Source organism: Triticum urartu, chromosome 3A, assembly GCF_056163025.1.
Source record: "Triticum urartu cultivar PI428250 chromosome 3A, HENAU_Tu73, whole genome shotgun sequence".
Taxonomy (NCBI): Eukaryota; Viridiplantae; Streptophyta; class Magnoliopsida; order Poales; family Poaceae; genus Triticum; species Triticum urartu.
In genome coordinates this window covers 568,069,078-568,140,707 of record NC_141875.1, presented here as the reverse complement: position 1 = coordinate 568,140,707, position 71,630 = coordinate 568,069,078, and the positions used below count along the sequence as shown (strand labels likewise).

The window sequence follows — 71,630 nt, the reverse complement described above, 5'->3', positions numbered from 1 at the left end:
AGACTGGGATTTGTCACTCCGTATGACGGAGAGGTATCACTGGGCCCACTCGGTAATGCATCATCATAATGAGCTCAAAGTGACCAAGTGTCTGGTCACGGGATCATGCATTACGAAACGAGTAAAGTGACTTGCCGGTAACAAGATTGAACGAGGTATTGGGATACCGACGATCGAATCTCGGGCAAGTAACATACCGATTGACAAAGGGAATTGTATACGGGGTTGCTTGAATCCTCGACATCGTGGTTCATCCGATGAGATCATCGAGGAGCATGTGGGAGCCAACATGGGTATCCAGATCCCGTTGTTGGTTATTAACCAGAGAGTCATCTCGGTCATGTCTACATGTCTCCCGAACCCGTAGGGTCTACACACTTAAGGTTCGGTGACACTAGGGTTGTAGGGATATGTATATGCAGTAACCCGAATGTTGTTCGGAGTCCCGGATGAGATCCCGGACATCACAAGGAGTTCCGGAATGGTCCGGAGGTAAAGAATTATATATAGGAAGTGCTATTTCGGCCATCGGGACAAGTTTCGGGGTCACCGGTATTGTACCGGGACCACCGGGTGGGGCCACCTGCCCCGGGGGGGCACATGGGCTGTAGGGGGTGCGCCTTGGCCTATATGGGCCAAGGGCACCAGCCCCAAGAGGCCCATGCGCCAAGAGATAGAAAAGGGGAAGAGTCCCAAAGGGGGAAGGCACCTCCTAGGTGCCTTGGGGAGGAGGGATTCCTCCCTTGGCCGCACCCCCCCTAGGAGATTGGATCTCCTAGGGCCGGCGCCCCCCCCCTTGGACTCCCTATATATAGTGGGGGAAGGAGGGCCTCCCATACCACATCTTTGGTGCCTCCCTCTCCCTCTCCAACACATCCTCCTCCTCCATAGTGCTTAGCGAAGCCCTGCCACTGCAGCTCCACCACCACCACGCCGTCGTGCTGCTGTTGGAGCCATCTTCCTCAACCTCTCCTCCCCCTTGCTGGATCAAGAAGGAGGAGACGTTACGCTGACCGTACGTGTGTTGAACGCGGAGGTGCCGTCCGTTCGGTGCTAGGATCTCCGGTGATTTGGATCACGTCGAGTACGCCTTCCTCATCCCCGTTCTTTGAACGCTTCCGCGCGTGATCTACAAAGGTATGTAGATGCAATCCGATCACTCGTTGCTAGATGAACTCATAGATGGATCTTGGTGAAACCGTAGGAAAATTTTTGTTTTCTGCAACGTTCCCCAATAGTGGCATCATGAGCTAGGTCTATGCGTAGTTCTCTTGCACGAGTAGAACACAATTTGTTGTGGGCGTTGATGTTGTCAATTTTTCTTGCCGCTACTAGTCTTATCTTGCTTCAACGGTATTGTGGGATGAAGCGGCCCGGACCAACCTTACACGTACGCTTACGTGAGACCGGTTCCACCGACTAACATGCACAAGTTGCATAAGGTGGCTGGCGGGTGTCTGTCTCTCCCACTTTAGTTGGAGCGGATTCGATGAAAAGGGTCCTTATGAAGGGTAAATAGAAGTTGACAAATCACGTTGTGGCTTTCACGTAGGTAAGAAAATGTTCTTGCTAGAACCCTACTTCAGCCACGTAAAACTTGCAACAACAATTAGAGGACGTCTAACTTGTTTTTGCAGCAAGTGCTTTGTGATATGATATGGCCAAAGTTGTGATGAATGATGAATGATCTATATGTGATGTATGAGATGTTCATGCTATTGTAATAGGAATCACAACTTGCATGTCGATGAGTATGACAACCGGCAGGAGCCATATGAATTGTCTTTATTTTTTGTATGACCCGCGTGTCATTGAGAAACGCCATGTAAATTACTTTACTTTATTGCTAAACGCGTTAGCCATAGTAGTAGAAGTAATAGTTGGCGAGCAACTCCATGGAGACACGATGATGGAGATCATGATGATAGAGATCATGGTGTCATGCCGGTGACACGATGATCATGGAGCCCCAAGATGGAGATCAAAGGAGCTATGTGATATTGGCCATATCATGTCACTTTTATTATTTGATTGCATGTGATGTTTATCAGATTTATGCATCTTGTTTACTTAGAATGACGGTAGTAAATAAGATGATCCCTGATAATAATTTCAAGAAAGTGTTGCCCCTAACTGTGCACCGTTGCGACGGTTCATTGTTTCAATGCACCACGTGATGATCGGGTGTTTGATTCAAACGTTCACATACAACGGGTGTAAGACAGATTTACACATGCAAACACTTAGGTTGACTTGACGAGCCTAGCATGTGTATAGACATGGCCTCAGAACACAGAAGACCGAAAGGTCGAGCATGAGTCGTATAGAAGATACGATCAACATGAAGATGTTCACCGACGTTGACTAGTCCGTCTCACGTGATGATCGGACACGGCCTAGTTAACTCGGATCATGTTATACTTAGATGACTGGAGGGATGTCTATCTAAGTGGGAGTACATTGAATAATTTGATTAGATGAACTTAATTATCATGAACTTAGTCTAAAATTTTACAATATGTCTTGTAGATCAAATGGCCAATGTAGTCCTCAACTTCAACGCGTTCCTAGAGAAAACCAAGCTGAAAGACGATGGCAGCAACTACACGAACTGGGTCCAGAACCTGAGGATCATCCTCATAGCTGCCAAGAAAGATTATGTCCTACAAGCACCTCTAGGTGACGCACCTGTTCTCCCTGCAGAACAAGACGTTATGAACGCTTGGCAGGCACGTACCGATGACTACTCCCTCGTTCAGTGCGGCATGCTTTACAGCTTAGAGCCGGGGCTCCAAAAGCGTTTTGAGAGACACGGAGCATATGATATGTTCGAAGAGCTGAAAATGGTTTTCCAAGCTCATGCCCGGGTCGAGAGATGTCAAGTCTCCGACAAGTTCTTCAGCTGTAAGATGGAGGAAAATAGTTCTGTCAGTGAGCACATACTCACTATGTCTGGGTTGCATAACCGCTTGACTCAGTTGGGAGTTAATCTCCTGGATGACGCGGTCATTGACAGAATCCTTCAGTCGCTTCCACCGAGCTACAAGAGCTTTGTGATGAACTTCAATATGCAGGGGATGGAAAAGACCATTCCTGAAGTATTTGCAATGCTGAAATCAGCAGAGGTAGAAGTCAAAAAGGAACATCAAGTGTTGATGGTGAATAAAACCACTAAGTTCAAGAAAGTCAAGGGTAAGAAAACCTTCAAGAAAGACGGCAAGGGAGTTGCCGCGCCCGGCAAGCAAGCTGCCAGGAAGAAGCCAAAGAATGGACCCAAGCCCGAGACTGAGTGCTTTTATTGCAAGGAAAGTGGTCACTGGAAGCGGAACTGCCCCAAATACTTAGCGGACAAGAAGGCCGGCAAAACGAAAGGTATATGTGATATACATGTAATTGATGTGTACCTTACTAGTACACGTAGTAGCTCCTGGGTATTTGATACCGGTGCGATTGCTCACATTTGTAACTCAAAACAGGAGCTGCGGAATAAGCGGAGACTGGTGAAGGACGAGGTGACGATGCGCGTCGGGAATGGTTCCAAGGTCGATGTGATCGCCGTCGGCACGCTGCCTCTTCATTTACCTACGGGATTAGTTTTAAACCTCAATAATTGTTATTTAGTGCCAAGTTTGAGCATGAACATTGTATCAGGATCTCGTTTAATTCGAGATGGCTACTCATTTAAATCCGAGAATAATGGTTGTTCTATTTATATGAGAGATATGTTTTATGGTCATGCTCCGATGGTAAATGGTTTATTCTTAATGAATCTCGAGCGTAATGCTACACATATTCATAGTGTGAGTACCAAAAGATGTAAGGTTGATAATGATAGTCCCACATACTTGTGGCACTGCCGCCTTGGTCACATAGGTGTCAAACGCATGAAGAAGCTCCATGCTGATGGACTTTTAGAGTCTCTTGATTACGAATCATTTGACACGTGCGAACCATGCCTCATGGGTAAAATGACCAAGACTCCGTTCTCAGGAACAATGGAGCGAGCAACCAACTTATTGGAAATCATACATACTGATGTGTGCGGTCCAATGAGTGTTGAGGCTCGCGGTGGCTATCGTTATGTTCTCACCCTCACTGATGACGTAAGTAGATATGGGTATGTCTACTTAATGAAACACAAGTCTGAGACCTTTGAAAAGTTCAAGGAATTTCAGAGTGAGGTTGAGAATCAACGTGACAGGAAAATCAAGTTCCTACGATCAGATCGTGGAGGAGAATACTTGAGTCACGAGTTTGGCACACACTTAAGAAAATGTGGAATAATTTCACAACTCACGCCGCCTGGAACACCTCAGCGTAATGGTGTGTCCGAACGTCGTAATCGCACTCTATTGGATATGGTGCGATCTATGATGTCTCTTACCGATTTACCGCTATCTTTTTGGGGCTATGCTTTAGAGACTGCCGCATTCACTTTAAATAGGGCTCCATCGAAATCCGTTGAGACGACACCGTATGAATTATGGTTTGGGAAGAAACCTAAGCTGTCGTTTCTAAAAGTTTGGGGATGCGATGCTTATGTCAAGAAACTTCAACCTGAAAAGCTCGAACCCAAGTCGGAAAAATGCGTCTTCATAGGATACCCTAAAGAAACTATTGGGTATACCTTCTACCTCAGATCCGAAGGCAAGATCTTTGTTGCCAAGAATGGATCCTTTCTAGAGGACGAGTTTCTCTCGAAAGAAGTAAGTGGGAGGAAAGTAGAACTTGATGAAGTATTACCTCTTGAACCGGAAAATGGCGCAACTCAAGAAAATGTTCCTAAGGTGCCTGCACCGACTAGAGAGGAATTTAATGATGATGATCAAGATACTTCTGATCAAGCTCCTACTGAAATTCGTAGGTCCACAAGGACACGTTCCGCACCAGAATGGTACGGCAACCCTGTCTTGGAAATCATGTTGTTAGACAACGGTGAACCTTCGAACTATGAAGAAGCGATGGCGGGCCCGGATTCCGACAAATGGCTAGAAGCCATGAAATCCGAGATAGGATCCATGTATGAAAACGAAGTATGGACTTTGACTGACTTGCCCGTAGAGCGGCGAGCCATAGAAAATAAATGGATCTTTAAGAAGAAGACAGACGCGGATGGTAATGTGACCATCTATAAAGCTCGGCTTGTCGCTAAGGGTTATCGACAAGTTCAAGGGGTTGACTACGATGAGACTTTCCCACCGGTAGCAAAGCTAAAGTCCGTCCGAATCATGTTAGCAATTGCCGCATTCTACGATTATGAAATATGGCAAATGGACGTCAAAACGGCATTCCTTAATGGTTTCCTTAAGGAAGAATTATATATGATGCAGCCGGAAGGTTTTGTCGATCCTAAGAATGCTGACAAGGTGTGCAAGCTCCAACGCTCGATTTATGGGCTGGTGCAAGCATCTCGGAGTTGGAACATTCACTTTGATGAGATGATCAAAGCGTTTGGGTTTACGCAGACTTATGGAGAAGCCTGTGTTTACAAGAAAGTGAGTGGGAGCTCTGTAGCATTTCTCATATTATATGTAGATGACATACTTTTGATGGGAAATGATATAGAACTCTTGGACAACATTAAGGCCTACTTGAATAAGATTTTTTCAATTAAGGACCTTGGAGAAGCTGCTTATATATTAGGCATCAAGATCTACAGAGATAGATCAAGACGCCTCATAGGTCTTTCACAAAGCACATACCTTGATAAGATATTGAAGAAGTTTAATATGGATCAGTCTAAGAAGGGGTTCTTGCCTGTGTTGCAAGGTGTGAAATTGAGCTCAGCTCAATGTCCGACCACGGCAGAAGATATAGAAGAGATGAGTGTCATCCCCTATGCCTCAGCCATAGGTTCTATTATGTATGCCATGCTGTGTACCAGACCTGATGTAAACCTTGCCGTAAGTTTGGTAGGAAGGTACCAAAGTAATCCCGGCAAGGAACACTGGACAGCGGTCAAGAATATCCTGAAGTACCTGAAAAGGACTAAGGAAATGTTTCTCGTTTATGGAGGTGACGAAGAGCTCGTCGTAAAGGGTTACGTCGACGCTAGCTTCGACACAGATCTGGATGACTCTAAGTCACAAACCGGATACGTGTATATTTTGAATGGTGGGGCAGTAAGCTGGTGCAGTTACAAGCAGAGCGCCGTGGCGGGATCTACATGTGAAGTGGAGTACATGGCAGCCTCGGAGGCAGCACATGAAGCAATTTGGGTGAAGGAGTTCATCACCGACCCAGGAGTCATACCCAATGCGTCGGGGCCGATCAAGCTCTTCTGTGACAACACTGGAGCTATTGCTCTTGCCAAGGAGCCCAGGTTTCACAAGAAGACAAGGCACATCAAGCGTCGCTTCAACTCCATTCGTAAAAATGTTCAAAATGGAGACATAGATATTTGTAAAGTACATACAGACCTGAATGTAGCAGATCCGTTGACTAAACCTCTCCCTAGAGCAAAACATGATCAACACCAGAATTCCATGGGTGTTTGATTCATCACAATGTAACTAGATTATTGACTCTAGTGCAAGTGGGAGACTGTTGGAAATATGCCCTAGAGGCAATAATAAAAGCATTATTATTATATTTCCTTGTTCATGATAATTGTCTTTACTCATGCTATAATTGTGTTATCCGGAAATCGTAATACATGTGTGAATAATAGACACCAACATGTCCCTAGTAAGCCTCTAGTTGACTAGCTCGTTGATCAACAGATAGTCATGGTTTCCTGACTATGGACATTGGATGTCATTGATAACGAGATCACATCATTAGGAGAATGATGTGATGGACAAGACCCAATCCTAAACATAGCACAAGATCGTATAGTTCGTTTGCTAGAGTTTTCCAATGTCAAGTATCTTTTCCTTAAACCATGAGATCGTGTAACTCCCGGATACCGTAGGAGTGCTTTGGGTGTACCAAACGTCACAACGTAACTGGGTGACTATAAAGGTATACTACGGGTATCTCCGAAAGTGTCTGTTGGGTTGACACGGATCAAGATTGGGATTTGTCACTCCGTATGACGGAGAGGTATCACTGGGCCCACTCGGTAATGCATCATCATAATGAGCTCAAAGTGACCAAGTGTCTGGTCACGGGATCATGCATTACGGTACGAGTAAAGTGACTTGCCGGTAACGAGATTGAATGAGGTATTGGGATACCGACGATCGAATCTCGGGCAAGTAACATACTGATTGACAAAGGGAATTGTATACGGGGTTGCTTGAATCCTCGACATCGTGGTTCATCCGATGAGATCATCGAGGAGCATGTGGGAGCCAACATGGGTATCCAGATCCCGCTGTTGGTTATTAACCAGAGAGTCATCTCGGTCATGTCTACATGTCTCCCGAACCCGTAGGGTCTACACACTTAAGGTTCGGTGAAGCTAGGGTTGTAGGGATATGTATATGCAGTAACCCGAATGTTGTTCGGAGTCCCGTTGAGATCCCGGACGTCACGAGGAGTTCCAAAATGGTCCGGAGGTAAAGAATTATATATAGGAAGTGCTATTTCGGCCATCGGGACAAGTTTCGGGGTCACCGGTATTGTACCGGGACCACCGAAAGGGTCCCGGGGTCCAACGGGTGGGGCCACCTGCCCCGGGGGGCCACATGGGCTGTAGGGGGTGCGCCTTGGCCTATATGGGCCAAGGGCACCAGCCCCAAGAGGCCCATGCGCCAAGAGATAGAAAAGGGGAAGAGTCCCAAAGGGGGAAGGCACCTCCTAGGTGCCTTGGGGAGGAGGGATTCCTCCCTTGGCCGCACCCCCCCTAGGAGATTGGATCTCCTAGGGCCGCCCCCCCCTTGGACTCCCTATATATAGTGGGGGAAGGAGGGCCTCTCATACCACATCTTTGGTGCCTCCCTCTCCCTCTCCAACACATCCTCCTCCTCCATAGTGCTTAGCGAAGCCCTGCCGGAGTACTGCAGCTCCACCACCACCACGCCGTCGTGCTGCTGTTGGAGCCATCTTCCTCAACCTCTCCTCCCCCTTGCTGGATCAAGAAGGAGGAGACGTTATGCTGACCGTACGTGTGTTGAACGCGGAGGTGCCGTCCGTTCGGTGCTAGGATCTCCGGTGATTTGGATCACGTCGAGTACGCCTTCCTCATCCCCGTTCTTTGAACGCTTCCGCGCGTGATCTACAAAGGTATGTAGATGCAATCCGATCACTCATTGCTAGATGAACTCATAGATGGATCTTGGTGAAACCGTAGGAAAATTTTTGTTTTCTGCAACGTTCCCCAACACTTGGTTCGACCAAGAATTGCGCCCCGTGTTCGGATCACCATGTTCGGACGAGGGCCTTCATCAAGCATCAACTCCGGTCTCTATCAAGATCACGGAGGAATCATCCATGGAGCTCGGGGGCTCTACGTCAACATTGCCCTCAACCGACCGTGCTGTTTTTCTGGACAGCGAACTCGTATCTGCTGCCACCACCTCCTCGAGTATCGCTTTGACGATCGCTTTGGTGGAATTGTGCGGAATTGAGTCTACAACAACCCTGGAAAATTTCATCGAGTTCCGATGGAGGAATCTCTAGCAATCCACGATATATCGGAGCCCTGTTAAATCTGGACGGGAATTTGGATGTGTTTAGGGCGTGGTGTCCAGCTTCTAGCTCGGACGTCCTTTGGAAGACCCAACCATTGATCGGCTGCGGAATTCCTGTATCTACCACCTCTCAAAATGTCAGCTCGATCCGACCATCCAAACTCCGGGAACCTTCTGATTAGTGCATCACTTTTCGGATCTGTTTTCCGCGCGAAAACGAATCCGACCTGAGTTCATCTTTTCTATGAACGGGATTTCGGACATCTCTTTTGAAGGAAGTTTTGTATGGGGTATTGTGTTTTGTTCCTGAACACATCCCACTAACTTTAAGATCTTTTGAACATGATCTTCAACATCACGCTGGTGTCAAACCAGTCCGGCAATATTACTCCACGGCTGCCGACCTGCGCTAGACATGTTGTCACTTTATTGAGCCGAGCTCAATTTCTTCAGATCATCATCTCGGCAAGCCGAACAAGAGTTCGACATCGCGAAGGATAAATCATCACCAACATCGCCGCCCCACGGATTACACGGAGCGGGCACACGGGCATCGCCGCACGGTCACTTCATCAAGTCGGCATTGACCACGTCACGACCTGCATCGGCAGGGCCGCACTGTTGCTTTTTCAAGCTGGTGTCCGTCACGCCGACCTACTTCGACATCTCGGCTGGACCAGGGGCTTCGCCATCTCTTCATCAACCTACTCCGGACACTTCGGTGTCACTAGCCGACCAGCTCCGTCACGTTAGCTGGACCGAGGGCTTTACCCCGGCGAGCTACCTTTGCCAGCATTGCCATGCCGTCATTTTATCACCCATCAGTCAATGAGTGCGCGGATCGAGTCCCAATTTTGGGAATCACCTTCCTTCGGATTGCTACAACAAATAAACCAGGTGCTATTAATCCCAGTATTTTTTACTTGTTTGGGTTCATTTTTCCCAAGGAATTATTACTCTGGTTTGTCCATCATATGTACACAAGTCCATCAAGTGGTGGCCGCATCTTAACGACAGTCGCATGGTGGTTCGATCAGTTTCCGTACATAGTCCGGCGAACGCCGCGTCCGGAGCTCGGACCGACTTGTGAATTCAGGCTTTGCCACGCCTTTACCGCATCACGCCGACGCCCTGCATGGACATTGACTTCGGCGCCAGGCCATATTTCTTTTATTACTCACTTTGCATAAATTATTTATTATGCAACGATTTTTTTAATTATCATCATTAGTATTATCTCCCGTTTGCACTATTTTTGTGCATAGGACAATGATCCAGGGACTTCGGCGTCACTCTGTCGGTCTGCATCGACCGTGCTATGTCACCACTTTGGCGTGTCGAGCTCTCCGCTCCGCCACCTCGGGACCAGCTTGGGGGATGGAACCTTGCGCCGCATCAAGCTCGGACCGCGTCATCAATACCGAACACATTAACCAGCTAAGTCGCTTTCATGCTCAAAGCTTTAATTTCTAACTTGTGTTCGGTTCGACCAAGCATTATACTTTTTTGAAAAAAAGTTGCTTGTAAAAAAATTTCCTTGTCCAAACTTTGTTTGTGACGCATAAATTCAAATACCCAATTCATTTGGGGGCTTCCTTCATGAAGCTTTTCCACTTGCATATGATTATACTTGTACGACTTCGTTCCTTGTTCATGTATTACGCCACAATATGCACCATATTGACTTAAGCGATTTGCAAGCTGGGTTGCCTCGCTCCTATGTTTACCCCTACGTTCCCGATTGTTCGGCTAGGGAGTAAAGGGAGCACCTCTGCGATTGTCACGATCGGGTCGCCCGAGCCGGACCTCAGACTGGGTGAAGCCGAAAGCTAGCGCTCTTATAGTTTTCAATGATGGTCGGCACACAACGGAACTCATGAGTACAAAAAATCTATTGCACAAGTCTCATAATAACAATGAGCACCGAAGAAAGGTATCGGTGGGGGTACTATTTTCTTCGAAGATGCTTTTTACACTTCACGGTAATATAGCATAAGTTCCCTGAGCGCGCTTTGTCTGTTACAGCCTTATGGCCTGATTGCCTGGTTATTGGAAACACCATCAATATTCTCGACCGATGGAGTACATAACACTTTTCGGTCCTTGACCGAAGAGGGAGAAGCTGACGGTCGGTTAAGACGCGTTTAAAGTTCAGTTGAACATAGATATGATATAAGTACTTCGGTACATGCAATCATTCTTCTACCCAAGTCACTTGGGGGCTCTTAAGTTTATTTGAGCCATTTTATAATAAGTGTTCTTCTTCTTAGTCGTTGCAAAGTTTTATTATTATTATTTATCACTCCTTTTTTTGACACGAGTGTGCGGTCACTAGCCGGGGAGCCTAATTTCTCTCTCAAAGCTGCTAGAGTTTAGTTTGCTAAACTGGCCTGATGAGAAGTACTCTGCCTTCTGGATAGGAGGTTGAAGCCGTAGGCTGACCCGCTCGAAGTCTTGAGATAGGATGTATCATGTTAAAGCACGACAGAAGCACTTCTTTTTTCTAAGACCAACTTTCGGATTGGCACCGAACACTTGATATTGTTCGGACGTCATGTTTTTACTGACGTTTCTTGGTTTTCCAAGCTTTTTGGCACTTTTAAACTATTTGTGCTTTTCCAGCATTAGTCTCGCAGTGCAACGCCGGACACCTTTAGGGATTCGGCAAAAACATTCTCAGATATCGCTATATATGCATCGGTTTTGAATTGTGTCTTCGGTCAATAGTTGGGTTGCCCGGCTCCTACACTTGCTTCCTACGTTCCGTTTTGTTCGGCTAGGCGTGCAAAGGGAGAACCACTGCGATTGTGCTTCCAGCTCACATGGTTAAGCACCTCAGTGGAGAAAGCCGAAAACTGACTGTCACAATAAGCGTAAACTGGTCAGTGATCCGATGACTATGTTAAAAGACGGGCCGTTCATAACATTGGCCGAAGTGTTTACGGCTTGACCCCGACTGTCGCCGAACTCTACCGGGGGCTATTAACTGGCCTCCCAAACTAAATCCTCTATATTTTGCTCTTACATTAGAGCTGAGGTTTAATGATCATGCTTAGCATGACAACCCAAAGAAAGGAACCGATAGCGGGACTATTTTCTTTGGAAGACATTTCTTCTGTTAAACAGTAATATAACATATCTCTCTGCGTACCTTTGTTTATAAAACCGTATGGCCAGATTGCCTTGTTTGTTGTAAATCTTTGCCCTCATAAAGGCTTTATAAAGTAGGACAAACACTCCTCGGCTACTGGCCGAGGAGGTGGAAGCCGATGGTCGGTCAACAAAGTTTTGTACAATGCAGATCCGAGCATTAATGACGTAAAGTACTTGGATACATAGAATCATTACACATAATTTGTGATTTTACTATGGATATTGATCCTTAATTCGGCCACCCGTGCCCGCATTAAGGCTCGGGGGCTACCGGGCTTCGGGCTTATTATTTACAAATATTAAAGGGGCACATCGATCCCCTGATCTGGTGTTGCCACCCGACCAGTGTCTCGGGGGCTACTGCATTGCTTGTCCAATGCAGAAAATTTTATGTGCAATATAGTTTCCGAGGAGATTTTGATCCTCAGGTTGGTCGGCCGCACCCAACCTGAGTCTCGAGGACTGAGCACGCTGCTTTTAGTGTCCCGAAGTATTCTGCCGAGCTAGGACTTGATCCTCAGGCCGATTTTGCAAATCAACCTGAGTCTCAGCAGCTACTGGGATCAGCGGTCTTACGTCCTCCTTCATGTGCATCTCGGGTTTTAGACCGATACACACCTTGAGGGCAACTGGCTATATATCTCGGCAGAGAATAAATTGCACCAATAAAAAATATTGACAAAAATCGGCCCATAGTCGGGGTGGTGCACCACCTCGGAAGCAGTCCGGCATAAAGCTCGGGCGCTAGTGGCTGGCTCCATAGAGGGCATTTCCGGCATTAAGCTCGGCTAAACTCCTTCAACTTTTTTGAACCAAGGTGATATGACACCTCGGATATAGTCCGGCGTTGGAGCTTGGACACAGTCCGGCGTTGGAGCTCGGATACATTCCGACGTTGGAGCTCAGAAAGCAGTCCGGCGTTGGTGCTCGGCTGCAAAAGATACCTCTAATGCAGTCTAGCGTTGGAGCTCGGGCGCAAGAGGACACTGCCTCCCGGGAACAACTTCAAACCTGAGGTGTGGTATAAAAATAACAAGGCATTGATAAAGGCTGGAAACTTAAAGGGGCTCCTCGGATACCCGACGTGTAAACCCGTCGAATGCATTTCGGCGATCCTCAAGATCGAAGATAAAGAAGATTTGTTGAACCAGTTTTCAAGACCGACGACTGAAGATGAAGAACAGTTCGGAAGAATCGAGGAGCGTCCCTAACTTGAAGACCGGTTCAGGGGGCTACTGACGGTGTCCTGGACTAGGGGGTACTCAACACGTCATCTCCCGATCTGATAGATTGGGCTGAGGACCCCCGTGGCCGTATACTCATGGGCCAGTTCGGACAGCTGCCGCATACAAGGAAGATTCCACAAGACTTGGCGATCAAGACAAGGACTTCTCCCCACCGGCGTATTCGGCTAGGACTCTTGTTAACCTAGGCCTCTGGTGCATTATATAAACCAGGGCCAGGCTAGTCGATAGAACATACACAACAACAATCATACCATAGGCTAGCTTCTAGGGTTTAGCCTCTCTGATCTCGTGGTAGATCTACTCTTGTACTACCCATATCATCAATATTAATCAAGCAGGATGTAGGGTTTTACCTCCATCGAGAGGGCCCGAACCTGGGTAAAACTTCGTGTCCCTTGCCTCCTGTTACCATCCGGCCTAGACGCATAGTTCGGGACCCCCTACCCGAGATCCGCCGGTTTTGACACCGACACCAGCCAACTATCCTCGCCCGCGCAAAAGCGGGTCATGAGTGTCATGAGGGCTGCCATAGACTTCGGCTTCTCTTGGCCGAGGTGCCGGGCGAGCCACTCGTCGCGGATGTTATGCTTGAATGCCGCTAAGGCCTCTGCATCTGGACAGTCGACAATTTGGTTTTTCTTTGTTAGGAATCATGTCCAAAATTGCCTGGCCGATTCCCCGGGGTGCTGAGTTATATGGCTCAAGTCATCAGCATCCGGTGGTCGCACATAAGTGCCCTGGAAGTTGTCAAGGAATGCGTCTTCCAAATCCTCCCAACTGCCGACGGAGTCTGCTGGCAAGCTATTCAGCCAATGCCGAGCTGGTCCTTTGAGTTTTAGTGGGAGGTACTTGATGGCATGTAAAACATCACCGCGAGCCATGTGGATGTGAAGGAGGAAATCCTCGATCCATACAGCGGGATCTGTTGTACCATCATACGATTCGATATTTACGGGTTTAAAACCCTCCGGGAATTCGTGATCCATAACTTCATCAGTGAAGCATAGGGGGTGTGCGGCGCCTCTGTGCCGGGCTATATCACGACGCAGTTCATATGAGTCTTGTCTGCTGTATTCGGCCCGGCCGGATTTGCTTTTGGTGTATCCGGCGCGACGATCATCGTCTCGTGTTGCCGCGCGTGCCCGTGACCCGTATATTGACCTTGCAAGTTTTGCCCTGCTATCCAATACGTCTCGCAGGTCCCGTGTGTTGCCCCGGGCCTTGGTATTTTTGATTGAGTGGCGGCGGGGTGCGGGCTGAAACGCCTATCTGGCTCGGCCACGCGGTGGCCGGTCAACCGCATCGTACACTGGTGAATGAGGTTTCAATGCTTCCTCCTCGTGGTGAGGTAGCAACCTGCGTTTTGGGTAACTCTTGGAGGGGCGCTCGAGTTCGTATTCCTCGGCCGCAAGGACTTCGGTCCATCTGTCTACTAGCAAGTCTTGATCAGCTTGAAGCTGTTGTTGCTTTTTCTTTAGGCTATTTGTTGTGGCCATGAGCCGGCGCTTGAAGCGCTCCTGCTCGACGGGATCCTCAGGCACGATAAATTCTTCGTCGCCGAGGCTCTCCTCATCTTTGAAGAGAGGCATGTAATTGTCCTCCTCCGGTTCTCCATCTTTGTTGTGGCGGGACTTAGAGCGGCGCCACTGACGTCGGCGCTTGGGTTGCTTCTTGAAGGGGTCATCCTCCGTTGTCTCGTCGCCATTGCCTTCTTTAGGGGTGTCCACCATGTATATATCGTATGACGAGGTAGCGGTCCAGCGCCCTGTGGGCGGTGGTTACTGCTCGTCTCCTGCATCGTCGTCCATACCGTCGATGTCTTCGGAGTCGAGCATGTCGGTTAAATCATTGACAGTGGCTACTAAGTGGGTGATGGGTGGGCAGCGAATTTCTTCGTCGTCCGCATCCCATTCTAGCCGGTCATAGTTCGGCCAAGGTTCTCCTGACAGGGAGAGAGACCTTAATAAATTTAGCACATCGCCAAAAGGCGAGTGCTGAAAGATATCCGCGGAGGTGAACTCCATGATCGGCGCCCAGTCGGATTCGACGGGCACAGATGTAAGCGGCTCGGAGTCCGTGGCCGGAGGTGAACCAGTGGTTCGGCGACACGACTCTCGTAAGGGGTGAATTCAGTATCCGGCTCTATCGCCACTGAGAGTGCGGCCTCCATGGCGGGGTCTATCCCTCCGCTCTCAGATGTCGCGATTTGCTCCGGATTGATGGTCGGAGTAGTTGCAGATGTGATCTCCCAAATATTGTCCGACGGCAGAGTTACGTCATGCTCGTCGTGACTGTGCGGCGCACCTGACATGGGCTCGAATCCGTCGAAGATCAATTCTCCGCGGATGTCGGCAGTGTAGTTTAAGTTTCCGAACCTGACCTGATGGCCAGGGGCGTAGCTCTCGATCTACTCTAGATGGCCAAGTGAATTGGCCCGCAGTGCGAAGCCGCCGAATACAAAGATCTGTACGGGGAGGAAAACCTCATCCTGGACCGCATCGTTACCGATGATTGAAGGAGCCATCGAGCCTTATGATGACGGCACAGTGGAACTCTCAATGAAAGCACCAATGTCGGTGTCAAAACCGGCAGATCTCGGGTAGGGGGTCCCGAACTGTGCGTTTAAGGCGGATGGTAACAGGAGACAAGGACACGATGTTTACCCAGGTTCGGACCCTCTTGAAGGAGGTAATACCCTACGTCCTGCTTGATTGTTCTTGATGATATGAATATTACAAGAGTTGATCTGCCACGAGATCATAGAGGCTAAACCCTAGAAGCTAGCCTATGGTATGATTGTATGTTGTCCTATGGATTAAACCCTCCGGTTTATATAGACACCGGAGGGGGCTAGGGTTACACAGAGTCGGTTACAAGGGAGGAGATCTATAAATCCTTATTGCCTAGCTTGCCTTCCACGCCAAGGATAGTCCCATCCGGACACGGGACGAAGTCTTCAATCTTGTATCTTCATAGTCCAACAGTCCGGCCAAAGGATATAGTCCGGCTATCCGGAGACCCCCTAATCCAGGACTCCCTCAACTGGGGCAGTGAAGGAGGTAGTCACCGCCACCAGGGAGAACAAGAGTGTGGACGTCCACCCTAAGCTCTACGACGCCGTCATGGAGCAGATTGACTTCAGCCCTGAGGCTCTCATGATGGCTCTCAGCCACCTGCTGGACAACAAAGCCCAGGGTGTTGGGTTTGTTGCCATGGGAGACGTCCACAGGGTGCTCTGGCTAGGCAAGCACTACTACTAGTGATGCTTCTGCTGGTGGCTACGGCGTGCATGATCCACGATGGCGATGGCGACAAGGACGACGATGGCAATGTATATTTTGTGTAGTTAGGACTTGAAAACAATCTTATGGTCTGTATGTTTTGGTGATGGCGATGTACTAACCCCTCACGGTGACCACGAACTTGCGCTGGTAGGATTGCCCCCTCTTTTGGATGTGGTGGTAGGATGACACCAAAGTAGTGGTAGGTTGAACTTGCTATGATCATGGATGCTTACTAATGCTCTTCTGCTCCATTGCTTGCTCCTAGAGTTCTTCATTGGTTGTTGTGTTGTGTGTTCCAATGCTTGTTGCTTCAACTTATTACTCATTTGCACTGTTAGGGCAAGTGGTATGCGGTGTTCGAATGTAGGGTTCCAGGGGTCTACAGTTCATGGGAAGCTTGCAACAAACAAGTTTTAGGGTACGGCGATAGCAGCCATCGAGGGTTTAAGACTAGGCAAGCGGCAGAAGATTCTTACTCTAAGTATGTGCGAGAGCATTCATGCAACAAGATTGAGGTTGGCAAGGTGGATCGTCCGTTAGGACTGAAGAACTTCATCATCTTCGTCCAGTTCATCGTCATAGCAGTGTTGTCGCGTTGATGTGCTCGGTGTGATCGTGTGTAAGATGTAGTAGTATTGCTAAGCTCACCAAGTAGGGTATAAGGTGAGCACAACTCTATGCTCGTATGTAACCAAACAACGTGCACTCGTGTGACCACATACAATGAAAGCAACCAAACGCGATGCGAAGAGGCGTCGTTACGATGCAGGGAGACGACGTGCAGACAACCAATCAACATGTAAATATTGATTTTTTTGCATGCATATGCTCAACCAGGCCCAACTGAAACAAATATGCAAATGGGCAAAAAAGATGCGAGCAACCAAACGCGTCCAAACATTTTCATAAACTATACTCTCTCTGTTCACTTTTATAAGACCTTGAAGACATTTCAGACAATGTGCAAAACAGCCTATTTTGGGTTGTCTGAAACGACTTACAAAAGTGACCTGAGGGAGTACTACAGTTTCATTTTGGAAAACACTTCGTGTATATGACCGGTGCTGGAGAGAGAGAGAGCTGTACGCTTTACAGCTAAGCTGACACAGTCACGGGATCCTGTCCGTACACGTGGCACCAATGTGCGCCCCGTCTTCCACGGAAATTCAAAATCTTTCAAAACTCCCCGACCGGACCGACACCGTCCCACTCCCACTCCCACTCCCTCGCCCTTCGCCTCGCGAACCAGCGAACAGCCCTCATCCCACCGACGAATGGGACCCAGGACATGGCCCACCCCACGAGAGCACCTTCTCGTACCCGGCCGAGACCCTGACCCGAAACCTACCGGCCTCCCCCCGTGCGAGCCCGAACGAACGGACGAACAAAATGACGCCCCCGCTCCTGACCTGACGCGACTCCAAACCCCCCTCTCCCTATTTCACTCGCATTTCCCACCCCCGGAAAATCGTTTTTTACCTTTTTATTCCCCTCCATCTCCGCTCTCTCCCTCCCCCCCCTCCTCCGATCCAAACTCCCCACGAACGCCACCGCCACCGCCACAATTTGAAACCCTAGGCCGCCGCATCGATCCGCGGACGGCGATTGCATTGGAGGCCGCCAGGCTCTAGCGTCTCGTCTAGCGGCGGCGGCCGGCCATGTCGACCGAGGACGAGAAGCTCCTCAAGGAGGCGAAGAAGCTGCCGTGGGACGAGCGGCTGCAGCACAAGAACTGGAAGGTGCGGAACGACGCCAACATCGACCTCGCCGCGCTCTGCGACTCCATCACCGACCCCAAGGACGCCCGCCTCCGCGAGTTTGGTGAGACCCGCTCCCGCCGCCTCCCGATCCGCCCCATTGCGCGCTCGGATCCGCGCGTTGCCTGATTCGCGCGCCCCCATTTCGAGATTCCTGCTGTATTCCGTCGTGTTAGATCTGAATGGCCGTGTTTCCCCCTTGCTCCTGTGGTGGTTAGGACCATTATTTAAGAAGGCGGTTTCGGATTCGAACGCGCCTGTGCAGGAGAAGGCGCTGGATGCGCTGCTGGCTTTCCAACGAGCCGCTGATGCTGATGTATCGAGGTGCGTGTCTACAGGATGCTACGTCATTTGCTCTTGTGCTTCTAGTTACCTTTCCGTTGATTTTTGGGGCCGGCCTCCCGCAGGTATGCCAAGGAGGTGTGCGATGCGATATGTGCCAAGTGCCTCACTGGCAGGCCTAAGACTGTTGAGAAGGCTCAAGCTGCATTTCTCCTTTGGGTGGAGCTGGAGGCGTCAGAGGTCTTCCTTGTAAGTCCGACCGCAGTTGGTGATTACTTTCAGTATGACTTAAATGATACGTATGCATCGAGCGCACAATTATGGTGTGGTCTCAGTTGTTTTGTCTTCCACAACTTAGGCCACACATTTTGTAGGTGTATGGTTAGATGTAATTCCTGGCTTATGTAGTGTCCATGCACCAATGCTGTTATAACTTACATAAGGTTAGGCCTATGCAATAAGAGTGGATGGTCAATATTTACACTCTTCTCACTAGCACATCTTAGTTATCACTTAGCGAACAGTGGTAGAGAACAGTAGTAGAGATTGGCCATTGTTTCCTTGGCATTCGGTGCATGAAACCATTGATTAATGTCTGTGGCAGGAAAACCAATTTCCCTCCTTTGCCTTCAGTCTTGTCTTTTGATTGTGGCATGGTAGACCCCCAAATTCTGCAAGTACCTTTAGCTGTTCCACCCTCCCATTCACTTGATAATAGAGCAAATTTTCGTTTAATTGTTGCAAGGGCACCAGGGGCATGTTTCCTGAGCTTGCATTACTAGGGAGCACCTGTAAGTTTGACTGATGGTGAAGACAACACTTAACCTTTCTTCACCACCCCATCCGTATTCATACTTACTATCTTTATGACCACCATCTGTAAGCAATCCCCGCCCAGCCCACCCAAGTACCGTGAAAACAAAGTTCTCCTGCCCAACTAACATGCACTATGATGATCGTGGTGCTGGCGGTCTTAGATCTAACAATAGAAGCAATGTCATGGAAATGTTATATACACATGAAAGACAGATGGACCTGCACTTGGGCAATCTGGAATACACTTCTGAGCAATGTTGCCTTCATAGCTTTCAGGACACCCAACTGGACTCCCCGGATCCTTTGTTTTGTCTGCTGGTCAAGTAAATGCGGGCCAAAACTCGAAGGCCTTTGTTTTGTCTGCTGGTCAATGGTAGGCTCATGGGAGAAGATAGGCTCAATACCAGAGAAATGCTCATAAGGCGCAACTGCTTGGTATCTAATGGATCTTCCTGCATACTCTGACTCTGGAGCACTGGAAGACCGCCACCATCTCTTCATTGACTGCCCTTTCACTCTTCACTGTTGGAAGTTTCTGTTGGCTCTTGGAAGCAAAGAAACTGATTATTTTGACAACGTTGTACCCAGTTTTGACTCTTGGCGTTTCCTTTTCTGTGGAGAACTGTTCCTTGTGTTTAGGACTTCCCTGCTTGTCTCAATTCAATGTGTGACTTCCCTTTGGGTCCTCCTTTCCCTAGAAAATCTATACTATCACCCCCCCCCCCTTCAGTTCCCTTTTGGGAAAAAAGGGGATATATGCATTTGCAGAGTTAGTTGTTAATAATAGTGTTTATAGTTAACTCTACTTACAAATATAAGTCTTATCAGTTTTCAGTGCACAGGCTATGATATTTAATCTTAACATTCTAGTAAAAATATTGAACTTCTATATCATAAAAGTATCTGAAGACAAATGCAATGTCATTATTATGATGTAAGCTTACATACCACATAAAACGATGGTCAAAGTTTCAGAGCCTTGGCCACATGGATTCCACGATGACCTATACGTAAATGCCTCAGCTGGCATCCCAATCATCATTTATTTGCAAATGCACGTAAATGCCTGAGTGTTCAAGTATTTTGTTATTCTGGTGATATGACATATCTTCCCACAAGGCATTGACGACCAGCCTTTATCTAACACAACCTTATTTATTTGTTGGTTACTCAACCTGTTTAAAATGTTTCCCATCTCCACAACATGTCCCCTCTTTTAATTATGATCGATAGCATGCTAACTTGCTCAAACGGACTCAATTTTCTTATGGTACCAGGAATCTATGGAGAAGGCTGTAAAGAATAAAGTGGCTAAAGCTGTTGTTCCTGCTATTGATGTCATGTTTCAAGCACTCAGGTAAGTTCTTAGCTGGTAAGTTGGCTTGTAACCATAAGTATTTATCAAACTCTCTAAACATCTTCCTGTTTCTGCCAGTGAATTTGGAGCTAAGGTTGTACCACCTAAAAAAATTCTGAAGATGCTTCCTGAGCTATTTGATCATCCAGACCAGAATGTTCGAGCTTCTTCTAAAGGATTGACACTTGAGCTTTGTCGATGGATTGGCAAAGAGCCTGTAAAGTCAATTTTATTTGAGAAGATGAGGGATACAATGGTGGGATTATTTGTACCAGTTCAATAGATTTCATTGATAATATGTTTTATGAGCCAACTTTGTAATCACATTTTTTCTGTTTGTAGAAAAAAGAGTTGGAAGCAGAGCTAGCAAATGTCTCGGGAATTGCTAAGCCAACTCGCAAGATAAGGTCAACTTTTTTTAAAGAACATCTCTCTAATATTTGTAGCATTTCTTTACATGAAAATTTCGGATTTAACCTTGTAAAACAGGTATCTAAATTGTAGGTTCAAGCTGCTATATTATAATTCTTCATGAACTATGATAAAATGCCAGAACACATTCATAATATATTTTGTGTAGTCGTTTTATGTTTGAGTTTGTTTGTTTATTTTGCACTGGATGGTTGTACTGTTAGTCATTTGTTTATAACCCATTTCATCGTTTACTTCTGCATAAGGACAAAGTATGCAAGCACATCATAATATTTTTCTATGAGATTTTTTATACAGTCTGACCAAACTAGATGAATGTATATTTGGCTTGCAAAAAATATCCTTGTATGATGAATTTCAATAGCAAGCAATTCAATATTTGAAATACAATAAAAGAAGTTAAATTAGGTACTTTCATACCTGAGACTACTTTATTAGGCGTAGAATTGAAAAGTAAAATCCATTGATTCGATGTAAGCTAAAACACAAGTTTCAGTATTTGTTTTATGAACTGTGTGATGCTATCATTTGTACATGTTGTATAGTTATGATCATGGTATCTAAAAAAGCTACTCCATTCCCAAGCATAAGATACAACTTTGGTTACTGTTTTGTTTATCACAATATATGGGCTATTGGTTTTCTTTTGTTATTTTAGTTTTGTCTCTTATTCGGTACTCCCGGAGGGTTTATTGGCCCCCTCATATTTTGGTTCAAACTTTGACCACATATATGACTAACAAAATATAAAGTATACGTTACAAAAACTATATTATTGGATTTGTATTTGGAAGAGGTTTCCCATGGCATAGTTTTTATGACATATACTTTGCCTTCTATTAGGTTTTAAGTGTGGATGAACCAAAATCATAATTTTGACCCAAGATAAGAGGAGGCCTAATAAATCCGAACAGAGAGAGTAATAATAAGGTTTTAAGTGTGGATGAACCAAAATCATATTTACAAGGATGGTTAACAAGGAAAAATCATAGGGTACATCTCCTATATATAACATTCTTCTAAGTTTTTTCTAGTGGTGTTAGTTTCTTGGTCACCAGAAGCTGTGCCCTAAAAAATGTATTAATTCACTGCCAAATATTTTTTGTTTAACCATGCTCACGATTGGTGAATACAATATGTTTATATTTTTTCAACTTGACCCATCATATATTAAAAGTGGATATAATTTAAATATTGTTTACCAGATCTGAACAAGAAAAGGAGCTTGAGGAGGAAGCTGTGCCAGAGACAACAGGCGCCAGTACTTCTGAAGTTGCAGTGCCAGATGGTCTGTTGTTTTCAGGAGCATTTTTATTTCTGTCGTCGACAAGTTTCCTGTGTTTAATTTGTGACAAGATACTGATACAATTGTATTTCTAGCCCCTATGGAGATTGATGAATATGATCTTGTTGATCCTGTGGATATTTTAACCCCACTTGAAAAGTCTGGATTTTGGGATGGCGTGGTATGTGATCTTTCTTGCATAGACATACTGCCAGAGTCGTACTAATCTTTTGTTATTGTTCTATAGACTTGTGATGTCATTGTGTTATCTGCAATTCCAGAAAGCAACTAAATGGTCGGAAAGAAGGGATGCTGTTGCAGAGCTTACTAAGCTTGCTTCAACCAAAAAAATTGCTCCTGGTGATTTTAATGAAGTTTCCCGAACACTTAAAAAGGTTAATATTGGATTGAATTTTACGATATTTCATGCATTAAGATTTGTGTCCATTTCTTGGTTAGCATGACAAAATATCAGATATTATTTTAAGCAGTTTCCTGACTCATTATGTTCTTTTGTTTCCTTATGTTTTACAAGAGAAACACCCTTTCATTGTTTTTCCTGACATATATTAATTTTGTAGTTTGTACTTGGAGTAATTCGCAGGAGAATGTTAACTTTGATACAACCTGCATAATGTTTTCTCAGAAATCTTTTGCGTGGATTCTCATTGCTCAAAATTAACTCATATTATGTTGTTTTGGAAGTTTCTTGGAGTATAGCGTAGCAATACTTAATGAGGAACTACCTGCACACCATATTCTTTGGGAGGTCATGTTATGTTGTTGATCGCTCTTGGTTTATTGTGGTAGGCTGGTAGTATTTGTGATAAGAGTAGCCTTAGAATTGTTTTCTCTTATCTTATCTTGCCAATCTATTGTTGCTAGTCAGCAAGTGTTAACTATCTGAGAAGTGTTCAGGTTCCTAGGTGTTACCATGCAGTTGTTGCTTCTAATAATGTTTGTAATTTGTGATTCACTTCATTCCCTTTGTCTTTGTCCTATTGCAGCTTGTTACAGATGTTAATTTGGCTGTTGCAGTGGAAGCTACCCAAGCAATAGGGAATTTAGCTAAAGGTTTAAGAACTCATTTTTCAGGAAATTCACGGAATCTGCTTCCTGTTTTACTTGTAAGTCAAATTACCCGTTTCCTTAGTAACCATAAATCGCCCTTCCTGTTTCACTTGTCTGTCAAATTATCCTTTTCCTTAATAGCCATAAATCTCTAGCAAATTCATTTTTATTGCTTATGATATCTTAAGATCTCTGAGACTGACTTGCTTTGACTCTATTGAGTGTTTTTCTGTGTTTTTGTAAATGTACTTGCCCTTTATTTTAGCCATATGACTGATCAGTGCAGCCAAATTTGCGTGCTACTGCATGATCCACTAGAAGAATCTAGTTCTTTGTTGCACATTAGTGCTTGTTGGCTCGCTTGTGGTCATTTGAGATCCGCCTGCAAGCTCCAGAGTGACTAGGCTCTGAGCATCTGACTAAGCGAAAAAAACTCCCAAAGTGGTGGGATTCATTAGCCTTGTGGAAGGTACTAGGGAAAGAAGGATGTTTGTGAAAAGGACCCCTCAAAAGAGGGTCGATTTGACTAAGAAAAGAAGCACATCAAGGGAGAGAACTGTGAGCTGAGTCGGAGAAGACAAAAGATATCTTTTCCTTCAGTTTGGACTTTACCATTTCTTTTGCAGGAAGGTGGGACTATTGGACAGTTTGTTGCTGTTCTGCTTGGTCCACCTTTCTTTTCAAGTGTGACATGTGATTTTCTGTGATAGAGGGAAATACAAGATTCTATGTGAATAAGATTGACTGGGATCTTCTATAACCACTCTAGTGTAGATGTTAAATACTCCTTCCGTCCCAAAATAAGTGACTCAATTAGTACAAAGTCGAGTCACTTATTTTGGGACGGAGGGAGTATAAAGTTGTCCTCTTGTTATTACAATAAATTAATTTTATAATATGATCTATTGCCTGATTGTCGCCCAGGTGTCTAGGACGAAGACACCATCATTGGTATAGAGGTTGTTTTGATGTAGTGCTTTACAATATACAATAATAATAGTGCACACACGCGCACACACATACACACACTCTCTCTCTCTCTTGGAGACAAATTTGTTTTTAGGTTGACATCGTGATATTACAATTTATGTAATATCCAGACTACCAAGAAAAAGATGTATTTGGTGATTTAGCTGTGTAATAAACAGTTAGTATTACAGACTATCCTCTTTTGATTTGACATAATCGTATTGTTTAAATTAACCCTTACAGGGGCTCAGGGCAACGGGTATATTTGTTCCTCTTACTGGCCGACGAAGTTCTTATGCTGCACTAACTTGAAATATCGATCAAGTAAAGTGACATGTTTCACTTCATCTGCCCTTGTTTATGTTAAACAGGAAAAACTGAAAGAGAAAAAGCCAACCATGTCAGAAGCACTGACTCAAACACTCGAAGCAATGCATAAGTCTGGTTGTATTGCTCTTCTTGATGTGATTGAAGGTTAGTATTTGTTTTGGCTAGAGAAAAACCCTGTATTATCTTAAAAAAATAAAAATCAGAAGTGTTATAAAGTAGTTTTGTTTATGCATAAAAAGGCGGATGTGTTAATCCTAACACAAACTTTGTATTTGGCTCAAAATGTGAGTATGTTTATTGTGTTATTGCAGATGTTCGGGTCGCTGTAAAAAACAAGGTCCCTCTTGTTCGATCCTTAACGTTGAACTGGGTTGCATTTTGCATTGAAACGAGCAATAAGGCAACTGTCCTAAAGTTGCACAAGGAGTATGTTCCTATCTGCATGGAGGTGAATAAACAATTTTGGTTTACCGGTTGTGATTTCTTCTTCTAGTATATTTGCATTTGCCTTCACGTATCTGCCCTAACTTAATTTCCTATTCTTAGTGCTTGAATGATAGCACCCCAGATGTTCGAGATTCTTCGTTCTCTGTTTTGACTGCCATAGCTAAGGTTTGTGTCTTTTGAGTGTCTTTCTCGTGGCATCTGTTATCCTTTGATGTTACTTACGTTCTATGCTTTTTTTTGGGTACTTTACTATCTGTATAGATGGTTGGAATGAAACCCTTGGAACGGTCCCTGGAGAAGTTAGATGACGTGAGGAAAAAGAAACTTTCAGATATGATTGGCTCTGCCACTGATACTGTTTTAAGTTCAGGGACAGGTTTGAGCTGCTGTTCCTGTTCCCATTTTTCCAGATGGGAACAATACATCTATGTTCTGTATTCATTTCTACACCAACACTGTTGCGAACCTAACAAACAGCAACTATGCCATTTCAGTACCTACCTCAAGTTCAGGAGCTGCCACATCTGCTCGGGAGGTACCTTTTCTATGTTTTGACCTCGCTATTAACACAACAGCACATACAATCTGTAATCTGTGGCTTCTCTTCCAAGACCCAACCTGCTTCTCTGCAATTGTGCTGGGCTGCATGGCCTGCTCTTTGGAATCGTATTTGCCACCTGCCTTCAGCTATGTGCTAGGCACTAGGCAGGATGATCAGCTGGGTGTGCTAGGCTGGTCTCTTCTAGAACATTGTTAGAATAATTTTTGACGATTGCTCTAGATTTTTCTGGTATGGCTCGACTAAAGATGCTCTCGGGCATATATAAAAAATTGGAAATAGAAGCCACCAGCGTTACATTAAGCAGTACTGGACGAAGTTGAAGGACTGTATTTATCGTAATAAAATCTTTGCAGGACCACTGCTTAAAATACTTTATAGCTAGCAGTGGAACGTGATATATCAGTTGACAAACCAAACCCTGATTATTTCATGGTTGTGTAGGTTACAGATAGCTCAACAATGAGGAGATCTGCTGCAAGCATGCTTAGTGGAAAGAAGCCTATCCATGCAGCGGTTAGCATTGTTTTCCTTGCTCTTGGATGCGCATAACCATACTATGTTTGAGTTTCTACTCTTTAAATTTGGCCACCATGTTTCTATTTTTGTAAGGCCCCGGCTAAGAAATCTGGACCAGCAAAATCAACTGCAAAAAAGACAGATGGCGGACCACAGTCAAAGGCTTCTGCTGCTCCTGAGATAGAAGATGTTGAGGTGGCTTACTCGACTTGCTTATCATAAGTACATTGTTCCTTTTTACAATCAAAATCATTTGTGATTTTCATAGTAAAACAATTTTCTATTTGTAATTTGTAACTTGTCTTGGTTGCTAGTCTGGAGCACATCCTTGTTTATTTTGTCGATAGTCACAATTTTCTGCGGGAGTCTTGTAATTTTTTTAATCTTGAAACTACTGGATGTATATTTCTCCTAGTCCAGTATTTTAAGTCTTTGAATCTATCATAAGAGTACTGAGACCATAGATGTTTAACTGAAGGTGTTTCCATTATACCCAACTGTTTTTGAGTGACTGATTGTGTTTACAAAGTAATAGTTCACCAAGAAAGTCAGGTTTGAACTTACATGCTTGCTTCATTTCTTGCAGCCTTCAGAGATGAGTTTGGAAGAAATAGAGGAGAGATTAAATTCTGTTGTGAAAACAGAGACAATTTCACAGTTAAAGAGCACTGTTTGGAAAGAGCGTCTTGAAGGTTCCAACAGATCATGTGCTTTGTGTTTTGTTCTTTATCTTATTTGGATTGGCAGAATAAGCTTTGATTTGCGTCCTTTTACATCTAACATGTTAATGCTACACTTAACGAAGGAAATCATGCCGTATCATTGTTTGATATTTTGCTATTTCTGTGCTGTTTTTAATATTCTATGCCATGTATGGAAAATGGAACGTAATTCTACTAAACCTTGATGCTTCCATGACCTACATTTAAACCCTAATATTCTACTTTTTGGCAGCCATTGGCATGCTAAAGCAGGATGTCGAAAATCTCACAGAACTTGACAAATCTGCCGAACTCTTGGTCCGTTTATTATGTGCTGTGCCTGGATGGAATGAAAAAAATGTGCAGGTATGCACTGATCATTTTTGGTTTAGTAAGAAATATTTCCTTATTGAAGTAATGCATATTTTGTATGAAACAGGTTCAACAACAAGTTATAGAGGTCATCACCTACATTGCCTCAACTGTGAAGAAGTTCCCAAAGCGATGTGTCGTTCTATGCCTTCTTGGTACGAGCTCCTCTTTCTTCAGTTTTTCAATATTTGATAACTTTTCACATCCAATTACCGCTTATGTCTTATAGAATGCTTATTATTGCAGAATTACTGATTTATAAAATCATTTTCTTTCAGGCATAAGTGAAAGGGTTGCTGATATAAAAACCCGAGCACCTGCAATGAAATGTCTTACCGCTTTTTGCGAGGCAGTAGGTCCAGGGTTTGTGTTTGAGAGGGTATGAGATAACATTGCAATTAGGCCATTGTTGTAGTCATTTTATGCACATTCACACTATCTGCCTAAGTCCAATTTCTAAAATCTTAATGACTGCAACCACCATAATTGTGCCCATCATTTTTGTAGTTATACAAAATAATGAAAGAGCACAAGAATCCGAAGGTTCTTAGTGAGGGTATTCTTTGGATGGTATCTGCCGTTGAAGACTTTGGGACTTCGAATTTAAAACTAAAGGTGTGGTTTGCTATGGTTTTATCGTTTGGCATATAAAGACACTGCCCTCTTGTTCTTAGTCTTCTTTATGGTTCCAGGACATAATCGATTTTTGTAAAGACACGGGTCTGCAATCTAGCGCTGCTGCAACCAGAAATTCAACTATCAAACTGATCGGGATGCTGCATAAGTTTGTAGGGCCAGGTTGTTTACTTGTTTCTTAGTTTATTTATGGTTTGATGGGTGCACTCTGTTGCCGTTGTTGAAATAAGCTTTTCCTGTAGATATAAAGGGTTTCTTGAGTGATGTCAAACCGGCACTTCTCAGTGCTCTCGATGCTGAATATGAGAAGAATCCATTTGAGGTATGCTGTCTTGGTCATTATTTGGGATTTTTTTTTCCTTTTGAAGTTTAACAGCAATAATTGTTCTGAATTAACAGGGTGCTGCTGCTCCTCCGAAAAGAACAGTTAGAGCTTTGGACACTGCATCGTCTACGTCTGCTGCCTCATCAGATGGCCTGCCGAGAGAAGACATAAGTTCTAAGATAACGCCTGCTTTACTGAAAAATTTGGGGAGCCCAGACTGGAAGGTACAGATAATTGGTTTCTCTTTAACCTCTTGGGCTAATTCTAAGTTTGCATGCATTTGGTATTGATGTTGATATTGTGCTAATGTGAAACGACAGTTAAGGCTGGAGTCCATAGAAGCAGTCAACAAAATTGTGGAGGAGGCCCATAAGCGCATTCAGCCAACAGGAACAGGTTCATTGTTTTGTCAATCTTGAATAACTCTTAAACATGTTTTGCTGGGCTATATCATCTAAGTCACAGCATTACTTATGTTATCTTGAAACTGCAGTGGACCTGTTCACGGCGCTAAGAGGCCGTCTTAATGACAGTAACAAAAACTTAGTTATGGCGACCTTGTCATCGATTGGTGTTCTTGCATCTGCTATGGGTCCTTCTGTTGAAAAATCAAGCAAGGTTTATAACTAGCTCTACTTTGTGTGTACTTTTTCTTAGTAGTGTCCTTCGCACGTATAATAACTGCAATTTTGTGTTACGATGTAGGGTATCTTGGCAGATGTGCTGAAGTGTATTGGTGACAATAAGAAGCACATGCGAGAGTGTACTTTGACTGCTCTCGATTCCTGGGTTGCTGCTACTCAACTTGATAAGATGGTTCCATATATTGCAGTAGCTCTGGGTGATCAGAAAAGTGGTTCAGAAGGGCGAAAAGATCTCTTCGATTGGTTGTCTAAGCATGTCTCGAAAATGAGTGATCCAGCTGAGGCTTTGCCTTTACTGAAGCCGTCTGCATCTTCTTTGATGGTATTAGTCAAACTATTGAATTATTTTGTCGCTATTAATTAATTTAAACTTATATAGTTCATGGGAATTCTAATGGTATCTATATCCATTTGTTGAAAAGGATAAATCATCTGAAGTCCGTAAAGCCGCTGAGACTTTTATGAATGAAGTTCTCAAGATTTGTGGCCAAGCAGCGGTATGATTTTGTCCTTTTAATTCATTTGCCCGTTTTTCCTGTAACTTTTCCCAATGGCTGAATACGCTACATGATGTAGGTTGCAAAGAACTTGAGAGATCTGCCATCCCCTACTATGGCCATTGTAGCAGAGAGGTTGAAACTGTCCAGTGTGCATGAAGGTGTCTTACAGAATATTAATTCACATTTTAGATTCCCCTAAATGCAGGTTGTTCTGTACTGATTTGGTATTACCGCACCATTTAAACAGGAATATCTGATTCTGTAAAGATGGTGACAACAAGTATGAGTTTGCCATCAAAAGGTGGTTTGAAGAACGTCAAACCTGGCCTAAATGATCGCTCCTCAAACGTTGGCAAAGCTGCATCTCAAGTGGGTAGCTTTGCTGTCTGTCATTGTAGAAAATGACTTTTTTTTTCTAACTGTTATTTTTTTTATTATCAGAGAGGAGTTCCAGCAAGGGCCTCTGTTACTATGATCTCTTCTCAAGACTCGTTACAGTCTCAGGCATTATTTAACATTAAGGACTCAAACAAGGTAGGGCAGCATCAAGTTCTGCAACTAGCAAAGCTGTACATTAGATTCTTATATTTGTATCTGTATTTAATTGTGCAGGAAGATCGGGAGCGACGGGTGTTGGTACGTAAATTCAAGTTTGAAGAACCACGGCGTGAGCAAATAGACGAACTGAAGGTCCGTGTTGTGAAAAAATAACTGGTTTAAGCATACTGCATTGCTTCCTCAGATATATTTCTTATACTTGGTTGTTGTCTCATCATGCCATAAAGTGTGCTGTTATTTGTTAGTTATAGCATGTACTTGCCATTTATCAATAAGCAGAACAGTATACCTAGCGGGCACACAATTAATGTAATGCCGAGTAAAAGGCAGAAACCGCTGGTAAAAAAAAGGAGAAGCTATTAAGAACAAACTGTCACATGTCAAGGAAAACCCTTTTTGTTACCTCTCCTTGATGCTGGTTTGTTTTCAAGCACAAATCGATATATCCAACAGTTTCATAGGACTTAATTTATGCAAGCAGTAGCAGGTTATATGCACATGTGCTTTCGTGTCAGAAGTCAGAGCTGGTCAATTGGTATAGCGGGTTAGTAGGCAACAGAACTTTGTGCTTAGCAGTAGCAGACGTGCTAGTGTCCAAAGCTGGTATCCATGCTGCTGTGTTGACTAGCAAACACCTTATCACATCTCAATATGTGAGAATCTTGTTTTAAATTCAATCATGAAATGTGTTCACTTTTATTTTGTGCACACATGGAGTAATGTGCGCATATACAACCACATTTCAGAAATGTGAGCATCCTCCTGCGATGCACTGAAGAAGAATCTAGTGTTTCAATATGTTTCATTGGACATATTGATCTGATTATGTCCTACAATTTATTTAGTTTACACATGTGGACAGTGTGTAGCTAGTTGGCCATTTACCGAACAAGCTATCTGATTCTGTGAAAAATTTATTTGCAGGTTGATTTATTTAAGCATTTCCGAGAAGATGTTAGCTTGCGGTTATGGAACTCAGACTTTAAGAGGCAAATAGATGGTATCGAGTTACTACAAAAGGTTGGAATTGGCAATATTGGAACTTATTCGTGTGCAGTAAACTGTGCAACCTAGCTCGTATGATTGTGACACTATCCAATTGTGCAGGCACTTCCTTCAAGTGGCAAAGAAGTGGTTGAGCTTCTCGATATACTACTAAGATGGTTTGTCCTGCGCTTCTGTGAATCCAACACAACATGTTTGTTGAAGGTGTGCCAGTTCAAAACTTGACGAGACTTATTTCTTTTGTTAAAGCACTCGAGCTCAATTGGTCTCTGTGTATTCTGTTTATTTGTCTTGTAGGTTCTTGACTTTCTTCCTGAGCTATTTGATGGTCTGAAAGATCAATCTTACATGTTAACGGAAGCAGAAGCTGCAATCTTCCTGCCTTGCCTTATAGAGAAGGTAATATCATCTTAAATACATTCTGGGAATATTTTCCATTATTTTTTGCTTTGGAACTTACTCCTTTTATTCTTATTATATGGTATATGGTAATATGTAGCAAGAGTTTTTAATTGTAAACCACTGTTGTATTGCAGTCTGGTCACAACATTGAAAAAGTAAGAGAGAAAATGGGGGAGCTGATAAAGCAAATGATCAACATCTATTCTCTTCCAAAGCTGCTTCCCTATATATTGGAGGGGCTGCGCTCCAAGAACAACCGAACTAGGATAGAGTGTGTTGACATTATTGGATACTTCATGGATCATAACGGGACCGAGGTCTGGATCCCCCCACCCACCCAAATCACCTGAGGTTGTCTTTAGTAGCCGGTAGATTTTCTTTCTTACTCATGGGTCTTGCTTATTTCTGTTCATGCAGGTTGGTGGCTTGTTGAAAAATTTGCCATCTGTCGCGGCATTAACAGCAGAGCGGGATGGAGAAATCAGAAAAGCCGCTCTTAATACGCTTGCCACTGCTTACAAGAACCTTGGTACATTCTTTTGCTAGTTTTTTCAGAAGATGGTTCTTCATGCTGTGTTAGAACTGATTTCTGGGTATTGCCTGATCAATTGTTTGAAATATTCAACCCTTTAGCCCTATATCCTGAACCATTACTCCTCGGTATTTTGATTTTTCAATTACGCACAGTTGCATATTTGAACAAGTGACAGATCACTGCATTTTTCTTATTAGATGCATGAGCAACCATTACGTCTTAGCTACATGTTGTGTAAATGATTTTCATGAGGTTCTTAGTCTACTCTCTTTGGTCAAGCAGGGGATGATGTATGGCGATATGTTGGAAAACTTTCAGATGCCCAAAGAAGTATGCTCGATGATAGGTTTAAGTGGAAGGTAATCATCTATCAATTCACAAGAAATTTATTCTACTTGAAGTTTAAAATTATGTAGCTACCTGGTAATGTCAAGGGATCTAAAATCACCTTGTTAATGATATATTATCAGGCTCGAGAAATGGATAAGAGGAGAGAAGGAAGGCCTGGTGATGCCCGAGCAGCATTGAGGCGTTCAGTCAGAGAAAACGGGTTAGTTCCTGTGTTGGAATCATGCATTCATTCCTTACCCCACACCAACCCAGGGCTGAAAAATGCAAGATGGAGAATTTTGAACAAAAACATAACAGTTTGCTTTTGCTTTCCTCGTGATGTCCGATGTCTTCTTGTTCTTGTTTATTCATATTCTTTCATTTTGGCTGTAGATCCGATGTAGCAGAACAGAGTGGGGAATTGGTTTCTCGTTCAATGGCAGGATCAATGATGCCAAGGTGCTTCATTTATCTTATTAATCGGTTCGCAGTTCCTTCTGTATTTCATCACACAACCTTATTTGTGTATTCTTGTCCATAAGCAGGGAAAACTTCGGGTATGCCGATGCCCATACGGTACCTAGGCAGATGGCAACAGCAGCGACTGGTCCCGCAGACTGGCGTGAAGCTCTTGATATTGTTGCATTAGGTTTGCCTGAACAGGTAGTGCTGTTGCTCAGTTTCTCATGTTCTGCCGTCTCTTGTTCATACGCTCTGTCTTCACTCCTTATTCTATGCTGTATTGTGGTATCTATAACTTCAACACCCACTTGTTGTCATATTTTTACATCCATTGTTGAAGCACACACATTGTTCTTGCATGTTTTTGTTCATGCAGTCTGTTGAAGGAATGAAAGTCATATGCCACGAGCTAACTCAGGCGGTTGATCCTGAAAGCTCTGCGCTTGACGATCTCATTAAGGAAGCAGACAGATTAGTTTCATGCTTGTCTGTTATGGTAAGCCTACATTGCTTTTTATGCTTAAGCTTTCCTTACCCTGCTAACTCCAGTGATGGCAAATCTTTCAGGTTCCAAAAACATTTAATTTCAGCCTATCTGGGGCATCTTCAAGGTCTTGCAAATACGTTTTAAATACTCTCATGCAGGTCTGTTAATATGTTTATGTTCAACATTATTTTGTTTTGACATGTATTTGTTAAAATGTTGTTTATGAGTTCTTTGTACTATTGCAGACTTTCCAGATCAAACGTCTCGCTCACGCAGTGAAGGAGGGTACACTAGATAACCTTATCACAGAGCTACTACTATGGCTTTTAGATGAGCGGGTTCCTCTTATGGATGATGGCAGTCAACTACTTAAGGCTCTTAATGTCTTGATGCTTAAAATCTTGGTATGCATATTTCTTTTCTCCGCTTTGGCTTGCTGGCTGCTCTTTGTTCATGATCCAATCTTCTGCAGGATAACGCCGAGAGAACTTCCTCATTCGTTGTACTAATCAATTTGCTGAGGCCCTTGGACCCTTCAAGATGGCCATCCCCTACCCCGTCAGAGTCCCTTGCTGTAAAAAATCAGAAGTTTTCAGATTTAGTTGTCAAATGCTTAATTAAGTTGACAAAGGTATGTTGTCATTTTTATTTGACCATTCTGAATCTGTACAGATATCACTTCTGAATGCATATGTCATCTTTCAGGTTCTTCAGAGTACAATATATGAGGTTGACCTTGATCGCATTCTTCAAAGTGTTCATATTTATTTACAAGAACTTGGAATGGAAGAGATACGGAGGAGGTTTGTGCTGATCCCTTGCAGTTTACTATTTAGCTGTTCATTTGATTTCTTTTTGTACATTAAACAATTGCATATGCTGTAGGGCTGGAGCTGATGACAAGCCATTAAGAATGGTCAAAACTGTGCTGCATGAACTTGTAAAGCTACGAGGCACAGCAATAAAAGGTCACCTTTCAATGGTTCCTATAGACGCTGAGCCTCAGCCAATCATCCTGGCATACATTGATCTTAATCTTCAGGTAGAATTTGCAACTGCACCCTTTGATTTTTCCATAAAGCTTCTATGTGCCTCCCCTTTTTTCTAAACAATACTATTGGGTCATCCTAGACCCTTGCAGCAGCTAGGATGTTAACCCCATCTGGACCTATGGGTCAAACTCACTGGGGTGATGCTGCATCGAACGCTCCAAATCCATCAATTCATTCAACGGATGCACAATTGAAGGTTACTCCAATTCCTTTCTCCTTCTATCCATGTCGTGCTTGTGGATAATTTTTTTTACGTCATTGAATTATTTGACTCACTATTTAACAATTTTTGGGTGTGATCAGCAAGAGCTTGCTGCAGTATTCAAGAAAATCGGTGACAAGCAAACATGTACGATTGGTTTGTATGAACTCTACCGGATAACCCAGCTGTACCCAAAGGTATTTTGTCAAGCTTTGGCTTTGGATGGTTAGAGTGGGATTCTAAAAGCTATATGAACCTTGCTACTGATTTAATAATTACTCCCTCTGTTCCTAAATATAAGTCTTTGTAGAGATTCCACTATGGACTACATACGGAGCAAAATGAGTGAATCTAGACTCTAAAATGCATCTACATACATCCGTATGTGGTCCATAGTGAAATCTCTACGAAGACTTATATTTAGGAATGGAGGGAGTACTGTTGAATTAACTGTTTTTTTTCCTTTGAAGAAGTAAATCTGTAACCTAGGAGTTTAGTTTGCTAATTTGCGATGAAAGTTTATACCATTCAAAAACATGTTTCTCTCAGGTTGATATATTCGCTCAGCTTCAGAATGCAAGTGAAGCATTTAGAACATACATCAGAGATGGGCTAGCTCAGGTTTGTAATCTGGACCATAGACAGGAGGGTTCAAGTTCTTTTTGTAATCTTGACATTTTGGTGCATCCAGGTGGAGAAGAATGCCGCAGCTGGCAGAACACCCTCTAGTCTTCCATTATCAACTCCACCTCCAATAGCATCAATACCCTCTCCAAAGTTTGCGCCTTCTCCTGTTCATACAAAATCGATAAGTAGCAAAACGGATTGTAATGAAGATGACGCCTTCAGAGTCCAAGGAGACTCTGATTTTAGGGTGCAATCAGATCAACAGACCGATAGATTCCAATCCTCAGGTCTACTTCCCTCTTTTGCCTCTTTACATCTGGATATCTGACTGTCATCTGATTCGTGGAATTATCTGTATCTATCCCAGCAGGGACATTGGATGCTCTCAGGGAAAGGATGAAGAGCATCCAAGCCGCAGCTGTAGGGGGCAATTTCGATGTAGCTCAGACTCGGCCACTGTCAAGTATGAATGGCAATACGCTCCATGGGGGGGCGCGAGTGGATGGTGAGCCACAAACACAAAGTAATATTCCACCCATGGACGAGAGAGCATTATCTGGGCTGCAAGCACGAATGGAGAGGTTAAAGAGTGGCTCTATGGAACCACTCTAAATATAGTTGACAGTACTATGAGAAATACCTACCATTGTAATTGACTGTAAATTTGCAGCATAGTCATGCTATTTGTAGATAGGTATGTCGGATGCACTACATGATGCGGGGCCGACATTTTGTAACCCCCGTTCCTGGTCAACCCATTCTTGAAGAGTTTCTGGTGTAGTTGTAGAGAAGCTAGTCAGAGGTTTTGCTTGTAGCTTGCCTGTTGAGGGCCTAATTAGTATTTTGACACATTTTTTTGGTGCCGGTTGAGTTTTCCTGTGTTGTATAGCAATACAATTGAGTGTTATGAATTAACTGTATTGATCAGTACTATGCGGTTAGGAGTACACTTGAGTGCTGGTGTGGCTTCCAAGATTTTCGTGATGTAAATACTTGCTGCCATTGACATCACGCATTTGAGCATCTTGTTGACAAAAAAGATTTGTCTTCTGAATTTCTGTTTTATTTTAATTTTATTTTACTGTTCACCGGATGCAGAAGAGCCTGGGCACCGAGTTGAATTATTGCTGCTAGTGGCTATTTTTTCTATTGAGTTGTAGTGACATGTGCCCATGCATCAAATGAGCACATTCTAAATAGATGGTTATAGTAGGCCAGATAAAAGACCTAAGGGCTCATTTGGTTGCCTGATTTCCCCCGGGACCCCTTCCTTTTTTCAGGGCACGAAACCCATGTGTAAACTCTTGCCAGGAAAATCAAGCCTGACATTTGGACAACTCAATCTGCGGGGTGCCCCAGCCTGAACCCCTCCTCTCTTTCTCGGGCACAGGACCCACTCTGCATTCGTGGAAATCCCCCCCCCCCCCCCCCCCCCCCCCTTGCGAAGCTATGCCTCCCTTCGCGTGTTGCCTTCTGCCCCCCCCCCCCCCCCCCCCCCCCCGCCTCCTTTACTACGAAATGAAAGGAAATGGATTCTTGGTAGCAGCGGAATCAAAATCCGGGGCAGCAAACCCCAACCCGGGAAATTTTCATGGCATATGAGATCCCCTTACACAGCAAGGAGATTTCCCTAATCTCTTCTATCTCATTTGGTCGTTGGGGGATGAGGAGGCAACGCTCCAGGTCGCTAGGTGGACGTCGATCACGTGAGAGAAGCCGATGCTTGGATTTTCTCTCTGACCCCTTGAAGCGTGGATTACTTTCCAAGGGAAAAGCCGCGGATCGGGCCAGAAAGCCCCCCACCAGGTAAGCTACCAAATGATGCGCTAGTTTTCAACGGGCTGATTTGCCTCATGGGCTCCGAGCCCTGGGTTTTTTTGGGGGGGGGGGGGGGGGGGGGGGTCCTGGACTACCAAATGAGGCCTAAAGTGGAAATAGCTCCTGGGCTACACAAAGACACAAAGCCTATTTTCCTTGACCAAAGTTGATAAGGTTACTTTATATCTCAAATAATTCAAAAAAAGAAACTACTCCCTCCGTCCCATAGTATAAGAGCGTTTTTATCACTAACGTTTTATATTATGAGACGGAGGGAGTATATGTTTAGATACAGATGCTCATATACACTCACCCTATAAACACACGCACACCCTATCCCTATAAGCACTTTGAGATACTAAGTCGACATAACATTTCGAGATTGATGATGTCATCACAAGCGCTTAGTAGTCGACGTGAACGTCTCTTCCCACTGAACGAACATCACCGAAAAAACTAAACTAAATCTAGGAATATTCCACCGCAAGCCCAAAACATCCACACCATGTTCGGGCTCCTTCACTTGAAGTTCATATGTTGATCAATATGAAATCATCACAAACAAAAAGCAATAGATGATCATAAGTTCTTACACGCGTCTGATCACAAAAGTTTCAGTTCGGCAATCCATGCAAAAAAGCGTCAATTTTGCCCTTCCAGACGAGTTGTCTGTGCATCCTCCCTCATCTCTTTGTTGGTGGCGCCTATGCCCGCCTCCTCCATCTCTGCCTCCAAGAGCTTGAAGATCCCTACACGAACGGCTTGCACGATGTTCGTCGCATCGAGATCCAACTCTTCCAGCTTCATGGTCAACATTTTGGTTTCCTCTGAAGCAGCCGCGAGCTCAACCCTCCTATCTTCAAGCTTGGTCTTCTTCTCTCCGAGTTGGTATTCTTCTTTTTGAGGTTGATCTCCGTCACCACCATGAAGATGTCAAACCTCTCCTTTTTCTCCTTGATGTTATGGTGCTTGACACATGCCTCCTCCTTCGTCATGAAGTCCTTGAACCTCTCTGTCATCTTGGCCGCCACCCCTTCTCACTTCTCCTTCTCTCACTTACTCCCCTAGATCCCCCTTTTAACCTTCTTGGCCGTCTCTCCTTTTGTTGGGTCAGTTGGATCACCATCTTCATCTTATATTGCCGATGTCGCCGGTCTTGTGAGGATGGGCAACGGACAAGAGCCACTTATGTCGCGCATTCAACTTCAACCAACAATGAAGGAGGAGGAAGTGCTTCTTCTCCACCCTCAAGTACAATGTGCATGCATGGGAGGGTAGCAAAAGAGGACATGGTTAACAAGTTACATATTCGGACAAATGACCAACACATGGAACAACTTATTTTGTTGGTGATTTGCGCCCCACTTGGCCACCGATTTAAGGGTGTTTTGTAATGGCCGCATTACTTGCTGATGGACGATTATGGCCCTTAAACTTGATTATAACATAATGCCAAGCATTGCTTCCTTATTAAGTTCACTAACTTCAGATCAAGGTAGGGAGATTTGATAATGAAACCTTAGTGGAGGAAAGTATCGACTTGATCATACTCTTCATCTACATCTTAAACTGTGAAATTCCTTGTGTGCTAAAAATGTTTTCACTCTAAAAAAGAGATGTGATTTCGACTTGTTTTTGCTGCTAAGCTAACTCTTAAGACTTGAGAGAGGAACTTGAAATCTTTGTTAGTAGATTCTATATGGTTAGGCAACACGGTTAGGTGCAACCTTTTAAATATTCTATATCATCTTGTTTAAGGAAGCAGGAATCATGAAGACGATAATACTATATCTCCTCAGACCGGTATGACTTTTTTTTTATTTACGTCAAGTTCCTCTTCATTCATTTTTATCTTTGATTTTCTCGAGGTTGAGAAGGCTCTAAGCTTTGGGGGTTTGATGGCTCCATTTATAGAGTTTTTCAGAAGATTTCTTATAGTTTCTCAAGGTTTTACCGATTTTCACTCTCTAATCATTATTTATTTGTCAAAAATGGAGACACCATCGAAAAGTACTACCACCATATCCTTGTGCAGCAAATATTGTATGTTCCATATTTATGCCTATATGCACAGGTTTATCGGCCCATACCCGAGCAACCGACTTCAACAGGCGTGCCACCCTGGTTTCTCCAAGATGAGCAGTAGACTTACCAAACTCGGAGGAGTCCAAATCATGGACCATCAAGAGTACTTCGAAGGAAGGCCAAGCCAACCTAACTATGCCCCATCTAAAAGGGCACCTGGTGCCATGAGGAGGGGACACACAAGATCTACCCAAGACATAGATTATACACCTTAGCCAATTTGATCTCGACATCTCGTATGGATTGCCTATATATAGCTTGACCAACTCAAATAGACCCTAGCTGTAACCTCTATTTGTTCCTTGTCTCAAACTAATCTCATATAAGTAGGAGTAGGGATATTATCCCCATCATGGAGCCCAAACATTGGGTCACCTTGTACCCCGTGTTCATCTGACGACATGAGGCAACACCCCGCTACTAAACAAAATCCGTGTGCAACTACCGTACTGCTGTTAGGTACTCGACGAAATACCCTCGACAATGGCTCCACAAAGGTGCGGAGAGCGGTGTGACATCCGGGAGCGGTGGCACGGCGAGGTGGCCTGTGGTAGGAGGCAGGAGTTGGGCGTGAAACATCCCTGGTGCCAAAAAATGGAGGGATACAGACTCCAGGGCTAGTTCGGTTTGTGTCGATACCACAACATTCCTGGCCTGGCATGTGCCTGGAACGTGCAACTGTTTGTTTGGTGCCCTGAAAGGAAAATAGATTGTCTGGCCTGGCCCTCCCTAGCAACTTGATTAGCCTAGCTCAATCAAATAAAATTATGAAGTACTTAGCGCCAAGTAGCGTGGCAGCAGCCTAGGGCCTAATCGGGAGACAAAACTAGGGCATAGCACTCCAAGCTCAGGCTAGCCCGGCCAAGCACAAATCAACGCAAATTCAGGCCCATGCCAGGCGCTAGTTTTCCCCAGGTACGAAGAGCCCAGGTCACCAACCAAACTACTCTTTGCTAAAAAACTACTAGTCCATAGTGCCCTCTACACCCCCTTCTTACCTAGTGGGGGGAGGGGGGGCTAGAGCCTAGAGGAACCTGTAAACATTCTAGGGATATGAATGCTTTATGGGAATATGTTAGTCTGTTTTGTCTATTTTTTGACGATTTTAGAGGGTGGGAGGATTTTAAAGAATCTATTAGAGTTGTTCTTATCTCGAGAAAATAAGAGTCTTGCATAAGACATACATACATATGTATATACATCTGATCTCAGAGATTTGTTCATCTTGATTTGACTCCTTTCATCTGTCTTCTGCGCCAATACTGTCTATATATGTGTCTGTATAATTAGCTAGCTCACTTCCACGCGAATTCGCACCTCGTGCTTCCCAACCTGCACGCTGTCCAGTCCATTGCCCGCCGCGCTCCCGTTTCCGTTCGCCGCCTCTCTGGTTTGCTTGCGCTGCTCTTGCGTTTCCTTCCCTTTCCCCCAGAGGAAGGCGTACAGCCCGATGATGATCAGCAGCGCTCCCAGCAAGCTGGAAACACAAGCAGGTTTCGATATATATGCATCAGTAACATCACTGTTAGCAGCTTGCCGGATTCGCTACAGTAAATGCATCCCATACGACCATCCAATTTCTGAAGATGCGCATGACAGAAATCCATTCTCACCTCCCCACAGACACATCGGTGCCAAGCAGCACCGAATCGAGGACCGTGGTGATTATCAGCGACAGAGAGTTGAACATGGAAGGATATATTGGCCCGCGACGAGACACGGCCCACGAGATCAAGCAAAAGGTGATGCCAGTGTTGAACACCCCCTGAATAACGCATGTGCAAAGTAGTCAGACCGTGCAAGCTGTAGCATATCCATGTAAGAGGCTTGATGAGCTCACGAATGGTCACATCAAATTGCTACTGGCCACTTAATTACCGAGTACACGACGGTGAGCAGCTGCAGATTCCACTTGAGCGCCCATGCCATTGGACGCCTGTCGAGAATGACCCCGATCACCACCGCTTGCACGGTTCCCGACACACACGCCAGCATTGTTGAGAAGTACTTGGACGGAAACTCCTTGGACACTCGAACCTGCGCAATTTAGTTCATTTGAATTGGAAATTTAACGAAACTCTTGGGAAGGTACAATTAATTGTATCATCACAATTCACAAGTGTATTATTGCTGCGACATGAATGAAGAATCTGTATGATACTATGCTAGATGAACCTGTATGATGAACCAGAAGGCGTAGCTGAGGCAGCTGCCGGCTAAGAACAGTGTGCCGATGAGCATGTTGTGGTGGTCAGGGACAGAGGATGCCGCACCAACCGACTGCAGCTCCGGTTTCAGAAGGTGGGTAGGCCAGAGATGCAGCAGCTTGCCTCTGTACATGCTGATCACCATGGTCCCCCCCACACAAATCGCCGCACCGATGACCTTCATCTTGCCTGGGCATGTGCCAATCTTCAGCCGCTCTACTCTGAATAGGTTTGTAGACCAGCATTTTCAGACTGTCAGATCAATGAAGCCAGATCCATTCCCAACATTACATGGCCTAATGGTCATACAGGTCAGTAGTCAGCACATGTGTCTATGCAATAAAGTTAGGTTCATGATGGCCTTATTTGTGCACCTGTGATGTAGTAAATAACTACTCCATCCGTTTTGAAACAGAGTTAGGCAATGCAGATTAATAGACAATGTATGTAACTTACCGGAGTATTATAGCAATGATAAAGGTGACAACAGGGATCACATTAAGGAAATTGACAGTGTAGGCCGCATTGGTGGCGCGCAGGCCGTAGTAGTGCAGTCCCATTGCTAGCACAATTCTGATGTCAAATTGCCAAACGAAATTAGAATGCTGGACGTACGATATATATACAGGGTTGTTCAAAGTAAGGGACAAGTACTGACCCAAACAAAGCGTTGATGGAGATCCAGCCCCATACCTTCAAGTTCACCTTTTTCATCATCTCCCTGCATTCATCAGTCATGGTAAGTGTAAAATTCCTGGAGAAAATTCCGTATGTCAAAACAACTTGAATATAACGAAGATACGGTTTAAGAAATTTGTATGTTCGGTTCGAGCATGTTCCATTTCAAGTGTAACTTTTAAGAAATTGTGCTGTGATACGAGATTATTTTGTTGTATTCCTGAAGAAAATTTGACCTGCCGATCATCACAAAGGAAGCACCAATGAAGTGGAATGTGACTGATGCCCAACAAGAAAGTTCGACCTGATGCATACTATTTCCTGTATGGGTGATAGATCAGCAGCAGCGTTTTCTTTCCGAATCGGTATACGGTTATACATCAACAACAAGGCCGATTGATGTATCTAACGTACGTATATAGAACGGAAAGGAAAGCACCGATTTTCATGTTTGTCCACCACATGTCTTACTAAACCGAGACGATGCTGAAATTGCGTGATACTAGCTGTGCACGTACTCAACAAACTTGCTCAATTTTTTTTTTCAAACACATGGAAATGTCATGATTCAATGTTGAAATGTCTCTATCATTCTTCTAACACTTGACACACGTGTATATCTGATTTCTTTCTATTTCTTGTTAGTTTTCTTTCCTCGAAATGTAAAGACAAAAGTTCTGATAAGTACAAAGTTTTGGTGCTTCTTGTCATTGCCATTCCAAATGACTACGTAAATTTGAAATCTAAACATAAATAGTCTAGTATGCTATGTTCTTTTCACAATTGAACTTTCTACTTGACCGTCAGTATGTTTGGAACTGCCTATGTGGGTGAAATGAAACCCGTAGAACCAACTTTGTTGTTGTTCAAAACTAGAAACCACAGTATACCTGCATTAGCATATACTTCTTTCGTCCCATAATATAAGAGCGTTTTCGGCACTAGTGTAGTGTCGAAAACGCTCTTATATTATGGGATGGAGGGAGTATAATATAAGGTTAGTAAAATAAATTTCACCGATTGTTCATAGCATGTGGGGAAAACAACGGTGGTGCAGTTTTCTGTTCATTTTGAGATTTATTAAATTATTTCTAATACTATAATCTAGTGTAGTGTTCTGCTATGACTAGTCAACAAAATTTTAAATATTAGTATGTATAGTTCTTAGTCGACTGTGTTAACAAATCTCTTAGTCGATCTCACGACACGATGGAATCTGACAGGACGGTGATATAAAAAAATCTAGGACTTCACACAAGGGACAAAGATAGAATAAATGACAAATACTTCAGTGAACATGAACAAAATAAAAAAAAATGCTAAGAGGTTGCAGCACTTTGTTTGCTAAAAACTGAACACAGTTTTGGATCCGAACACCATCAAGTTTTGTGCTATGTAAGCAACTTGAGTCAACTCAAATTTATGTAATTGTCAGGCTAATTCTCGGTCAAACAAAACAGAGTAGGACACTATCCTACAGTCTATAAGACATGAAGAAAAGAAGAGACGCTGTCTGAAAAAACAAGAACAGAACAAATACCTAGCTAAGGAAGCGACAGGGCCAGAGTATGTATGTACCTCTCAAAGTAGAAGGCGAAGGGTGCAACGGTGATGGCACCGGTGAGGTTGCGGTAGGCGAGGAGGACGAAAGGCGCCATACCGACGTTGAAGGCAAGCTTGGACAGGATGAGGGCTCCCATGGTGAAGGCCTGCACCAGCACCATGCTCAGCGGGAGCAACAGCCCCTCCGCCAGCAGCACCTTCTTCTTCTTGTCCACAGCGGCGACATCCATGTCGATTGATGTTCCCCTGCAGCTTGATCAATCGTACCGAGGTTGAAGATGCTTTCGCAGCAGCAAGTGAGCAAACTGAGCTATGCAGAGTAAATGCACCAAGCAATACCAAGCTATAGCTATCCAAATGGGGATGCATATATACATGAAAAACTGGGCTATATATACTTAAGGCTCTTGCTTTGTGCCACATGTTTGGCATCAAATCCTCAATGCAAGAAACCCAGAAGTTGGAAAGAAACAAAAGCTAGCTATGCTGGCTTGACGTGGGACAGATGCCTGGGACGGCCTCTGGCTGCGACCATTGCAGCACACATCCACACCAGTGCGTCCTTGTATAATATGCATGCCGTGTGCGCAATTAGTCTTCTTGACTGAACGAGACTAACTTAACCGCGTCTTGACGGTCTTCTATGTAAAAAAAACTGTCCATCATTTCAAAATGCTGAGGTTCTGGTTGGTCGTGAGTCGCGACCAATGTTTCCCAAACCAAGACAGTTCAGTTCTCACTTGGTTTGCGGCTGAAATTGCGAAAACGCTATAAGTGTGATCCTATTAATTTAGCTTACTCCAGAGGTTTATGAAAATTCTAGTACTTAATTGGTGATGCGGAGGGAACAATTGGGTGAAAGAAATACTACCAGACTGCCTTGAATCATGCCCTCCCATCCCTAACACATGTTGATACCCACCTCGGTACGTAAGAGAAACTTCTGAAGTTTCTTTTGAAAGTGTACCGCCGCTTAACTAAAACCTGATGATATGAGGCCAAACTTATCCTCGATATGTAATGCAGTAATAAATAAATTGTTGTATTTATTACTGTAGGAAGATACTCTATGATAAACCCGGATAATTTAATTTCAATCTTGTCTAGCAAATTATTGGCGATGATTAAAATTTGTAGGTTCAGGTGCAAATTCTAACAGACTAGGTCCTGGTCCTGTTAGCAAGTCTGATTAAAATTCAAATTTGTAGACAACAGATGGATCCGTCAGTCTGTAAGCAAACATCGGGCTACTTGATTATATATAGCGACGAATAAGTCATTTCGCATCGCCAGTCAACCTGCTGATCCATCCTAGGTAGCAGTATCTATTTTCCCACGTTTGCCTCACCTTCACGTGTGGACGTGCCTAATTTGTGAGCCTGTCTCCATCCCAGCTTAAATACAGACGTTAAAGAGGTATGGTACACCCGATTGCAGTTACCAACTGATTTGACGAGGCATAGCACCAAGCATACTTTCGTTTCCTACGCAAACAAGACAAACCAATGAGGGAAGTTTTTTGGCCGGCCATCTCGAGCGAAGAAGCAGGAGCCGTCTCAGAAATCCCAATCCCTCGTATGATGATAATTCACATAAGTAAGGTCGACACCATGCCAAATTAGGCGTATACGTAAATAACTTTGCATCTTCTTCCAACTAATAATATCGATACGGGAACATAAGGCCTACAGTTAGTTTACTTGATCATTGATGATCTACTTGTTCTTATATATTGTTTCGGTTATCAATAAGGTCTATCAATAATCAAGACACAATTGCAAGAATCGAAGTTAGTAGTGCTGTAAATGATAGCTTAGTTTTACAATTTCCTAATGTGTTGAATGGTGAAGAGAGGATGTGGTTGGATAGGGAATTTACTACGGAGGAGATTAGACAGGTTTTGACAATAAGGCACCTGGTCCGCTGGTCTTCCTATTGTTTTATCGAAAGTTCTGGCCTCTATTATGTGATGACTTGCTCTCCATTTCCTTAATATTATCATGCTAGGCTGGACTTAGCTAGGTTTATTGGGGTGTTAATCTTATTATTGCCTAGTGTGTGGGGCAGATAAAATTAACAATATAGACATATTTTTTCTGTTAAATTCATGTTTAAAATCTATACAACTATAGTAGAGCAATGTCTGTTAACAGAACGTTCATTGTCTTAATTCCCAAGGTTAAACCCCCGAAATTCCTTACTTTCGGCCAATAAGCTTGTGCAATGTGATCTACAAAATTTTACCCCAAGTGCTCGCCAACCATCTCAAGCAGATCATCCCGGAAGTGATCTCGGATGAGCAATCGATCTTTATTCCTGGAAGGCTCATTACTGATAATATTATAAAGCATACTGGTATTTGCACTTTATGAATAAGAAAGAGAAGCAAGGATAATTTTCAATGTGGTTTAAAGTTAGATATGATGAAGGCTTATGACATAGTTGAGCGGAGGTATTTAGAGGCTACAATGCAAAAGTTAGGGTTTGTGCCAAGATGGGTGGCGTCAGTAATGAGATGTGTTTCCACCATGACTTTTTTAATGCTCTTCATATGTGGCACCTGCTTTGGAATTCAAACCATCCAAGGGAATTATCAGGGTGATCCTATTTCACCATATTTGTTTCTCTTAGCACACAAGGGCTTATCATGTGTATTGAAAGCGGGCAATGCTGATGATATATTGTTGCTGGAGTAAAGGTCGCACCCACGTCTCTGCAAGTGAAGCACTTGTTATTGCAGATAATAGTATCATATTTTTAATGGCAAATCTGGCAGGATCTACTAAGGTTCATAAATGCAGTAAAGAGTATTATGATGCTTTTGGACAGAGAGTTAACTTGGATAAGTCATCGGTATTTTTTGGTAAGGGATGTCCGGAAGATAAAAGAAGAGAGAATAAGGTTGTCCTAAAAGTACAAAATGAGACCCCGAATGAGTGGTACCATGGACTATCTTCTGATCTAGGGAGACAAAAGCATGACGTTTTCCAGTATTTGAAGGGCCGTATATGGAAAAGGATACATGGTTGGATGGGGAGGTGTTTGTCCGGCGGAGGAAAATACATTCTCATTAAGGCGTGACCCAAGCAATTCCGACATACTTGATGACTTGTTTTCTCAAATTGAAGTGTATACTATTTTTTTAGCACCTCTTTGGTTTAAAAGTAAACTTCCATAGGAGTGAATAGGGCATGGTGTGTAGAAGTGCATGCTCTAGCCAATGCAACCAAAAGACCGATCTGATGGAAGAGACTAGGCAGCACATTATACGTCAACACTCCCCCTCACGTGTGGCTCCCTCAGGCCTAAACGTGGACCGAAAGTGGGCTGCAATTTTAATTGCACCAGCTGGGTCTTGAACTCAAGACCTTTTGGCTCCGATACCATGTAGAAGTTGATGCTCTAGCCAATGCAACCAAAAGACCAATCTGATGGAAGAGACCAGGCAACACATTATACGTCAACATGGTGGACCCCTCTACTTCGGACGAGGTTGCGTGCAGCGAAGGCCTAGCCGTAGCGGTGGATCTAAATGTTCAGAAAGATCATGTTTGTTCAGACTGCAAGAAATTTATCACAAGCATTGGTGCTCCCAGTTTGAGACCCCACATTGTGATCCTTAAGGAGATTTAGCACACTTGAGTGCACCTTAAAGAGGTGTAGAGAACATAGCTTAGCAAAGGCATCATCATCGTTGAGTCCAGGGCGCTATTTATGGCTTGTTGAGCCCCGACTCTGAAGATAGCCGACCTCTCCCGAACTCCCTCCACTCGTGCTCTCACACTCCCATGCAGATGACAATGACAACTGCGACATATCAGCCTCCCATGCTAGTCGTAGTCCCTTGGCGCGTTGATGCCATCGGTCATGCTGCCACACTCCAATGGCGCACACACTCCTGCCACCCTCTAGTAGTGCGCTCACTTCCTCCACTAGTGCTAGGAGCACCCCCCCCACCCGACACATCGAGCAACATGGTCACCCAGGGCCGGTCTTGAAATTTCAGGGTCCAGGTGAAACTAGAATTGAGGCCTCTTAATATTAACGTCAGAATTACAATTAGGAGTATTCCATGTGCGTGTGTGAGCACGCACGCCACCAAGCCCTTCATTACACGGTGATTTGATCTTGCTTGTATCTTGATGCACGGTCTAAGGGCATCTCCAACGGGCTCCCCCACTTCTCCCCATATGTCTGGACTGAACCGTCCGGACAAAAAATGCCATCCAAACAGGCTCCTACCACCAGTATTACTGTCCGAGGTGTCCAATATCCCCCGGTGTGGTCCCGAGTAGAGGGGAGGAGTAGGAGAGTCTGCATAGACCGCAATGTCGGCCCAATAACCGCCCTTTTTATCCGTGCCCCTCTCTCGCACTCTCCACTCTCCGCCACTCACCCAAACCCTAGCAACCGATAGGTACAAGAGCAAGCTTCCAAGGCCGAGGCGCTCCTCCGCGAGCGCGCCACCGTAGCCCAGGACAGATACTCCGACAACTAGGACAACGGTTGGAGCGACGTCGACGACGGTGATGGCTCGACAACGTTTAAGATTCGCCTCTAGTTCGTTAGGTAAATTTAGAGTAGTTTTAGCTCGAGTTTTATGTTTGATGTTTATGCATGCATGAACTATGTTAGTTTGAATGTCTGGACAACTCAATAAATTTGAGGCTTATCATTCGGTACCAACATTCCTAGCGGACGTCTGACAAGTAGGGGTTGCCCTTTGCAGTTTGCCGTTGGAGATGCCCTACTATGTTCATCTAACAATATTCAGAACAACGATACATAAATATGTCTCTTTATTTCTAATATGATTTTGATTATAACAATACGCTATAAACTAAAGTAAGGCCTCTTATTTGTAATAATTAAGTTTTGCATTACAAAAAGTTGAATAAACTATTTTTTATTCAATCATGTTCATCAAAAGATATATGGACGTTCCGTCCAAGAAATTAAAATAAGAATATAATTTGCAGATCCTATCTTTCAAGCAAGCTAGGAATGGGCAGGTGTGCACTGTGATAAACAACCTATCTTCCATGTTTCAACTGAAAAGGAAATTCTCTTGCAAATGCATTTATCACATATTAGGCAGCGCTACGAGTGGCCGGTGATAATCTGAAAATATCCACTCGGCAACCATCGGATGGGGTAGCACACAGCCATTTGATCTCTGCAACAGTAGCCTTGTTGTGCTCTCAAAAACAAGAAGTGTGTTGCGATTGCAACAATGGCCACGTTACAATCCTGGGCAAACCGTCCTCTTTGCAACATGACTCATATTGCAATCCTGAGGGAGAACCAGGGGATGGCGCAACTGCGTGTCATGACGGTGTTGTCCCCTGCAGCAACCAACGTTGTGGCGCATGACTGCAGTGGCAAGCGCGGTGCTTGGTTTGCGTTCTTTTGTTAACAACGCTTGGAGGGATCGCATGGTATTTGGACGAGCTCTCGGTGAGCGCGTCCATGACGGAGAGGGCGGGTGAAGACAAGAGGTGGAAGAGCAAAGTGGATCTCACTCATCGGAAAAAAACAAAACAAATGGCTCTTGTGATCCCATATAGGAGATGAAGAAGACAAAAAAAAAATGATGGGCAGTGAGTGGGCCTGATAGGTACACGTATTGAGCATGGATGGACCAGAATAGGGTCTTGTATTTGCAATTTGGTCCATGCTGTGAACCAATGCTGTCCGACGGTCGCAGAGACGACCGAAATGTACACGATTATCAGCCTGCTATTCTCAAGCGTTCCTCTAAAATCGATAATCTTGGACGTACGGGTCTGTTACAGGATTGTTATGAAACTTTCCTTAAATCTCTTTGCCCCCCTATTTCCCACCGGGGTGGCCCGCCTCACTCTCCTTCCTCCCAATCCCCTTTTGCCATGTCAGCATGTAATTAATCCGTCCGTAATTGCACGTGCAGCAAAGCCCCCCAGAATAAATCAATCTGTACCCATGTTTCGTTCACTGAACCACCACGTAGTACTTCATAATAAACTGAGGCGAAGGCCGAGGGGACATCAGTAGAAAGAATTTGAGAAACGAAACCAACAAATTAGCAGGCGATGAGACGAGAAACGAGATGGAAAGGGAAGATCACCCGTACGTACACCAGTTATACGGTGGCGAGGTTGTTGGTCAGCACTCAGCAGGCACCTCCTCACGGCCGCATGACGATCTTGTGACGAGGAGCAAAACGATTTTGCCTAGGGAACGACGCCGAGCTAAGTCACCGTCCGTCGTTCGTTCCTGGCGGCCACGAGGATTTCGGGACTCTGGCGGCGATCAGAAGACGAGAACGAGAGTCGCGAGGCGAGAGCGAGAAAGCGCTGCGACGTGTTTTTTTCTCCTGAGAAAAGCGTTTTAAGGTCGGGCCAGTCGATCGGCGGCGGCAGGCCTAACTCACTGGCCCGATACGAATAGCGGGCTGAGCAGCGGCATACCTGGGCTAGCGGCAAAACATCTACCAAAGCGATTCGGGCGGTTAGAGGCCCACTTTATTTGTGTTGCTTTTCTATTCCCCAGCCCACCTATTGTTCACGATCCCTCAAAAAAAAGCCCTATTGTTCACGAGTTTAAATCAAACCAATGCAGGCCCCACTGTGCCACGTGACACATGTGGTAAGCAATCTAAACTACTAAAAAAACACACGCCCCACTGCTAACATGTTTTTTCCTCGCTGGCCCACCCACACACATTCCTCCGTCCTCCACATGCATGCATGACATGAATATGACACGTCCACTCTCTCTCTCTCTCTCTCTTCTCTCATCCAACAAATCTATCTTTTCCCTCAAAACAAAAACAAATCTACTATTTTATTCCAACTTAGAAAATTTAAATCTTTCATATATTTTAACCATAAATTTTTTTTATATATTTGAATTCCTGGTGCCAAGACCTTTAGAACAAGACTAATCTTGGATGCGTTTCAAAGATGTTTAAATTTTAACGTTTCAATCCACGTTTTTCACTCAATCCATTTCAGTGTGTGAAACTGCTTATTTGTGAAGCTTAAATATCATATTCATGAAATACAAGAAAATAAAATGAAACATGTGAAATCAATAAAAGATACGAAATATATTTCACTCATTTTAAGAAACCAATTATACTTACAATGAGTGAAATTGTTTCTCTTAACTAAGTAAAATAGGTTTTCTATAATCATATTTTTGTGAGTTATAACTGTAACTGAAATAGTCAGTATCAACTCTTTTAAATGACCAATGTCATAAATATGAATTAATAAGTTTCAACCATTTTTTTATCGGTTATATTTTCAGAAACAACAATTTCAAAAAATGAGTGAAATTAGTTTTTGAAATCAGCGAAATTAGCATTTGATTAATTGAAACCTGGATTTTTAATTGAAACGAGTGATATCCTTTTTTAAAATGAGTGAAACTAGTTCTTTGAAATGACTGAAATTTGTGTTTTGAAAAGAGTGAAACCAGTTCTTTGAAATGACTTAAAGGTGGAGGAAGAGGTGGCATTGACAATGCTTGAGGTGGGGCAAAGGTGGAGGAGGACACAAACGACCTGGTGGTGCTAGCAAGTGAGGAGCAGATGACGTTGCACCAAGTGGTAAATATCATTTGGACCTCAGTTTTGCTATTATGATTTTGTGCGAAGGTAGAAGACAACAAAAGATATTTATATCGAATATCTTCTGCAATCATTTCAATTTTGCTCCAATAATTATATGGTTTGGTTGTGATCTCAGTGCGTGGATCAGTGACCAATCCATAGGGCAACTAAGATCTCATGTCGAAACTAAGCATATTTTATTGGCTACTGTAGAATTGCTTGATTCCTTTATCAACAAAATATTGTAAGGATGGTCTCTGTTTGATATACTTTGTATTAGTCTATGGATCTTCGTGTGCTAAATTTGGAGGTGTTCATTGACAATTGATAAATTCTCTCTCTTACATTTAGCTTTAGCCACGAGTTAGTTACTAATGTTGTGTTGTTTGTTCCTTAAATAATAAATATCTATTTTGTGAATTCATGTTTATCATGGCTTGATTTCAGTGTTATTGAATCAATTGATCTATAGGAAGTATATCTATGGAAATAATGAGAGGTGGTGCCATTGCATGAAATGCCAAATTAGCAAATTTGATTAACTGAGGCAACCGATCAATACCTCCAATTGCCTTTTGAATGTTGTCTTTGTCTCGTATATACATTTTCCATTTTGTTCTTCACCTGTTGCATCATATACTTTGAGGGCTGGGTTGTCCAATGTATGCATATACTTACCATTATGTTGTTCACAAGTTCCAGTGCAGCCATGTCCATATTAATGTGGATATTGAATGATATCCTAGTGTCACAACAAGTTGTGTTTGTTAGCTGTAAGATCTTTGTTGTATGGGGTTCACTATCTCCATATATTATTCTGAACACCAATTTTTTGGGCCCATTACCTCCCTGTACTGTGTTGCTAAGATTGATGTAGGCATTGACTATACCATGGCACGAGGGTATCAACTTTTCTTAGTGGCAGTAAACATATATAATATGCGCAAATAAAGTTGATGATGTGTTATAGTAACTAAGCAAAAGTTGGCATACACACCATCTTTCCAAAGTAAAACAGTATAGTCACTGAGAAAAAATTGGCATACAACACCATCTTTTCAAATGAATCTGAAGATGTGTAGTTTCTTTCTCTCTGGTAATTACTTGTTTTTCATGTGCTTAGCTAATGTTGTGGCTATTTTTTAAGTGGAGCAATCATCCTAAGGTTGCGTCAGTGCTCCTCTTATTCGCAGAACACGAGCCAACCAGATACACAAAGAACAAAGGCCTACGCAACAGAGGAATAAAGAAACCGAAGGACTCCAGTGAACAAACGCAGAGCAACAACAACAATAGACAAAACCCTAAGACACTGCCACTAATAAAGAGACATAGCACACGCACTGTCCAACAGTAGAATTAACTAGCACCATCACAACGACCATAACCCCCCAAATCCACAAAATCAAAAAAGAAACATGTCGCCCAAAACCCACCGATCAAATATCGAATCTCAGGAGTCAGGATGACAGGACCCCTGCTCCTGGCCTATCCCCAAACCGGAACTAAGAAAAGGATCGCAATAGAAGGGGCATCAAAGGATGGTTGATGAACTAATTGAAATGCAGTCGCATGGCATGAAGGAGTTCCTGTACATACTGATTGGACTGGCAAGAGATTCTGGCAAGGTTAGTGGGGCAAAAAATCATCCTTTGTTTCATTTTTTGTTTCATTTTTTTCTGTTCCATTTTTGTTTTTTCTACTTTAAATAATTTGGAACTTAAAAAAACTGTTGAAATTAAAAAAAATGAGAATTTTGAAATAAAATGTTCAAGAAAACATAAACTGTTTGTGAATTCAAAAAATGCTCCAGATTTTTCAAAAATGTTCACATTCAAAGCAATGTTCGTAATTTAAAAAAAATGTTCATAAAATAAAAAAGTACATGATTTTGAAAAAAGTCCGTGTATTAAAAATTATTAATGAAATTGAACAAAATGTTTACTAATTCAAAAATTGTTCATGCATTTTAAAAAATTCCTAAAATTTTAAAAATATTTCGTGAATTACAAAAGAGTTTATTGATTCATAAAATGTTTGTTGATTCAAAAAATGTTCATGCATTTCAAAAATGTTCGTGATTGTTTTTAAAAAAATCAACAAAATCCGAAGAAATGTTCGTCTATTCTAGAATTGGTCGCCGATTCAAAAGAAATGCTTAAAAACCGTTTGCAAAAAATGTTCACAACTTTTAAAAAAAGTTTGTAAATAGTAAAAAAATTCATGATTTTTGAAAATATCCCCAAATTCGTAATTTTTTTACGTATGATTGAAGGTATGTAGTTAAAATTAATGCTTTTGAGTCTTTGTGACTATATACCCATGTGAATTTTGAAGAATTAAATGCCGGAGTGGATCGGAATATTATAGTATGTTTTCTAAAATACATTTCTTGAAATTCAGAATAATTCTTTGAATTACCAAGTTTTTTGACAACGATGATATTTTTTCAAAAATGTGAACATTGCTTCAATTTGTGAATAAATTTTAAAAAAGAAACATTTTATTGCATTTGTGAACGAAATGTGGTCAACTCCATTGTAGATTATGATTCTTGTTTTCTCCCGTTGTAATGCACGGACCCTGTTGCTAGTTGTTGTACAATGTTTCCTGCTATGCTCTACTTAGGCAACACGCAATAGCACCTGTCTTCGAGTACAATGTTTTCCTTAATTTGTTCTCACTTTATCATGGATAATGGTATTAACGTGGTTGTATTTATCTTGCATATGTATATATGTATGTATGTATGTATTTATGGACCCAATTTACACATTGGACTTTCAAATTATTTTTCATATTATACCGAATCGTTTTCCCTACCCTAGCCGCCGCCACCAGCCAGGCGACTAGGGAGGCGATCTCCTTCCACCGACCGGGGCACTGGCCCCCTCTCCCTCCGGCCGCTGCTCCGGTGGCAGGAGGGAGGGGGACCCCGTTCCTCCGCTCTGTAGTTAGGTTCTGGATTTGTAGGTCGTGGTGCGTCGTTGGGGTAGTGGGAGCGGCGCCTAGACGAATAAATCTGCCTCAACTCCACTCCCACACCGGCGGTGCCCTTCATGGCGGTGTCTCGAAGTTGATGGCATCGTGTCTCTGCCGATCCTTCAGATCGACAACATTAGGGTTCATGGATGGTGTTGGCGAGGCGGCGGCGGCCTCCATCAGGTGTGTCTCTCCTTCTACTCGGTCCCCGTTGCTGTGGCGTTGTATTCGACGTCATGGTGGAGCAGGGGGATTTTGTCGTTCAGGAGTACGCGCAGGCGGTTGTCTACGCAAGTGACAACTGGAAGATGGAGAATCTTGTGCTTGGTCTGTGGTTGAAGGCTGACAGTTCTGGTTTCCTCCTCCGACGTCGTCGTCATGCGGGGGTGTCAGTTTTGAAGTTTGATGGCGTGTCCGGGGACATGTTGCCCCGGTCTGATTCTTTCAACGGCTATGATTTTGCTTCTGGCAAACTACTTTGGAGGTCCGTAAAGTCGTAGATCAGCAATGGGGCCGCGTCGAGCTTGGGTGAAGAGGTGATTTGTCTTTTACCCTTTGATGACTGCTTCGGCGGTGTCGAAGGAGAGGGACAGACGCTGGTATTTTGCATAGAATTTTTCTATCTTTTCAGTCTTGTATGGTCGGTGTTTACGTGTCTTGTAACTTGATCTTTATTCTATATAAATGAGACACGTATTACCATGCAAAAAAGTTATTATTCATATTTACTTAAATGATTTGTCATCTTGCAAAAGTTTTTTTGTGTGGGAATCTTGCAAAAGTTATATCAGTACATATTGAACAAATGGACGGACGTGGGCGCGTGGCAATGTGCACCATCATGTTCTAGTAAACCCATACACGGCGTCGGAGAACCACACCAGCGATCAGCGAGAAGTTAACATCACTATTCACTAGCACTTAAATCAAGCCCATTTCCACATCTTGATCAGCTGCTTTTGTGGCAACTACACGGCAGATAATGCAATCTTACTCAAACAACTTATATCAGGGGAAAACTTACTCATCACATGCAGAGAGGAAAACAATAAGAATCCTAGGACAAATGTGATATATCCCTCTCGAACTATCAAAGTCCGCTTCCACAACCCCAAACAAGCAAATTTATCAGGAAGAGAATCAGATCGTGACTAAATGGCATCTCCTATCATCAGATCGGATGCTGGCCAGAGAGAACATATACCTAAACGCAGAGAAAACGAAATCCAAAATCTCTCATGGTAAGAGTATAACTTAAAGCATTGAGGAAAGACGATGCACACGAACCTTTGCGGCGCGATCGCAAGGGCAACTCCGACCGTACAAGGTCGCAGGAGCCGAATGACGAGGAATCAGGAACCTGATGGCACAAGATCACGGGGACGCAATGACGAGCCTCCCCTTTCCCTCTCGATGGCTCGACCGATCAGATCCCTGATCACGAGAATCAGTCTCATAGATGAACGATCAGCCACGTCGCACGAAATCGGGGAAGGAGATTCCTCCTGCCATTGTTGCTCAGCTCCCTCACTCTCTCCCCGTGGAATCCACGGGGATGAGGGAGGAGAAAGGTGATGTTAAAACGGTGTCCATGTTCTTAGGATGGAGTCAAGTGTGTGCTTGCATGTAGGAGAGTTAGTTTAGTCTTCTTCACAAGGGAACCAGGAGAGTTAGTATAGTGAGGCAGTGAGCGTACGCTAGTAGAAGGCCCGTGCATGTGGCTGCATGTTGAGTTTCTCGTGGGATATGGAGTGCTTTTTTCCGCTAGAGCCGGTGCTTACTCGACACTTGTATCTTTACCTACCGTAACTTCTAGAAGGTCAAGGAGACGGCCAAGAGCCTCACTAGAAAAAAATATGTCTGTGAAAAATTCTCAGGGAAAAGATCTCCCTGGCTTTCTAGGAACCCTTCTACACGAAGCGTGCATGGCGTATAATCGGAGGCGTGGTTGTTTCAAACAATCCAGCATCTTCGGGCCTTCATTTGTCCCCGGAGAGGCGGACAGCAGCGGGTCGAGCCCTATTTGTTCGCCGGGGCAACGCCGCCTCTCATTTCTCCTTCCGCCATTTATCTGCCCTGAGATTTTGCCATTTATAATTTCTTCGACCGTTTTTTTTTGTGAGGTTAAAGAGAGTTTTATTTCATAATGATAGGATTACAATCTCGAGATACCAAGTCCTCACAACACGGAGGGCTCGAATTCAACCATACCGGTATAAGCCTCGGTATAATGAGCTAGGTGATGTGCTGACTTATTTTGATCTCTACTAATCTTAAATGGAACAAACTCTCTATCAACCATAAGAGCTTTGATCTCAGGAGATAAGTGGAACTTTGACGAACATGTCCGTGCTAGAAGAACAACATAAATATCAAGGAACGGGAATATGTATCCCATATGGAAGGGTGGTAGCCTTAGATAGGGTGATCACCGTACCTTTGGGTATAGTGAGCCTCCACTCATTGGACTAGAAGAACCATTCATTAAACTAGGGTAAGAGAATAAAATGATTTTATTTGATTATACTAATCCTTTGCAGCCTAGTAAACTTCAAAAGACGTCTTCATCGCTTCTTCCTCAAAGAGAGAAGAAGCCTGGTACGAAGACGTACCTCAAAAACAAAGAACGAAAGAGGCGTGGGAACTTGCGCAGGTTCTTCCAAATACCTTAAGTATTATTTTATCCAGTTTCGTTTTGTTTTTCTATAAATATTTCTTTGTTTTTCCAAGTCATACGAGCACCCATACGATCACATGAGACCGTATGGAACACCGTCTTTGACCCTGTTTCCTTGGGTGATTTGGGCGATGGACCATGTGACCACCCATGTGATCACCAACTGATCATATGGAAGGCCGTCAATCAATCTGTCACCTGGAGCTAACATTTGCAAAAGACAAAACTCTCTCACAGGGCAGAAGAAGGCAAACAGACACTAGTACGGGCAGTCACGGTCGTCTCATACACCATCGAACACTCTGTAAAGAAAGAACTTGACTGAAAGAATCCATGTGCCCGCTTGTACGATTAGCCGCGGTCATATGGAAGGACGTCAATCATGATTTCTTTCTGATCCTCAACAGAACTTCGCCCTTTTATGTGGTTTGCTTCCGATTCTTTTTAACTTCCTTATCTTGTCAAAACCCGTGCCCCTAACCTCTTATATATAGAACCCTTGCCTCCTCCTCTATCAAAGCTAACAAACCAATCTCGCCCAAACGTCTCTTAGTTTTGAAGTGCAAGAAGCGATGGTGGGATGAGAGGCAACCCTCTTCTTAGGAGGAGGAGGATCTGGAACAAGAAGGATATCACTCTCCAGAAGCAAGAGGGAGAGGATCTGTCGTGTTCATGATTGGTCCTCTTCATAGGAAGACCCGGAGGAACCACCTTACGAAGAGGAAGATGAAGAAGAGGAATATGAAGAGGATGAGGAGAAGAAGCCGACGGCCATCCCCATCGAATCCGTGAAGGCGTGATCATCACCGAGAACGGGCTTGACTTCATAAAGGAAACGCCGATCATCATGGGTAAGTGCGGTTTTAGCAACTGCACTATCCATGAACCACTGCGAGAGTCTCAAGAAATTGATCCAAGGGCATGTAAGATGCACACCATCGGTGCTCGCATGCAAGTGGGACCCCAAGGAAGAGGCGCACCACCAACCCTACGCCCTCTACTTAGCCCGAGGTACATGTCAATAATTTCAAGATTGAAACTAAAATTATGGCTGACCAAATCAGGTAGATGGAAGTGGTGCTTGCCACAAAGACTCGTGAGGCTTTGGACATGAGCCCGAGGATCATCGCCAACCAAGATGCGATGCTTCACATGTACCGTACCCGCATCAAGGACTTGGATATCATCAGCAAACTCATGATAAACGTCCTCACTGGTGTCACCATTCGCTCCAGAGGAGAACACTGGTATCGACAAAAAGGAGACTAAATGAATCCAGCCGGCTTAGCATGTTAAGCTTGGGGGGATTTCGAAGCCCTTTTGTATCCCTTATCACTCTCCACTTAAATTTTAGTTAAAATTTTCGTTTAGTTTGAATAAGTAAGGACAATCATGCTTTCTTGATAGAGGGAAGAAATTCATCCAATGAGTCCTGGATGCTCTAATAGATGTTCTATCATGGCTTTTATCCGAAATTGCTTAGAATGTTGGGCCCTGATGTGTTCTAAGTAGTTCTGCTTTATAGATGATGATTATAAGTCTTCCACATCTTTAGTATCGATCAGGAATGAGAAGTTAACAACTTAACATGATATGTCACCTTTACTTCAATTTATCTTGTGTCTGCTTGGTGAAGTCTAAAAACTAATGATCGAGGCAAGAAAAAGAGCAATTTTCTTTTATGGTAAAAATAAAATACTTAAACAAAGATAGAAGGAATTGTGTAGAACCCCCGTAGCTAATATGAACAATCAAGCATATCTTTTTATGTCATGCCTCTAAATGAGGAAAAGAAAATTTCCAGTAACATGGGATAGGCTTGGCTCTTCGAGAAAAAGTGGAAGTAAGAAAATATCTTCTTTAAAAAGTAAAAGACCGAGGGAACTTATTCAGCTGATTGAACGGAGTAATTATCGCTTAAAGTTGAAGAATGTATTCTTAACGATATATAGTAAGGTGTGGAAGCCTCCATGCTCATCTGATTAAGGAAGGGATGTGGTAGTGCACATAAGAGTGGATCATATAATGCGGATTCTGAAATTTCATGATGCACTCATTCATTTTCAACCATCCACATCTCATAATAAAGATGACCTCTTTCTTACAAGCTGCGGGATTTGCTCAGGGACGAGCAAACCTCTAAGCTTGGGGGAGTTGATGAGTCCAAATTACATGATTATTTTGCTAGTATTTTTGCGACTACTCGGTAGGCTTTGTGGAATTTTACCGCGTCCACGCACTCTTTTTTGTCGTTTTTCTCAGGTAACACCTTTTTGGACCAAATAATATTTTATGGAAGAAATCACAGGAAATAGTAATGAAATCATGCATTTAGTGTGATAATCACCTACCATAAAAGAATCAAGCAAGAAGGTCAAAGAAGAAATCGTTGCCGAGCTTCCAAAACAAAAGATGATATTCCATACGACCGCGCTCGCTCGTATGAGCGGTCGTATGGAGTGCCAATGCCACTGCCAGATCAACTATCTCCACTGCATGAAATCGAATCATGAATTAGATGAACAGAGAGACCAAAAACTCTTCTGGAAGCAGGAACCCTAGTCTCTGGATCGATCCAGAGGGAGGAATCGGCAAGGAGGAGGCCGTTGATAACCCACAAGTATAGGGGATCGCAACAGTTTTCGAGGGTAGAGTATTCAACCCAAATTTATTGATTCAACACAAGGGGAGCCAAAGAATATTCTCAAGTATTAGCAGCTGAGTTGTCAATTCAACCACACCTGGAAACTTAATATCTGCAGCAAGGTATTTAGTAGCAAAGTAATATGATAGTAGTGGTAATGGTGGCAAAAGGTAACGGTAGCAAAAGTAATATTGCTGGTGTTTTATAGTGAGGATAACAATAGCAACGGAAAAGTAAATAAGCGGAGAACAATATATGGAAAGCTCGTAGGCAATGGATCGGTGATGGAGAATTATGCCGGATGCGGTTCATCATGTAACAGTCATAACATAGGGTGACACAGAACTAGCTACAATTCATCAATGTAATGTAGGCATGTATTCCGAATATAGTCATACGTAAAGAACTTGCATGACATATTTTGTCCTACCCTCCCGTGGCAGCGAGGTCCTATTGGAAACTAAGGGATATTAAGGCCTCCTTTTAATAGAGTACAGGAACAAAGCATTAACACATAGTGAATACATGAACTCCACAAACTACAGTCATCACCGGGAGTGGTCCTGATTATTGTCACTTCGGGGTTGCCGGATCATAACACATAGTAGGTGACTATAGACATGCAAGATAGGATCAAGAACTCTCATATATTGATGAAAACATAATAGGTTCAGATCTGAAATCATGGCACTCGTGCCCTAGTGACAAGCATTAAGCATAGCAAAGTCATAGCAACATCAATCTCAGAACATAGTGGATACTAGGGATCAAACCCTAACAAAACTAACTCGATTACATGATAAATCTCATCCAACCCATCACCGTCCAGCAAGCCTACGATGGAATTAATCACGCACGGCGGTGAGCATCATGAAATTGGTGATAGAGGATGGTTGATGATGACGATGGCGACGGATTCCCCTCTCCAGAGCCCCGAACGGACTCCAGATCAGCCCTCCCGAGAGAGTTTAGGGCTTGGCGGCGGCTCCGTATCGTAAAACGCGATGAATCCTTCTCCCTGATTTTTTCTCCCCGAAAGTGAATATATGGAGTCAAGGTTGACGTTGGTGGAGCGTCAGGGGGCCCACGAGGCAGGGGGCGCGCCCAGGGGGGTAGGGTGCACCCCCACCCTCCTGGACATGTGGAGGCCCCCCTGATGTGGATCTTCCTTCCAGTATTTTTTATATATTCCAAAATAATTCTCCGTTGATTTTCAGGTCATTCCGGGAACTTTTATTTCTGCACAAAAATAACACCATGACAATTCTGTTGAAAACAGCGTCAGTCCAGGTTAGTTCCATTCAAATCATGCAAGTTTGAGTCCAAAACAAGGGCAAAAGTGTTTGGAAAAGTAGATACGACGGAGACGTATCAACTCCCCCAAGTTTAAACCTTTGCTTATCCTCAAGCAATTCAGTTGATAAACTGAAAGTGATAAAGAAAAACTTTTACAAACTCTGTTTGCTCTTGTTGTTGTAAATATGTAAAGCCAACATTCAAGTTTTGAGCAAAGATTATGAACTAACCACATTCACAATAACATTTAGGTCTCATGTTTACTCATATCAATGGCATAATCAACTAGCGAGCAATAATAATAAATCTCGGATGACAACACTTTCTCAAAACAATCATGATATGATATAACAAGATGGTATCTCGCTAGCCCTTTCTGAGACTGCAAAACATAAATGCAGAGCACCTTTAAAGATCAATGACTGACTAGACATTGTAATTCATGGTAAAAGAGATCCGATCAAGTCATACTCAATGTAAACTAACAGTAATGAATGCAAATGACAGTGATGCTCTCCAACTGGTGCTTTGTAATAAGAGGATGATGACTCAACATAAAAATAAATGGATAGCCCCTTCGCAGAGGGAAGTGGGGATTTGTAGAGGTGCCAGAGCTCGGTTTTGAAATAGACATGAATAATATTTTGAGCGGTTTACTTTCATTGTGAACATAACAACCGAGAGATGGCGATATCTTCCATGCTACACACATTATAGGCGGTTCCCAAACAGAATGGTAAAGTTTATACTCCCCCTCCACCAACAAGCATCACTCCATGGCTTGCTCGAAACAACGAGTGCCTCCAACTAACAATAGTCCCGGGGGAGTTTTGTTTGTGATTATTTTGATTTGATTTGCATAAAGCATGGGACTGGGCATCCCGGTGACCAGCCATTTTCTCGTGAGTGAGGAGCGGAGTCCACTACTCTTGAGAATAACCTGCCTAACATGGAAAATACGGACAACCCTAGTTGATACATGAGCTATTCGAGCATACAAAACAGAATGTTTATTTGAAGGTTTAGAGTTTGGCACATACAAATTTACTTGGAACGGCAGGTAGATACCGTATATAGGTAGGTATGGTGGACTCATATGGAACAACTTTAGGGTCTATGGAATTGGATGCACAAGCAGTATCCCCGCTTAGTACAAGTGAAGGCTAGCAAAAGACTGGGAAGCGACCAGCTAGAGAGCGACAATAGTCATGAACATGCATTAAAATTAACCAACACCGAATGCAAGCATGAGTAGGATATAATGCACCATGAACATAAATATCGTAGAGGCTATGTTGATTTTGTTTCAACTACATGCGTGAACATGTGCCAAGTCAAGCCACTCGAATTGTTCAAAAGAGGATACCACCCTATCATACCACATGTAACATCCCAAAATTTCAATTTGGAATGTTTTAAAATTATTAGCTAAGCATCTATGCATTTTGTTTGATTTGAGTGACATTTGGAAATTTTCAGAGGCTTTTGAGTTTTGGTTGAATTTGGATTCAACTTGGCATTTGAAAATCTACCTCAATATCCCTAACAAATACTTGAGAAAAAGTATGAGAGGAGCTAACATGACACTCCAAAAATGTCAGAGGAAAATATTGCCAAAAGGTTTGAATTCAAATTTGAATTTTATTTGGAGTTTGCAGAAAATGTTTTTTTAGTTTCTGTTTTGCCTCTAGAAAAATGTCCACGCTATAGGATTAATTCCCCTAAGAATTTTGATATATGTATGTCCTATATAAAAATAGTATAATTTTCTCTTAGTTTAGTTTCTTCTCTCTGTCCTATTCAAAAAAAGGGGGTAAGACCCAGGCGCGAGCCAGGCCAACCGGCCCAGCCGATGCCCGAGCCAGCAAGCCCAGCAGCGCCGAGCCGCAGCCCACCAGCGACCGAGCCGGCCTACCTCAGCGCCCGACCGAACCCCCTCTCCCTCTCTCACCGACGCGCCGGCCCCACCTCATCTCTTTCCCCCTCGCCACGCTATGCCGCGCCAGAGCGCGTTCGATGCCGCCGCCGCGTCCGAATTCAACAGGATCACGATCCCGAGTCGCCCCCTGCTCCAAGTTGATGCCCTATAAATAGCCCTACCCCTCCTCTTCTGAACCCCCCTAAAACCCTAGCCCAAAACACACCGCAGCTCACGCCCTCCTCCTTTGGATCTCGCCGTCGACCGCCGCAGTCTGCCGTCTGTTCCGACTCCGGTGAGGATCCCTCTGCCCTCAAATCTTGTCAGCTGAAACCCCTCAACCGCGCGCACCTCCCTGACATCCTCTCTCCGTCCAGGGATTGCCGGAGCCGCCGCCTTGAGCATCACCGCCCGTCGCCGGAGCTGCAGAGCACCGGGCTTTGTTTTCGCCACGCCTCGACGTCCGCGCCGTCCCCAAGCTCCAACCACTCCACCACCCCCTCCGCCACGCTCCACCCCATCACCCCGACCTCGCCACCGCCGCCCCGGACCACCGGAACACCACCGCCACCAACGCCCGAGCCTTCCTCGCCGTCGACCGCCGCGGTAAGCCACCGGACTCCAACCCACCATTCGATCGGCAACCTACGGTGTAGATTAGAGTTAGCGAATGGGTAGGTTTTTTTATTAGACCGGTTTTATTTCATGGTTTGTTTCCGGTTTATTTACTAGGTTTAGTTAGACCAAACCGATCGTTTTTTTCTGTTAGCCCATGGAAACAGTGACCTATTGATCGCCCGCGCGTTAGATAATTTAGAGAGCGCTCATTGTTTCGGCCCGTTAGCACCCTAGTTGTTTTAGTTTTATTCTTTGTTTCTGTTTTTAAAACAGAATAGTTCCAATCTTGAAAAATCTATATCTTTTAGGTTATTTAATATTTTTAGTTGATTCTTTTTGCTCTAGTTTGCAAATTTCCTATAGTTGCTGTAGAAAATTAGATTCGGCCATGTTTAGGTTTTTAAAAATTGTTTTATGTTATTTTTAGTCAGATTAGTATTTCTGCTATAAATTGAGCTAGGATTATTATTTTTAGGTGATTCTTTTTGTCACTGCTTAGTTTTGACCTAGCCTAGCAGTAGGAACTTGTTGGGTATTTGTAGAATTGTATTAGAATTAGTTTTAGTCAAATCAAGCTTTTCTAGTTTTATTTAGCTTGCTGCCACTTCCTGCTGTTCTAGTTATTATAGAATTTTAATTTACCCCTGCTATATTTTATTTTAGATTAGTTTCTGTAGTTACAGAGGGTGAACATTTATTTATAGCAAAATAAAAAGTTTTATTTTATTTTCTTATTAGTTTTGTTTTAGGTATAACAGGAGTTCTATAATAGATATTGATTTGATTCTTTTTGCACCTAGTTTGTATGCTGTTTTCCTTTATGTTAGTTATTAAAACCATTGTTTTGGATCTGTAAAGAAAAGTGTTAGTAGGTTAAAACTATTTCTTTGTTGTTGCTTGATGTGATGGAAACCTGGATTTTGTTTTCCTCGAGTTTTCTTTGATTTTGGTTTGAGTGTTTGTGTGTTTTCCTTCAGCTTGCTGATATGTTATTAGTGAAATACTTATTTGTGCTATTGTTTGACTCGGTAGAATTTCCGGAGTGCGAAGCTTGCTATCCCGAGTCACTAGCGTTTGAAGACTGTCAGCCAGGCAAGTCATTTGATCATGTTTTACAATACCTATGATTTTGTTGCATTAGAATTGTTCCTCCCCACCATGCATGCAGTAGGAGAATTTGAAGTTATGTCTTGAGTAGTATCATGAGGTAGGATGTAACGCCCCGAGACCGATGTGCCAGGTGTCGTCCAGTTATTCGTTGTTGTTGCCTTGTCATTGCTTGCGTGTCATGCATTGCATATCATGTCATCATGTGCATTGCATCATCATGTTTTTAAAACTTGCATTCGTCCGGGTTCTCCGAGTTCTCTCCATTGTTCGTTTTGAGACCAGACACACTTGCACGCGCCCGCGACATGCCCGAAATATTATTTTATAAGTGGCCAGAAAATGTTCTCGGAATGGGATGAGATTTGACGTGTGGTCTTATTATAGTGTAGATAGACCGCCTGTCAAATTTCATCGCATTCGGAGTTCGTTTGATGCCCCAACGGATAACTATAGCGGCAGTATAGCCGGTCAAACGTCGGACGTTTTCGGTCTCCGGAAACAGTTGCCGGGCTGCACTCCTCTCCTCTCATCTCAGCCCAACCTCTTTTCGCAACCCACTTGCAGCCCACCTAAACCCCCCCTCCATTCTGGTCCGTCAGATCGCGATCGGAGGCTCCGAAACGCTCCAAAACCCCTCCTAACCCTTCAAACCCTAGCCCCTACCTATAAAAGGAAGCCTCCCTTCCATTTTTGGCAACAGCCAAACCCCCCTCCTCGAAATCCGCGCGCCGCCAGCCTCCTCCCACCTTGAGGGCCGCGCCGCCGCCTCCCACCTCCTCTCCTCAATTTCCGGCGCCAGCCACCACCATCTCGCCACTTGGCGTGCCCTGTGTGGCCAGCCGCCGCTCCAGCAGCGCCCGCAGCCAACGGGAAGCTTCCATGTCGCCTCCCTGCGCCCACATCACCCCGCGCCGCCAGGCCCGCTCCAGGCCCGCCCGGGCCCCGATCTGGGCTCTGAGGCCCGCACCACGTCGCCCCTGCTCCCCGAGCTCCAGATCGGGAGAGGGAGACCCCGATCCAAGCTCCTCCGCCGCTCTGCACTCGTCGGTCGCCGGAGCCTCGCCGCCGGCGAGCCCTTCGACAGCAGGCCAGCGCCGCCCTCGCCTCCCTCTCTCTCCCTTTCCGATCTCCTTCCTCTCCTCACCAGCTCTCTCCCTCCCTCTGTTGCCACAGGAAACGCCGCCGCCATGGACGAGCTCCACTTCGCTGTTTTCGGCGTCCCCGAGTGCCGCCGGCCACCTCCGTCACCGAATCTGGGATCCCCTTCGCCGGATCCATCCATTCCTGACCTCACCGGAGCCCCTCTCCTCCGTCCCCGCCACCAAGTTCACCAGCCGCCGCCATTGCCATGGCTCTGCTTCAATCCAGAAGGAGCCCGCTCGCTCGCGTTGACTCCCGCGTGGGTCGGATTCCTCTCCGCCGGCCCAGCCGCTCCCCTGTGGCGCGCAAGGCCCAGCGCCGCTGGCCTCCTCTGCCAAGCCGGCCGAGGCCCATGGTGAGGCCCCCCAGCGCCTCTTGTTTTTTTTACTGTTGGGTCTGCTCCAGTCAGTTTCGGCCCGCATCGTTTTTTTCCAGTTCTGGCGATTTGTCTATTATTCCAGAGATTGCCAGTTTTATAGATTAGACGTCATGTTCATGCATTTAATAACTCATGAACCGTGCATCGAATTAAAATGATTTATATATGAAACTTGCTCAGAATTTTGTGTAGATTATTAATATCCAACTTTCATCTATGTTTGAAATATTTAAAATGTTGTTTGCATTAATTTGCTCCTATGCCATGCTAAAATGATTTAATTCATAACTAAATAACCGTAGCTCCGTTTTTAATAATCTTTATATGTAAATGGGGTAGAAAAATGCCTAGTTTAACATGGTGGCATCATCTTGCATGTTTAACAACTCTAAAATATTGTTTAGGGCAGAACAGTACCAAACCTAATTTATGCTCATGAGGAGTTTCCGGAATTGTTGTTCGTTGCTTCCGGCCTCATTTAAACTTGCCTAGATAGGTAGTTTTGCTGTGCTTCACCTCTTGCCATGTTAATCAACATTTAATATTATTGGGGTTCATAAATGAGAGAGAACTAAATAATGGTTGTGGTGTTCCGTCAATATGCATCCCGATGCATATTGAGCTCCACTTAATTTGTAGGATTGTTTGTGCACTTTGCCATGCCATGCTTCATTAAATCGGACATGCATCATACTCGATTGTGCATCATGCCATGTTGATGTGTTGGTTGTTTACTATGTTGTGTGCTTCTTTTCCGGTGTTGCTTCTTCGGGTTGGTTCCGATAACGTCGTGTTTGTGAGGATCCATTCAACTTCGTCCGTTTGTCTTCTTCATGGACTCGTTCTTCTTCCTTGCGGGATTTCAGGCAAGATGACCACACCCTTGAAATCACTACTATCTTTGCTATGCTAGATGGTCGCTCTTTTGCTATGCCAATGCTACGATGCCTACCTTTTGCTTGTCAGCCTCCCAAATTGCCATGTTGAACCTCTAACCCACCATGTCCTAGCAAACCGTTGAATGGCTATGTTACCGCTTTGCTCAGCCCCTCTTATAGCGTTGTTAGTTGCAGGTGAAGATTGAAGTTTGTTCCTTGTTGGAACATGGAGATGTTGTTCCTTGTTGGAACATTGTTTACTTGTTGGGATATCACAATATATCTTATTTAATTAATGCATCTATATACTTGGTAAAGGGTGGAAGGCTCGGCCTTATGCCTGGTGTTTTGTTCCACTCTTGCCGCCCTAGTTTCCATCATATCGGTGTTATGTTCCCGGATTTTGCGTTCCTCACGCGGTTGGGCTATAATGAGAACCCCTTGACAGTTCGCCTTAAGTAAAGCTTTTCCAGCAATGCCCAACATTAGTTTTACCATTTGCCACCTAGCCTTTTCTTTTCCCTTGGGGGTCGCGCGCCCAAGGGTCATCATTATTTTAACCCCCCCGGGCCAGTGCTCCTCTGAGTGTTGGTCCGAACTGAGCTGCCTGCGGGGCCACCTCGGGGAAACTTGAGGGTTGGTTTTACTCGTAGCTAGTCTCATCTGAGTGTGCCCTGAGAAAGAGATATGTGCAGCTCCTATCGAGATTTATCGGCACATTCGGGCGGTGTTGCTGGTTTAGTTTTACCCTGTCGAAATGTCTTGTTGTACCGGGATACCGAGTCTGATCGGAACGTCTCGGGTGGAGGTCTATTCCTTCGTTGACCGTGAGAGCTTGTGATGGGCTAAGTTGGGACACCCTGCAGGGATTTGAACTTTCGAAAGCCGTGCCCGCGGTTATGGGCAGATGGGAATTTGTTAACGTCCGGTTGTAGAAAACCTGAACTTGACCTTAATTAAAATGAATCAACAGCGTAGTAACCATGATGGTCTCTTTCCGGCGGTGTCCGGGAAGTGAACACGGTTGTTGGAGTTATGCTTGACGTAGGTTGCTATAGGATCACTTCTTGATCATAATTTTATCGACCGTGCTTTGCCTTCTCTTCTCGCTCTCATTTGCGCATGTTAGCCACCATATATGCTAGTCGCTTGCTGCAGCTCCACCTCATACTTTTACCTTACCCATAAGCTTAAATAGTCTTGATCGCGAGGGTGCGAGATTGCTGAGTCCCCGTGGCTCACAGATACTTCCAAACCAGCTTGCAGGTGCCAATGAGTCCATGCAGATGACGCAACCAAGCTCAGGAGGAGCTCGATGCAGATCTTGTCCTTTGTGGTGTTTCGTTCTAGTTGATCAGTAGTGGAGCCCAGTTGGGGTCGATCGGGGACCTTTTGTCGCATTTGGGGGTTCTTCTTTTATTTTGGCTCCGTAGTCGGGCCTTGATTGTATTTGATTGATGTAATGCTTTATTCATGTAATTGGGTGAAGTGGCGATTGTAAGCCAACTATGTATCTCTTTCCCTTATTATATTACATGGGTTGTGTGAAGATTACCTCACTTGCGACATATGCCTTCAATGCGATTATGCCTCTAAGTCGTGCCTCGACACGTGGGAGATATAGTCGCATCGAGGGTGTTACAAGTTGGTATCAGAGCCTTCCCCGACCTTAGGAGCCCCACTGATTGATCGTTTTTAGCGGCCGAGTTGTGTCTAGAAAAATGTTTTGAGTCAATTAGGAATTATATATCGGAGAGTTTAGGAATTCTTTTTACTTCCCAGTCTCCTCATCGCTCTGGTAAGGCATCCTGACGTAGAGTTTTGACTCTTCTCTTCTCAAATTTCACTAAAATTTTTTTTAGGATCACGCGGGTATCTTGGAATCGTTCCGATGGTTTTATGATGAGAACATTGTCTTGGTGCCTCCTGTCAGGGGTTTAGTGGAAGTGTCCCGGGGAGTTGAGCTCTGAGGTGTTGTCATCATAATTTTATCGTTGCAGTTCTGGAATACCTGAGTTTAGTACGCCGACATCGAAAATCTCTTTTATGCAGTTCGTTGGTGAGATAACCTCGACGCCACCCAGTACTGGGGCGGGAGTTCGGGAGTATTGCCATAACTTGTATAACGGATGCTTTTCGAAGGTTGAGGTAGACGATTTCCGAAGGTTTCTTGGTTATGTGTTGAAGGATGGATACAGCTGGATGTAGGATTTGCTAGATTTGGGTGAGATATTATGCTTCCCCGTATCCCCAACACCTGATTGCATAACCGGAAAATTTCGGGAGTTTCATAGGTGGGAATTCAAGTAGCTCTTAGGATTTCTTTCCGACAAATCTATGATATGACATTGGGGTTCGACGTCTAGTGGTCCGCCTATTCACGGTCGGTTTTACAGTATTCTCGTTGTGTCTTAAAGAGTCCTTGGCTATGCCGACTCGGGGACGCTTCGTATGTCATGTGCACTGCCTTGTACATGATGGTGCTGTACGATCGAGCCCGTGTAGGCCCCACCACGAAAACTTCGGACGAAATCTCTATCATATATTTGTTCCGGCTTATTCCGCAAGCCAATCCTTGGTTTTGTTTTGAGTTGTGGTATTCGAGTTGCTTTGAAGTCAAATGTTGATTCCATACCTTCCCCAAATGGTGTTCTCATACTCCTATGTGAATACTAATCCTTCTTGGTCATCGAGATTGTCATCTAAAATTCTTTTCAACCGGCGTGTTTTCTCTTCAAGTGGATACAATCATTTCAACAACCGCAAGATCAATTATCACTTCTTCTCAACGATGTTCGTTTCATCTATTCTAGATTGTCTTTGTTTTCTCCCACCCTCCCTCCCTTGTTTTCTCCCAGGATTCAGATTTCTTATTCAAGTATCCTTTTATTCATGTGAAGTCTCCCCATTCTTTTTCGTCAATATTCTTATCCGGTGATTCTCATGAAGATTCTAATGGAGTCTCAAGTTCATCATTCTTCATTCCTTTTCTTCTCCGGTGTTGTCAATTCAAGCTTTCGGGGTTGATCATATTCTTTTCCGTATTTCATTGCATTCTCATACCGGTGCACCTCATAGTAACTCACTTCTCACTATTAAATTGTTCCGGAGTGCTCAAGATATCTCGAAGATTCCTGTTTCCACTCTGCTTTTGTTCAAGATCTTTCGAGGATGTCACCTCATTCAAGCCATTTAATTCAACCGGTGCAACCTCTCTTTTAAATCATTTCAACGGTGCTTATTTTGAGTGGGCCCTAACCCACAGGTCTATTCCCAGGATCTTACCTAGCTCTTCTAATTTTTCCCGGAGCTATTCTCAAATCTTTTAAAGTTTGACGTAGGAATGAATTGTCATCAGTCAAATGTTTTTCTCCAAGATCTTTCAAATTCTTATCATCGTTGGCTCAACTTTTCCATTCTTTATTCCGGAGTGTCTAAATAATTCATGGTGGTGTTTCTCGTGGTCATTCTCGGATTTTGAAGACCGAAGAAGAGTTTCTCTTTAATCTTGCTCTATTCTCTTCAAGATTCATGGTGCTAGCTTGTTGCCATCCTCTCATAATTGTTTTCGATTGTGAGAATCTTTTCCACCCATCAGGAGAAATTCAAGAGTCTTCTCAGTTTGTTATCCGGAGTCCATCAAGTCAGGTTTATTCATTCTCAGTTTGCAGTTTTCATTCTCTGATCTTACCGGTGCTTCGTTCAAGTGATCTTTAATCGGCTCGTGATCTCTTCGTTCTCATGTATCTAAATTTCTCTCAAGCTTCTTCATTCATTTGCTTATTCTTCCCATTGTTCCTTTATCTTTTCTTCGTTCATCTTAATTCTTATGGTGGTTCTTTCAAGGTCTCTCTTCCTTGTTCATCATATCAATTCATTTGTTGTTCCAATTCTACCGGCGGTTCGTTGAAGACCTTCTCAAGGTTGATATATCTCTTTTAATCCTTTCTACAAGAATAAGTAGTATGCCAAATCCATTGTTTGTCATCAATTTAATTGGTGAGGAATAAGCATAATGTAATTCTTATTCTTGTTTCATCGAGTTTGCTCAATTCCTGTTTTTCTGGAGTGGTTCATCATACTTATTCTTGTTTCAAGTGCTCTTTTTTTTTATTTCCCGGAGTTCCAAGCTCTCGCAATTATGTAATCACGGAGATCTATCTAAATCTGTACAAGGTTCCACCTTCTGTTTTCAACTACCCTTTCTTTCCGTTTGATCATCCTTTTGTTACCGGAGTTCTTCATGAAGGTTCCACTTGTTGGTTCATAGAGGATTCATTTCCTTTTTGAAGTATTCATCGAGATTCTTTTCAAAGGAGTTCTAGCTTTCTTCTTGCTATCCGGAGTGCAATTCTGTCTTCCATATTCTTGGAGGTGGTATTATGTCATTTTGATAATTTGAGTCATGTTTTCATGATTCACATGTGGTCAAGAATGAGATATTTTAAATCCATCAACCTCCTCGTTGGGTTATCTTGGGTTATATTTCACCAAAAGCCTTTCCTAAGGATTGTTGCTATAATTGTGCTCATATACGATCCAAGTTCTTCATATATCCTTCCGGTGATAAGCGTTCTCGTCTCCTTGTTCATATCAATCCAATTCTTTTTCCGTGAGTGGCAGGTTGTCATCTCTTAATTTGGGATGTACCCCACAAGACCATATCAAGCTTATTCTTTCGTTGTTGGTTTTTTTCCAACAACTCCGTTCTAGCATTTGTTGTAACAGTGCTCTCTTAAGATCTTGTTTCCCTTCGTTCTGGAGACATTGTGTTGTTGCTCTTTTCAACCCATCATCTCGTTTGTCAAAGATCATGTTCTTTTCGTGCTTATCCATTTAACCAGAGTGTCGTGTCCTCTGCTCAAGTTCTTGTTCAATTCCTCCCTTTTCTACCAGAGTGCTGCCCGAATTTGGTCTTCCTTGATCCCCTTCCTTAACCGGAGTGTTTTCTATGTATATCTTCCCTTTAACCTCAAGGTTTTCGCAATGTTCTTTGTCCCTCTTTTCTAACGGAGTGTTTTCAACTTCGTTCACCTTCGTTGTGTTTTTCTCTCGAATTTGTCCAACCTCGCAAGGTTCTTTGGTTTCACTCGTTTGTCATAAGAAGCAACTTAGTTT

At 43.7% G+C, this 71,630-nt stretch overlaps 2 protein-coding genes across 5 annotated transcripts; one reads left to right on the top strand and one right to left on the bottom strand.

The window, feature by feature from the left end:
* Positions 1–17,679: 17,679 nt before the first annotated feature.
* Positions 17,680–35,849, top strand: MOR1 (ARM repeat superfamily protein). Of its 3 annotated transcripts, none has more exons than XM_048708986.2 (53): positions 17,681–18,081; positions 18,236–18,341; positions 18,425–18,548; positions 20,393–20,472; positions 20,551–20,728; positions 20,815–20,879; positions 22,110–22,192; positions 22,285–22,370; positions 22,471–22,584; positions 23,197–23,316; positions 24,601–24,703; positions 24,871–25,007; positions 25,106–25,171; positions 25,268–25,382; positions 25,501–25,541; positions 26,010–26,081; positions 26,178–26,279; positions 26,671–26,776; positions 27,039–27,151; positions 27,225–27,312; positions 27,436–27,536; positions 27,665–27,772; positions 27,850–27,955; positions 28,036–28,115; positions 28,193–28,342; positions 28,439–28,514; positions 28,612–28,736; positions 28,824–29,084; positions 29,185–29,259; positions 29,339–29,420; positions 29,510–29,631; positions 29,704–29,796; positions 29,875–29,952; positions 30,745–30,840; positions 30,928–31,029; positions 31,123–31,224; positions 31,362–31,544; positions 31,645–31,756; positions 32,045–32,121; positions 32,233–32,312; positions 32,486–32,551; positions 32,638–32,755; positions 32,931–33,050; positions 33,122–33,199; positions 33,287–33,445; positions 33,514–33,672; positions 33,747–33,844; positions 33,927–34,083; positions 34,173–34,289; positions 34,397–34,492; positions 34,845–34,916; positions 34,987–35,209; positions 35,293–35,849. In XM_048708986.2, exons 1-53 carry the CDS (start codon positions 17,919–17,921, stop codon positions 35,532–35,534), a joined length of 5,976 nt encoding a protein of 1,991 aa, XP_048564943.2. In that variant the 5' UTR covers positions 17,681–17,918; the 3' UTR covers positions 35,535–35,849. The 3 variants fall into 3 exon arrangements, with proteins under 3 accessions (XP_087403861.1, XP_048564943.2, XP_048564942.2); XM_048708985.2 differs by having other exon boundaries at positions 35,290–35,849; XM_087547735.1 differs by having other exon boundaries at positions 17,680–18,081; positions 29,704–29,952; positions 35,290–35,849.
* A 4,117-nt stretch (positions 35,850–39,966) lies between these two features.
* Positions 39,967–55,400, bottom strand: LOC125548740 (WAT1-related protein At1g09380-like). Of its 2 annotated transcripts, XM_087516911.1 has the most exons (8): positions 55,140–55,400; positions 43,289–43,519; positions 41,691–41,753; positions 41,489–41,605; positions 41,001–41,253; positions 40,704–40,862; positions 40,439–40,590; positions 39,967–40,302 (listed from the first exon to the last, which is right to left on the bottom strand). In XM_087516911.1, the coding sequence occupies exons 2-8, from the start codon at positions 43,501–43,503 to the stop codon at positions 40,116–40,118; spliced, it is 1,146 nt and encodes a 381-aa protein (XP_087373037.1). In that variant the 5' UTR covers positions 43,504–43,519; positions 55,140–55,400; the 3' UTR covers positions 39,967–40,115. The 2 variants fall into 2 exon arrangements, with proteins under 2 accessions (XP_087373037.1, XP_048568245.2); XM_048712288.2 differs by lacking the exon at positions 55,140–55,400 and having other exon boundaries at positions 43,289–43,763.
* Positions 55,401–71,630: the final 16,230 nt, after the last annotated feature.

Excerpts from the sequence above, each read along its gene's own strand:
- MOR1 (XM_087547735.1), top strand. The coding sequence starts at position 17,919 with ATGTCGACCGAGGACGAGAAGCTCCTCAAGGAGGCGAAGAAGCTGCCG. Across the intron at positions 22,585-23,196 it reads TTTCCCGAACACTTAAAAAG|CTTGTTACAGATGTTAATTT; the intron begins GTTAATATTGGA and ends GTCCTATTGCAG. Across the intron at positions 32,552-32,637 it reads GCAGGATCAATGATGCCAAG|GGAAAACTTCGGGTATGCCG; the intron begins GTGCTTCATTTA and ends GTCCATAAGCAG.
- LOC125548740 (XM_087516911.1), bottom strand. The coding sequence starts at position 43,503 with ATGGATGTCGCCGCTGTGGACAAGAAGAAGAAGGTGCTGCTGGCGGAG. Across the intron at positions 40,863-41,000 it reads CCTTCTGGTTCATCATACAG|GTTCGAGTGTCCAAGGAGTT; the intron begins GTTCATCTAGCA and ends TAAATTGCGCAG. Across the intron at positions 40,591-40,703 it reads TGCTCACCGTCGTGTACTCG|GGGGTGTTCAACACTGGCAT; the intron begins GTAATTAAGTGG and ends TGCGTTATTCAG.